The 72,089-nt window shown below is 44.2% G+C and overlaps 1 protein-coding gene across 1 annotated transcript; it reads left to right on the forward strand.

Moving 5' to 3' along the window:
* The first annotated feature begins 23,926 nt into the window (after positions 1-23,926).
* LOC110259104 (putative serine protease 47) lies at positions 23,927-40,680 on the forward strand. The gene is made up of 6 exons (XM_084995485.1): positions 23,927-24,100; positions 28,636-28,783; positions 30,487-30,670; positions 31,860-32,137; positions 34,454-34,614; positions 40,363-40,680. The coding sequence occupies exons 1-6, from the start codon at positions 23,927-23,929 to the stop codon at positions 40,678-40,680; spliced, it is 1,263 nt and encodes a 420-aa protein (XP_084851611.1).
* Positions 40,681-72,089: the final 31,409 nt, after the last annotated feature.

Raw genomic sequence — 72,089 nt, forward strand, 5'->3', positions numbered from 1 at the left:
TGATGAGGATGAAATGTACAGCATGTGCAATATAGTCAGTAATATTGTAATTTGTATGGTGTCATATTGTAACTAGACTTATCATAGTAATCATCTTGTAATGTATAGAAATATTGAATCACTATGTTGTGTACCTGGAACTAAAATAATATTGTAGGAGTTCCCGTCGTGGCGCAGTGGTTAACAAATCCGACTAGGAACCATGAGGTTGCGGGTTCGGTCCCTGCCCTTGCTCAGTGGGTTAACGACCCGGCGTTGCCGTGAGCTGTGGTGTAGGTTGCAGACGCGGCTCGGATCCCGCGTTGCTGTGGCTCTGGCGTAGGCCGGTGGCTACAGCTCCGATTCGACCCCTAGCCTGGGAAACTCCATTTGCCGCGGGAGCAGCCCAAGAAATAGCAACAACAACAACAACAACAGCAACAAAAAGACAAAAGACAAAAAAAAATAAAAAATAAATAAAATAAAATAATATTGTAGGTCGATTATGCTTCAGTTTAAAAAAAAACAAATTCTTTGAAATGATCAATAGCATTGATAAGCCTCTAGCCAGGCTGACTAAGAAAAAAAGAGAAAATACAAATTACTAAGATCCAAAATGAAAGAGGGACATTAATATAGATCCCATGGATTTTAAAAGGATAATTAAAGAATGCTATGAACAAACCTATGTCCACACATCTATTAATCTGGATTAAATGGAGTAATTCCTTGAAAGATACATCTGCCAAAACTCTTCCAAGAAGAAAAAGACTGAATAGGCCTTTATCTATTAAAGAAATTGAATCAATAATTAATAACCTTTCAAAACAGAAAACAGCAAGCCCACATAGGTTCACTGGTAAATTCAAACATTTAAGGAAGAAATTATGCCAATTCTATACAATCTCTTCAAGAAGACAGAAGCAGAGGGGACATCTCCTAACTCATTATCCAAGGCCAACATTACCTTAAAACCAAAACCAGATAGTCTTAAAGGAAAACTACGGACCAATATCTCTCATGAACACAAATGCAGAAATCTTCAACAAAATATTAGCAAATCGAAACTGAAAATGTATGAAGAGAATTTTACATGATAACCATGTGTGATTTATGCCAAGTCTGCAAGGTCAGTTTAACATTTGGAAATTCATTTAATGTAATCCATCACATTAATATGCTAAAGAAGAAAATTTAGGAGTTCCCATTTGGCTCGGGTTAAGAATGCAACATAGTGTCTGTGAGAATGTGAGTTCAACCCCTGGTTTTGCTCAATAGGTTAAGGATCTAGCATTGCTGTGGCTGTAGCTGTGGCATAGGCCCTCAGCTGCAGCTTAATTCAACCCCTAGCCTGGGAACTTCTATTTGCCACAGGTGTGGCCTTAAAAGAAAAAAAAAGAAAAATTGCATGATCATATCAACGGATACAGAAAAGTATCTGATAAAATCCAACACTCTTTTTTTTAAAGTTGATAAACATAATAAAATTAGTTTAATATTGTATATGCAGGTCATATTCTACTATTTGGCACCTAATATTATGAAGCAGGGTTTTGTGCCACATCATACAGTAATGTTTGGAAACATAATATTTAAAAACTGGGCAATTTCCTGCTTAATGTATCAACTATATTTTTGAACATTTGTTTCTTTTTTTTCTATGATAAATAACTCCGCATGGAAATTCTCATACGTCCTTATATCTTTGATTAACTCTCCAAATACCTCTTAGCAAACTAGAAATAGAGGGAATTTCACAACTTGATAAAGAACATCTACACAAAATCAACAGCTAACTCATACTTAATGGTCAGTTGCCTGAAGCTTTTCTACTCAGAGCAGGAATAAGGCAGATGTCCTCTCTCTCCACTCCTTTTCAAAATTATACCAGAAGTTCTAGATAATTCAGTAATATCAAAAAGGAAATAAAAGCTATATAGGATGGACAAGAAGAAGTAAAACTGTCTGTTCATTGATGACATGATTGTCTATATAGAAAATACAAAAGAATTAACAAAAAAAGTTCTGGGACTTTTTCTTATAGCAAGATCACAGGATACAAGTTTAATGTGCTAAAACTAACACTTTCTTTGTAGTAGCAATAAACAAGTAGAATTTGAAATTTAAAACACATTGCCATTTACATTAGCCTCAAGAAATCAAATACTTAGGTATAAATCTAACAAAATTCATTCAAGATCGATACAAGAAAAACTATAAAACTCTGATGAAAAAAATAAAGAACTAGGTAAATGTAGAGATATTTCATGTCCATGCATGGGAAACTCAATATTGGCAAGATGTTGGCCCTTTGAAACTTGATTTATAGATTCAATGCAGTCTCTTCGAAAATGCTGGCCTTATTTTGTGGATATTAACTAAGTGATTCTAAAGTTTATCCAGAATGGAAAAAGACCCAGAATAGCCAGTATTGAAGGAGGAGAGTAAAGTTGGAGGACTGACACTGCCTGACTTCAAGACTTATGATAAAGCTATAGTAATCAAGACCACGTGGTACTGGTGAAAGAACGGTCAAACAGATCATTGAAACAGAATAAAGAACCCAGAGAGAGACTCACGTAAGTGTAGTGAACTGATCTTGAAGAAATACAATGGAGAAAAGATGGTCTCTTCAACAAATAGTGCTAGAACAACTAGATAGCCATATATATCCTCGTATTTAAAAACATAAGAATCTAGGGATAGAACTTACACATTTAAAAAATATGATTGATTTATAATGTTCTGTCAATTTCTGCTGTACAGCAAAATAACCCAGTCACACACACACACACACACACACACACACACATATATATATATATATATATATATATATATATATACACCTTCTTTTTCTCACATTATCCTCCATCATGTTCCATCACAAGTGATTAGATATATAGTTTTCTACGCTATACAGCAGGATCTCCTTGCTTATCCATTCCAAATGCAAGAGTTTTCATCTACTAACCTGAGATTCCCAATTCATCCCAGTCCCTCCCCAGCCCCACTACATACACTCTTCTGTCCTACATGTCCATGATCTTTTCTGTTTTGTAGATAGATAATTGCTGCCATATTTTAGACTCCACATGTAAGTTATATCATATGGGGTCTGTCTATCTCTTTATGACTTACTTCACTCAGTAGAAGAGTCTCTAGGTACATACATGTTGTTGCAAATGGCATTATTTGGTCCTTTTTATGGCTGAGTAGTATTCCATTGTATATATGCACCGCATCTTCCTAAACACCCATTCAGATGGGCAATTAGATTGTTTCCATGTCTTGGCTATTGTGAATAGTGCTGCCATGAGCATACAGGTGCATGTATCTTTTTCATTGAATTTTTTTTTGTCTGGATATATGCTCAGGAGTAGGTCATACTCAGGAGTAGTTCCATATTTAGTTTTCTGAGATATTACCTTATTGTTTTTTATACTGGTTTTACCTATTTACATTCTCATCAACAGTGTAGGAGGGTTCCCTTTTCTCCACATCCTCTCCAGCAGTTGTTATGTGTTGACTTGTTAATGATGGCCACTCTAACTGGCGGGAGGTGGTATCTCATTGTAGTTTTGATTTGCATTTCTCTAATAATTAGTGATGCTGAGCATTTTTTCTTGTGCCTGTTGGCCATCTATATGCCTTCTTTGGAGAAATGTCTTTTTAGGCCTTCTGCCCATTTTTCAATTGGGTTGTTTGTTTTTTTGCTATTGAATTGTATGAGTTGTTTGTATATTTTAGAGATTAAACCTTTGTCAGTTGAGTCCGTTGCAAAATTTTTCTCCCATTCTGTAGGTTGTCTTTTTTTAAAAATGATTTCCTTTGCTGTGCAGAAGCTTTTGAGTTTAATTAGGGCCCACTGGGTGTCATACAGTTTTTGTAGTATACTATATTCTTCTTCTTTTTACAATCCTTTAAAAATTTGTAAAAACTTTTTAAAATTATTTTAGCTTATGGCCTCTACAGAAGCAGTTGATGAGCAGGATTTGGCCTGTGAGTTATAGTATCCTGATCCCTGGACAAAAAATTTCAAAATTAATTGATATAAAAAAGAAAATTGAAATCAATCAAAAAACTCCAAATCCATTCATCATAAAAACTCTATTAGGAGTTCCCTCTGGCACAATGGGATTGGCAGCATCTCTGCAGTGCCAGGATGCTGGTTTGATCCTTGTCCGGCACAGTGGGTTAAAGAAGCTGGCATTGCCACAGCTCTGGTGTAGGTCGCAACTTTGGCTCAGATCTGATCCCTGGCCCGGGAATTCCATAAGCTGCAGGGTGCTACCCCCCAAAAAACCCCTCTAGTATATTAGGAATAGAAAGGAACTTCCTTAATAAATGGTACCTACAAAAAATCTATAATTAACATCAGGATTAGTATGAAAGGTTTCATATTTTACCCCAGGATCAAGAACAAAGCAAAGATATACATTTTTTTTAACATCATAGGCTGACTAGCCAGTATGATAAAGCAAGGGGAGAAAAAACCATATAGACTGGAATGGATGACATGATCATTAAAGTAGAAATCTCTAGAGTCTATTTTTAAAGGCTACTAGACTTAACAAGTGAATTTAGCATAGTTGCCTAATAAAAGGTCAACATATGGAGTTCCTGGTGTGGCACAACAGGGATCAGCAGCATCTTGGGAGAACTGGGTCGAGGTTCCATCTCCCGTTTGGCACAGTGGGTGAAGGATCTGGAATTGCTGCTGCTGTGACTTAGGTCACAACTCTGGCTTGGATCTGATCCCTGGCCCAGGAACTTCATATGCTGCAGGGTGGCCAGAAATGAAAAAGAAAAAGAAAAGGTCAACATACAAAAATTAAAATGCAATTTATACAATAGTAATGTATAAATCTGTCTTTAAAATACCTTTTATTTAAAAAAAGGAAATACTTTGATATAAACCTGAAAATGTGTGCAGGAGCTATATGCTTAAAAATAAAAAAAAAGCTAATAAAGAAGATCAAAAGACATCTAAAAATCAAAATAAATGGAGAGATATATTATGATCATGGATTGAAAAATTAAATATGGTTAAGATGCTAATTTTAAAAAAAGTGATCTATAGATTTAACACAACTCCAGTCAAAACCCCAGGATCACTCATTGTATATATTGACAACTTAATTTTAAATTCTATATAGAAAGTGAGAGGAACTTGAACAGCCAAAATAATTTTGAAAAGAAGAAAATCTGATTTTAAGACTTACTATAAAATCACAGTTATCAAGACAGTATGGTAATAGTAAGAGGTTAACCACACACAAACACATAGATCAAAGGAACAGGACAGATTGTAGGTGTGAATCCACACAAATGTAAGCTTTTTCATTGAGTACATTTACATAACATGAAATTCATCATTTTAACTCTTTTTTCTTTTTTAAGTCATTTTAGGGCCTCACCTGTGGAATATGGAGGTTCCCAAGTTACGGGTGAAATTATACCTATGGCTGCCAGCCTGCACCACAGCCATAGCAATTCAGAATTTGAGCCATGTCTACAACACCACAGCTCATGGCATTGCTGGATCCTTAACCCACTCAGCGAGGCCAGGGATCAAGCCTGTGTCCTCATGGATTCTAGTCAGATTCGTTTCTGCTGAGTCATGATGGGAATTCCTCATTATTTTAACCATTTTTAAGAGTACAGTTCAATGCTATCTTTGGTATTAAGGTCTGTAGTAATTTCCTCACTTTTGTTTCTTATTTTAATTGGAGTCTTTTCTCAAAGATTTGTCAATTTTGTTGCTCTTTGAAAATATCTTAGGTTCATTTATTTTCCCTCTTGTTTCTCTGTTCTTTATCTCCACTCTAATCTTCATTATTACCTTCCTTCTGCTAGATTTGAGTTTTTCCAAGTGCTTTAAGGTGCCAATTTAAGTGGCTAATTTGAGACTTTTTTTTTAATGTAGGAACATAGGCATTTAAAGCTACAAATTTCGGAGTTCCTGTCGTGGCGCAGTGGTTAACGAATCTGACTAGGAACCATGAGGCTGCAGGTTTGGTCCCTACCCTTGCTCAGTGAGCTGTGGTGTAGATTGCAGACGCGGCTTGGATCCCGCGTTGCTGTGGCTCTGGTATAGGCCCGTTGCTACAGCTCTGATTGGACCCCTAGCTTGGGAACCTCCATATGCTGCGGGAGTGGTCCAAGAAATGGCAAAAAGACAAAAAAAAAAAAAAAAAAAGCTACAAATTTCCTTCTGAGCATATTTCACTGCATCACAAAAATTTTGGTACAGCATGTTTACGTTTCTTTCATTTGTGTCTTCTAATTTGTCTTGTGATCTTTCCTTTAGCCCACTGGTTGTTTAAGAGCATGTTACTGTGTGCATATTTGTGAATTTTCCAGTTTTCCTTCTGTTGGTGTTGGGGGTAATTTCATAGGAATGTCTTCACTAGTTTGAGCAGGGGAAGAAATTCATGAGTAGACCAGAAGAAGCAGAATTCTTGTAGAATGGATTCTGGCAATCTCTACACAGGACTACTGTTATTTTATCAACATGGGATAAAATAAGGTTATGTTTTATTGAAATGACTCTCTCCAGCATTGACAGCCACAACTGCAGGGAAACTTAAGTTTTGATCTACGATGGGTGGAGGAAGAAACGTCAAGCAGAGACCTGCCTTCTCCCACAAGAATAAGAGATCATAATAAAGGCGTTCATTCCTTCTACTCCAGCAGCAAGATTTAAACCCTGCATTTGGAAACAGAGCATGGAAACAGATACTCCTGTTGGCACAGAGTTACACAATTTTTTTTAAATGGCTGCATCGAAGGCATATGGAAGTTCCCAGGCCAGGGACTGAATTCCAGCCACAGCTGCAACCCCATGCCTTGCAGCAAGCCAGATCCTTTAACCCACTGCACCAGGCCAGGAATTGAACTGGTGCCTCTGCTTCGATTAGTTAGATTCTAAACCCACCTTGTCACAGCAGGAACTCCTACATACTTTCTTTTCATTTTTTCATGTTTCATTTCTTTTTTGGCTGCCCTGAAGGCGTATGGAGTTTCTGGGCCAGGGATCAGATCCAAGCCACAGTTGTGACCTGTGCTACTGGTATGGCAACATTGGATCTTTAACCCACTGTGCCGGGCCAGGGATCAAACCTTTGTCCTGGCCCTGCAGAGATGCCACCAATCCCATTGTGCTTTTTAAATGCCAACTTTTCTACATTTCACACCAGTAAAACTGCACTTAAATTGATGTTACTTATAATGGTCATGAGATGAGTGATGTAGCTCCATAGTTTATTACTGCATCTCCAATTCCTAGAAATGTCACTTCATTGAAATGCCCAGTAAATGACTGACTTGTAGTAGTTTAACGATTCTCCTATTAATACTCTTAGAATTGATTTCCAGTTTGGAAGTACTACTACAGTGAGAAGTGAATTACTACAATATCCTCTTTTTTATGTTTTTATTTTCTTTTTCTAACATGGTCTCAACTTTAGAAATTCTTCTCTGAATGGTTTCACGGATGTGAACTTCAGGACAGAGGTAGAAGAGTGAGATCTACTTCTGCAGAAGAAACAAAAGGACAGATTCCTTTTTTTGGTCTTTTTGGGGCCACACCCACAGCATATGGAGGTTCCCAGGCTAGGGGTCCAACTGGAACTGTAGCCACTGGCCTATGCCAGAGCCACAGCAATGCAGGATTTGAGCTGTGTCTGCAACCTACACCACTCTCATGGCAATGCTGGATCCTTTAGCCCACTGAGTGAGGTGAGGGATCGAACCCACATCCTCATGGATGCTAGTCGGGTTCACTAACTACTGAGCCATGACAGGAACTCCAGGACAGGTTCCTTTTGAGGTAACATGATACCATGAATAAATTAGTACATTTGTCACCTTTTAAAATTACAATGGCTAGCCTCATGGGGAAATTGGAAGAGATGAATTTCTACTTGCTAAAATATCTTGGCCTCCTTCAATTTAGTTTCCTGAATGAGGTGGTGAGTCAGATGAGCTCTGAAGTCCATTTGAGCCCAAGGTTTTTATTCTTCTTGACCTGAGAGTGCCAGGGAAGGTGGCAGCATTTCAGGGCTGATGCAGGTGCACTGGGTTTATGGAAGCCAAGATGATAAGCCTCACATGAGCTCCATGGGATGAGGTTCTGCTCTCAGGACATGCTGGCAGCCACCCCCACTTAGGACATAACCTGAATTTTAATGACTGAAGACATAGGTACCCTGTGGATATTTTCATAAATGCCAAAGTTCACACATTGTGGCTGATTGACTATAATGGCTAATAAACTTCAACAGAGTTTTTGCAAGGAACTGTATCTTATGATGAACACCATACTAGATGCTGATTGTCTGTTATTATTAATGGTATCTTCCTGAAATGTATTATGAATATTTATTTAGTCATGAACTATTCATAATTCATGGAATATCATATATGTTTGTAATCTTTGTGATATTCTTTCCTCCCAGAACAAAAAGTTATCTCTGTGTCGAAGAAGCCTTGGTTTGATAAGATTTCTGTGGAAATAGTCAATATTGATGTTCCTCCAGCAGATGTATTTTCACCAACTTATCTTCTATTATTAAAAATTTCTTCTATTATGAAAAATATTTTATATTGATATACAAGTGTGTGCACCCATGGGTTTCAACTTTCAGCAGTGGCCTAAGTTTGTGTTGATTCTCTTGTTTTATACCAAGAACTCCAAGCCATTATTAGTATTTTACTTCATTTTAAAGTAAAAGTGGGAGCTCCTCTTGTGCCTCTGTGTTTTAAGAACCCAACATAGTGTCCATGAGTCCCTGGCCTCGCTCAGTGGGTTAAGGATCCAGCATTACCTCAAGCTGTGGCATAGGTTACAGGTGTGGCTCTGATGTGGCATTGCTGTAGCTGTGATGTAGGCTGGCTGCTGCAGCTCTGATTTGACCCCTAGCCTGGAAACTTCCATATGCCACAGGTTGGGTCCTAAAAAGAAAAAAAAGTAATAATAAATAAATTAAAAAATAAAAATAAAATGATGGTGTTTGTTGTGAGGCGTCAGGTTGTTTTAGGGATGATGATGTGCTACCAAATGATCTTTGCACATTAACAGCTTAAAAGAATGCTCATAGATATATTTCTTCAAGTCAATCTTTAAGAAATCAGATTTCCCCATAAACACAGAGCTTTGAAATTCTAGTATATAATATAATTTATTTAATTCTACTTTCATACTTGAAATAATCATGAGGGTTGGTAGATGCTGCATTTCTGAATCGCTGACATTAATTTAAGGAACTCAGCTGAAAAGATAAGGTTTCAGAAAATTGCAAGTGATGTAATGTTAACAGTTCATAGGACTCTGATACAGATCACCAGTTTGCATTCTCCTCCAATAGAAAAACTAACCACATTTCATCTTCCTCATGACTACAGGTGTTGAACAGTAATCATGTTAAGGAAATGTCTATTCAAGTTTTTTGCCAATTTTTTAAATGAGTTGCTTTTTGTTGTTGAATTATACAAGTTATTCCTACATTCTCTATATCAAACACTTCTCAGGGATGTGGTTTGCAAATATTTTCTTCTATTCTGTAGGTTATCTTTTTACTTTCTTGGTTATGCCATTTGCTGCACAAAAGTTTTTAATTTTGATGAAGATCAGTCTTTTTGTCTAAATAATATTGAGCTGATTTCTCATCAGAAACCATGGAGGCAGTAGTGTTGCAAGAAAATGGCATGTTAATGGATGGTCATGTCTTGGATCTTGGGTAAATTTCTGGGAGAGGCTTCCAAGTGAGGGCTCGTGGCTTTGTGCAGGAAAGAAAAGAGCAAGCCATAGTAAAGAGAAAGTGAACTTATTTAGAAAGATACATATTCCATAGACAGAATGAGGACTTTCTCAGAAAGGGAGAGCTGGCTTGACATGTGGGGTTGTTAGTTTTTATGGTCTGGATAATTTTATGGGCTAACAAGTGGGAGGATTATTCCAATGATTTTGGGGAAGGGGTAGGCATTTCCAGGAATTGGGCCACTGCCCAGTTTTTTGGTCTCTTATGGTCAGCCTTGGAACTGCCATGGCACCTGTAAGTATGTCATTCAGCATGCTAATGTGTTACAATGAGCATGTAATGAGTTTCAAGATCTACTGGAAGTTGAATCTTCTACCATCTTAGGCCTAATAGGCTCTCACCACTTTTTGTCAATGTTCTAACCACTGTTCTTCTCAATGGCTGTCATTCTTTTAATGGTCATGCCTTCCCCTCCCCTCCTGTTTTGGTAGGAGGATATATTCAAAGTTCTGAGAGAAAAATAAAAGTCAAATGAAGTATTCTATATCCAATAAAACTATCCTTCAAAGACAAAGGGGAAATGAACTTATTTTGAGCTCAACAAAAACAAATAATTCATTCGTTATAGACCTGCCTTACTAAAGGGGTGACATCAGTAAAAAATGTCAGATTAGATAGTTCCAGGGGCCTATCCCTCCATAGAAACACTGAAAAAAATCAAGCAAAAAATGTAAGAGTCACCATAGTCAGAATTGTTGAAAACGGAGGCTTACAGCAACAAAGAGAATAATGAATCAAAAAAATCCAACTTTAAAATGGTAGGAATGCATTGCAACATTTTTACTTGTACTTGACCTGCACCATTCCTCAGCCTTGGTAGCAGTCTTGAAGAAAGTAGCCTTCAACCCTTGTCCCCGGCTAAAGGGAGTAGAGAAGACCTTATTTACGGTGACTCATGTTTGTCTGTTTGACCTGTCTTAGGTATCACCTGAAAGATTGATAGAAGGTGCTTGTCTGTTTAACATAATTTGGAATTTGCTCAGGCCAGAAAATTGCCTACACAGGTAGCATTCCTCAAAAAATTGTACAACAAATGAACAAAATACTGTAGCTTAGGGCAAAAGATAAGGTTGAGAGATAATAATAAACCTGCCAAAAGCTTAGGGAAAGAGTTTCTCTGAGAAATTAGGGCATTCAAATGTACTTGTGTATGGTGGTACATTTATGTGTATAGACATGCATATAACCTAGGCATGACACATGCTCAGACAGGACTTGAGAAGAGTCTGAGCCTTCCTTTCTGGCTGATCTCTAAGGTCAGCACAAACAGGAAGTGAAGGTGAAGGCAGAGTTGTAACTTGCCTGGCTAGGCAATAAAGGAGTGCCTAAACACAGAATCAATGTAAGAAAACCGGGAGAGATTTTTATTTTCCTTTTTTCATTTTTAGGCATTGGTGGACTTTTAGCTTCCTAAGAACTTTTCAAAGCCCCTGTGAATATTTTATCCCCCAGTTTTTTCTTTTATATTATTTGGGTGGTCTATTGTCTGTCCCCACTAGTATTCCCTGCCTCAGGCAGCTGTAAATTTAAACAATTGCCTGTAATTTTTGAGACAAGTGCTCTCAAAGAAGCCTTTTGACAGTGGTTGAACTCTCGCTAAGGTCAAATACATAGCCTTAAAGTAGGGGTTCCAAGGAATCATCAGTCAGATCAAATAATGGTAATTCTCTGGTAATGGAGCTTAGGAAAAACTCTAACCCTCGTTCTGTCCCCTCCTGGAGCTGGCAGCCTGCTAGTTTTCACTGTGATTGGGAGCTGTTAGTTTTCAAAGCTGCCATGGATCTGGAGAGTGGAGGATGGGGCTGGTGCCAGTTAAAACACACCAAAACAAACTTATAAGCTTTTGCACAGCAGAGGAAACCATCAACAAAATGAAAAGGCAACCTAATGAATGGGAGAATATTTGCAAACCACATCAGAAAAGGGATTAATATTCCAAATACATAAAGAATTCATGCAACATTAGGAAGTAATGTCAAACAAGAAAAAAAACAAACTAGGCGTTCCCATTGTGCTCAGTGGTTAAAGAACCTGACTAGTACCCATGAGGATGTGGGTTCAATCCCTGGCCTGGATCATTGGGTTAAGGATCTGGCATTGCCATGACCTGTGGTGTAGGTCACAGATGAGGCTCAGATCTGGCGTAGCTGTGGCTGTGGTGTAGGCTGGCAATTTACAGCACTGATTCAACTCTTAGGCTGGGAACCTCCATATGCCATGGGTGTGGCCCTAAAAAGCCAATAAAGAAAAACAAACAAACAAACAAAAAAAAACAAAGAAACAAAAAACCCTCTGATTTTAAAATGGGCAGAGGACCTGAATAGACAGTTTTCCAAAGAATTCATACAACTGGTCAACAGAGGAAAAAGTGCTCAACAAGATTAATCATCAGGGAAATGCAAATAAAAACCACAAAGGGATAGCACCTCGCACCTGTTAGAATGACTGTTATCAAGAAGACAAGAAATAAAAAATGTTGGTGAGGATGTGGAGTAAAAGGAAAACTTGTACACTGCTGATGGGAATGTAAATTGGTACAGACCCCATGGGAAAAAAGTAGAGTTCCTTGAACAATTAAAAATAGCACTACCATATGAACAAGCACACCAGAAAATGGGCAGAAGGTCTAAACAGACAATTCTCCAAAGAAGACATACAGATGGCCAACAACACACATGAAAAGATGTTCAACATCACTAATTCTTTGAGAAATGCAAATCAAAACTACTAAGAGGTACCACCTCACACCAGCCAGAATGGCCATCATCAAAAAGTCTACAAACAATACATGCTGGAGAGGGTGTGGAGAGATGGAACCCTATTAGATTGCTGGTGGGAATGTAAATTGGTGCAACCACTCTGGAAAACATTATGGAGATTCCTCAAAAAACTAAAAATAGAACTACCATTTGATCCAGCAATCCCACTCCTGGGCATCTATCCAGAGAAAACCATGACTCAGAAAGATACATGTGGAGTTCCCTTCATAGCTCAGCAGAAATGAATCTGACTAGCATCCATGAGGATGCAGGTTCAATCCCTGGCCTTGGTCAGTGGCTTAAGGATCCAGTGTTGCCATGAGCTGTGGTGTAGGTTGCAGACGTGGCTCGAACCTGGCATTGCTGTGGCTGTGGTGTAGGCCAGCGGCTTTAGCTCTGATTGGACCCCTAGCCTGATAACCACCATATGCCTCTGGTGTGGTCCTAAAAAACACACACACAAAAGATATATGTACTCCAGTGTTCACTGCAGCACACTATATACAAAAGCTAAGACATGAAGTAACTGAAATGTCCATCGACAGAGGAGTGGATAAAGATGTGGTACATATTACTTAGCCATAAAAAGGAATGCAATAATGGCATTTTCAGCAACATGGATGGACCTAGAAATTATCATGCTAACTGAAATTAGTCAGACAGTGGGATACCAATATCATATGCTATTACTTCTATGTGGAATCTATAAAAAACATACAATGAACTTCTTAGCAGAACAGATACTGACTCACCAACTTTGAAAAACTTATGGCTTCTAAAGGAGACAGGTTGGGGGAGGGGAGGGATGGGCTGGGGTTTGGGATGGAAATGCTGTAAAACTGGGTTGTGATGATCATTGTACAACTATAAATATTATAAAATTCTTTCAGTTACAATAACCAAAAAAAAGCTACCATATGATCCAGCAATCCCATTTCAGGGTGTTTATCTGAAGGAAATGAAACCACTATCTCAAAGAGATAGCTGCACCCCTGTGTTCTTTTGCAGCATTATTCACAATAGCCAAGGCATGAAAACAACCATAGTTACACACACACACACACACACACGTACACACATTAAGTGTGTGTTTGTGTTTTTGGGACTGCACCAGAGGCATGTAGAGGTTACCAGGCTAGGTGTCAAATCAGAGCTGTAGTCACTGGCCTACACCATAGCCACAGCAATGCCAGATTCCAACCACGTCTGTGACCTACAACCTAGGAGATATATATTTGGTTTATATATATATCATGTATGTGTATATATATCTATATGTAGAATGTTATGTGTGTGTGTGTGTGTGTGTGTGTGTGTGTGTGTAATGGTATATTATTTGGCCAAAAAAAGAAGGAAATTCTGCCCTTTGCAACAACATAGATGGACCTCAAGGGCATTATGGTAAGTGAGGCAAATCAGATAAAGACAAATACTATATAATCTCACTTATATGTGGAGTGAAAAACAAACAGGAAAAAAATCCAAAGCAACCCCCCCCAAAAAAAAACCTTATAGATGACAGAAGACAGATTGGTGGTTGCCTGAGGTGGACGGTGGAGGAAGTAGGTGAACACGGTCAAAAAGTACAAACTGGTAGCAACAACAACAACAACAACAAAAGACAAAAAGACAAAAAAAAAAAAAGTACAAACTGGAAAGTTATAAAAATGCATAAGTCCTAGGAACGTAATTTACATCATGTTGACAACAATATTCTATTGTATATTTGAAAGTGGTAAAAAGAGTAGATCTTAGAAGTTCTCATCATAAGAAAAAAATTGGGAGTTTCCGTCATGGCTCAGTGGGTTAGGAACCCGACATAGTGTCCGTGAGGATGCGGGTTCAATCTCTGGCTTTGCTCAGTGGGTTGAGGATCTGGCATTGCCACAATCTGTGGCATAGGTTGCAGATGCAGCTCAGGTCTGGTATTGCTGTGGCTGTGGCTGTGGCTGTGGCATAGGCTGTCAACTATAGCTCTTATTCAACTCCTAGCCTGGGAACTTCCATATGCCACAGGTGCAGCTCTAAAAAAGAAAAGAGAAAAAAAATATAGCTATGTGTGCTGATGGATGTTAACTAAACTTACTGTGGTTATCATTTTGCAATATATGCATATATCAAAATGAATACACTATTATATGTAAACTGTATCTCAATTTTTTAAAGACCTCCATAGCCCACCTTAAAGAATATAGAAACAACAATGAAAATTCAGGTAGCAAAGTTAACCTGGGAGGAAATTTACTGGTGGCCTCCAGCATGTCCCAAGAGGGAATATACAGCTGCCCACCAAACCAAATGTGTATATAGCCTTAGCCACAGCAATACATACATATCTAAGCAGATCTAACTGTATGCTGCATCCTCATGAATATTAGTCGGGTTCAATTCCACTGTGCCACAATGGGAATGCCTATAATTTTTTTTCCTTTTAACTTCATTATGAGCAAACACACATATAATTTTTTCCAGACCTCTTTAGTCAGGAGCAGAATAGCTGAACGATGTAGAATATTCCTAACAGCAGGAAAGCACATTTTTCCCCCCTACCAGGAGAATTTTATTATCTTTCTTTTTATTTATTTATTTGTTTGTTTGTTTATTTATTTTTTAGGGCTGCACCCATGGCATATGGAGGTTCCCAGGCTAGGGGTTGACTCAGAGCTGCAGCTGCCAATCTGTATCACAGCCACAGCAACATGGGATCTGAGCTGCATCTGTGACATATACCACAGCTCACAGCAATGCCAGATCCTTTAATCCACTGAGCAAGGTCAGGGATCCAACCCACATACTCATGGATACTAGTCAGGTTTGTTACCACTGATTCACAATGGGAACTACTAACTTTCCTTTTTAAATTGAGGTATAATTGATCTATAACCTTATATTATTTTCAGATTAAAATATGATTCTACATTTGTATATACTGTGAAATGATAACCACAATAAGTCTAGTTAATATCCATTCCCATACATAGCTACAATATTTTTAAGGACTTTTTTTTTTCTTTTTAGGGCCACACCCCCAGCATATGGAGGTTCCCAGGCTAGGGGTCTAATTGGAGCTGCAGCTGCTGGCTTATACCACAGCCACAGGAAAGCCAGATCTGAACCACATCTGTGAGCTCATGGCAATGCTGGATCCTTAACCCACTGAGTGAGGCTAGGGATCAACCCTGCAACCTCATGGATCCTGGTTGGATTCGTTTCCACAGCACCATGACAGGAACTCTAATAAGGGCAAGATCTACTCTCTTATCAATTTTCAAATATGCAATACAGTATTAGTAACTGTAGTCACTAGGCTTATTACATACTCATAACTTATTTAATAACTTGAAGTTTATACTGTTTGATACATTTTACAAATTTCTCCACCCCAGCCCCTTGCCTCTGCCAACCACCAGTATGTTCTCTGTATCTATGAACTCAGTTTGTGTGTGTATGTGTTGTTTTGTCTTGTTTTTAGACTCCACATACAAGTGACATTACCTGGTATTTGTATTTCGCACTTAGCATAATGCCTTTAAGATTATACATATATATGTATATATATATGTACGTGTATGTATCACATTTTCTTCACCCATTGTTGATGGACACTTGTTTCCATGTTCTGGCAATTGGGAATAATGCTGCAATGAACATGGGGGTGCAGATGTCTCTTTGAAGCAATGACTTCATTTATTTCAGGTAAATATCCTGAAGTGGGATTGCTGGATCATATGGTAGTTCTATTTTTAGTTTTTTGAGGAACCTATATACTGTTTTCTATAGTGGTTTTATGAATTTACATTCCTACCAACAGTGCACACGTGTTCCCTTTCTCCACATCATCACCAACATTTGTTACTTATTTCTTTAATTAAAAATTTTTAATTGGAGTATAATTGTCCTACAACACTCTGTTAGTTCCAGGTGCATAATGTCGTGATTCAATATTTCTATACATTAGAAATGATTACCATGATAAACTAGCTACCATCTGTCACCATACAAAGATAATACAATATAGTAACAATATTTCCCATGCTGTATATTTCAACACCATGACTCATGTATTTCGTAACTGAAAGTGGGTACATTTTAGTTTCATTCACCTATTGCACTCATCCCCTCCACACTCCCCTCTGGTAACCACCTATTTGGACTCTGTATCTATAACTCTGCTTATGTCTGTTCATTTATTTTTCAGGTAGTGTAACTGCACAGTATGTCTTCCTCTGTCTGGCTTATTTCACTTAACATAATACTCTCCAGGTCCATCTATGTTGTCACAAATGTCAAGATTTCCTTTTTGTGGCTAATATTCCACTGTTTATATATATCACATCTTCTCTATCCAGTCATCTGTTGATGGACACTTTGGTTGTATCTATATTTTGGCTATGGTAAATAATGCTGCAGGGAACACAAGGGTGCACATGTCTTTCTGAATTAGTGTTTTTTTTTTTCTTCTGATAAATATCCTGAAGTGGGTTTGCTGGATTATTGTGATAGTTCTATATTTAGTTTTTAAAGGAAACTCCATACTGTTTTCTATAGTTGTTTTACTGATGTACATTCCCACCAAGTGCACAGAGGTTCCCCTTTTTACACATTCTTGCCATTCTAATAGGTATAAGTTGACCTCTTGTGTGCGTTTTCTATTCCCCTACTAATTAATTACTGATGTTGAGAACTGTTTATGTATCTATTGACTATTGGCATTGGAAAACTGTCTATTCAGGGCTTCCATCCATCTTTTAAATCAGATGACTTATTTTTTGCTATTGAGTAGTATGAGTTCCATTTATTTTGAATATTAACTCATCAGATAGATGGTTTGCAAATATTTTCTCCCATTACGTAGGCTGCCTTTTCATCTTGTCAGTCGTTCCTTTGGCTGTGCAAAAGCTTTTGAGTCTGATATAGTCCCATTTATTTATTTTTAGTTTTGTTGCCTTTGCTTTTGGTGTGCCAAGACCGATGGCAAGGAGCTTACCACCTATATTGTGGTTTCAGGTCTTACTTCAAGTCTTTAATACATTTTGAGTTAAATTTATGTATGGTGAAAGATAGGAGTCTAGTTTCATTTTTTTTTTTTTTTTTGCACAAGGCCATCTGGTCACCCAACACCATTTATTGCAGAGACTGTATGTTTTTAGCCCATTTATCATAAATTAATTGACTACATATGGGTGCGTTTAGCTATTTTGTTCCACTGGTATAAGTATGTGTTTTTATGCCAGTACCATACTGTTTTGGTTACTAAACTTTTGTGATAAATTTTGAATGTATGTGAAAAGTGTCATTGGAATTTTGAGATGAGTGGTGTTGAATCTATAAATGGCTTTGGGTGGTATAGAAAAACTTAACAATTTTATTCTTTCTAACCATGAATATGGGATATATTTCCATTTTTTGTGTCATTTTCAATTTCTTTCATCAATGACATATAATTTTCATTACATAGAAATTTCACCCCCTTGGTTAAATTTATTCCAAAGTATTTCACTGTTTTTGATGTTGTTGTAAAGAGAACTATATTCTTTGTATCTTTTTCAGATGTTTGCTTTGTTTGTATGTAGAAAAAAAGCTAAGTTCTGTATATTGATTTTTGTATCCTGCAACTTCATGTTGATTAGTTTTAACAAGTTTACTTGTTGGAGACTTTAGGATTTTCTATCTACAAGGTCATATCATGTGCAAACAGAGACAATCTTAACTTCCTGTCTAATTCAGATGTTTTTATTTCTTTTTTTCTGCTTAATTGCTCTGGTGAGGATTTCTAGTACTATGTTAAATAGGAATGATAGGAGTGAGCATCCTTGTCTTGTTTCCAATCTTAGAGGAAGAACTGTAAACTTTCACCATTGAGAATGTTAGCTGAGGGCTTTTCATATACTGTCTTTATTACTTCTATACTCAGTTTGTGGAGAGTTTGTTTGGTCTTTTTAGGGCCACACCTGTGGCATATGACAGTTCCCAGGCTAGGGGTCAAACTGGAGCTGTGGCTGCCAGCCTACACCACAGCCACAGCAATGCAGGATCCGAGCTGCATCTGTGACCTACACCACAGCTCATGGCAACACCAGATACTTAACCCACTGAGCAAGGCCAAGGATTGAACTGGCGTCCTCATGGATACTACTCAGGTTCATTACTGCTGAGCCACAATAGGAACTCTGAAAAATAATTTTTTTAAAAAGAACAAACTACATCCAAAGTTAGCAGAGGGAAGGTACTAACAAAAATCAGAGCAGAATTAGGTAAAGTAGAGACCAGAACAACAATAGGAAAAAAAATTCAACAGCATATTAAAAGGAACATACACCAGGAGTTCCCATCATGGCTCAGTGGAAACAAATCCGACTGGGAGCCATGAGGTTGCAAGTTTGATCCCTGGCCTCACTCAGTGGGTTAAGGATCCAGCATTGTCATGAGCTGTGGTGTAGGTCACAGACATGGCTTGGATCTGGCATTGCTGTGGCTGTGGCTGTCAGCTCTAGCTCTGATTAGCCTGGGAATCTCCATATGTCATGGGTGTGGCCATAAAAAACACACACACAAAAAAAAAGGATCATACACCATGATCACACGGGATTTACCCCTGGGATGCAAGGTGGTTCAATATATGCAAATAAATAGATACAATACACCACACTAATAGAATGAAAGCTAAAAGTCCAATAATCATTACACTAAGTGGGGAAAAAGTAACATCCTTTAACTGTAGCTACTATACTTTCATGACCACTACTCTCTCATGGCCATACACACACACATGAATATTCCTAATCTTTAAATATATACAGACCCCCAAACACTATTCATCATCCTTGCATTTCCAGAATACATTACCACTACAATCCCCAAATATTTCCAAACATGAAAATCCCAGCATCCTGGGAAACCACTGTGAACGTTTTCCAACAGCCCCAAACCCCGTGAATTCATACATGCACTGACGGACATACACATAAACCAGTACATACACCTGGACACAAGGACAATTCACCAACATATCATATATGAATACACATAAAACCCCTTGAAAGTCCCAAAGGACACATCTCAAACCTCCACACCCCTAAATATTCACATAGAACCATACCACATACCTCCAGTACAAATACAATTCTGCCACTCTTCTGCGTACACATAACTCCATTACTACATTAATGCAAAAAAAATTTCCAGGTACAAAAATAACCTCCTAATGAAAAATGCAAATAGATACCATAGAAAATATTCATCCAATCTGCTATGCTCCTTGAATACACACAGAAACTCAACAAACATGTTTCTCACCACAAGCCCCAAATATACCCACAATTACCCAGCACACTACATATATGGAAACCTACCACCGTGTACCCTCAAATGCACATAAAGCTTCACGTTGCCTATATATACATAATCCCACATTCCTAAATAATTACAATGAAATAACTCCAGTCATCTTCCAAAATACAAATTCATAATAACCTCACACCCAAAACCCACACAATCCATTCATCTGCACATATACAGCATATCACCAGTCCCATAAAATAGTCATAGACCTACCCTCACACACCCCATACCACAAAATTCCTGAAAAACCACCATAAGAAACACATGCACTAATACACAATTCCCAGAGTTCCCATTGTGGCACAGTGATGAAAAGATGTTCAACATCACTAATCACTAGAGAAATGCAAATCAAAACCTCTATGAGGTATCACCTTACACCAGCCAGAATGGCCATCATCAAAAAGTCTACAAACAATAAGTGCTGGAGAGGGTGTGGAGAAAAAGGAACCCTAGTACACTGTTGGTGGGATTGTAAATTGGTGCAACCACTGTGGAAAACAGGTTGGAGATTCCTCAGAAAATTAAAAATAGAACTACCATTTGGTCTGGCAATCCCACTCCTGGGCATCTATCCAGAAAAAACCATGACTCTCAAAGACACATGTACGCCAATGTTCATCGCAGCACTCTTTTCAATAGCCAAGACATGGAAACAACCTAAATGTCCATCGATAGAGGAGTGGATCCAGAAGAAGTGGTACAAATACACAATGGAATATTACTCAGCCATTAAAAGGAACTAAATACCATGGTCATCTGTATGTCTTCTTTGGAGCACTGTCTGTTTAGATCTTCTGCCCATTTTTTGATGGGGTTGTTTGTTTGTTTGTTTGTTTTTTGGTATGGAGCTGCAGAAGGTGTTTATACATTTTGGAGATGAAGCCCTTGTCAGTCGAGTCATTTCCCAAGATTTTCTCCCATTGTGTGGGTTGCCTTTAAATTTTGTTTAGGGTTTCCTTTGCTGTGCAGAAACTTCTAAATTTCATTTAGTCCCATTTGTTTCATTTTGTTTTTACTGTCATTGCTCTAAGAGGTGGATCTGAGAAGATGTTGCCCTTGTTTATGTCAGAGAGTCTTTGGCCTAGTTTTATGGTGTCTGGTCTTCTATCTAGGTCTTGAATCCATTGGGAGTTTATTTTTGTGTATGGTGTTAGGGAGTGTTCTAATTTCATTCTTTTCCATGTGGCTGTCCAGTTTTCCCAGCACCACTTATTGAACAGGCTGTCTTTTCTCCATTGGGTATTCTTGCCTCCTTTGTCATTGATTAGTTGGCTGTAGGTGCATGGGTTTAATTCTGGGCTTTGTATCCTTGTTGCACTGATCTATTTCTGTCTTTGTGCCAGTACCATATGGTTTGGATGATTGTTGCTTTGTAGTAGAGTCTGAAGTCTGGGAGCCTGATTCCTCCAGCTCCATTTTTCTTTTTCAGGATATCTTTGGCTATTCTGGGTCTTTTTTTTTTTGTGCTTCCAAACAAACTTTGAAATATTTTGTTTGAGTTCTGTGAAAAATGTCCTTGGTAATTTGATAGGGATTGCATTGAATCTGTAGATTGCTTTGGGTAGTATAGTCATTTTGATAATTTTTTTTTTTTGTCTTTTGTTGTTGTTGCTATTTCTTGGGCCGCTCCCGCGGCATATGGAGGTTCCCAGGCTAGGGGTTGACTCGGAGCTGTAGCCACCGGCCTACGCCAGAGCCACAGCAACATGGGATCTGAGTGGTGTCTGCAACCTACACCACAGCTCACGGCAACGCCGCATCTTTAACCCACTGAGCAAGGGGAGGGACTGAACCCGCAACCTCATGGTTCCTAGTCGGATTCGTTAACCACTGCACCACGACAGGAACTCCTCATTTTGATAATTTTTAAAAAATATTTTCTAGGGCTGCACCCACAGCATATGGAAGTTTCCACACTAGGGGTCTAATCAGAGCTATAGCTGCTGGCCTATGCTAGAGCCACAGCTACATGGAATCCAAGCATCTGGGACCTATGCCACAGCTTACAGCAATGCCGGATCTTTAACCCACTGAGCAAGGCCAGGGAGCAAACCTGAAACCTCATGGTTCCTAGTTGGATTCATTAACCACTGAGCTATGTCGGGAATGCCCTCATTTTGATAATATTGACTCTTCCAATCCAAGAACATGGTACGACTTTCCATCTATTTGTGTCATCTTTGATTTCTTTCATCAGTGTCTTATAGTTTTCAGAGGACAGGTCTTTTGTCTCTTTAGGTAGGTTTACTCCTAGGTATTTTATTCTTTTGGCTGTGATGGTAAATGGGATTGTTTCCCTAATTTCTCTTTCTGCTCTTTCATTGTTAGTGTATAGCAATGCCGTTGATTTCTGTGTATTAATTTTGTATGCTGCGACTTTGCCAAATTCATGGATGAGCTCAACAGTTTTCTGGTAGAGTCTTTAGGATTCTCTAGGTATAGTATCATGTCATCTGCAAATAGCGATAGTTTTACTTCTTCCTTTCCAATTTGGATTCCTTTTATTTTTACTTTTTTCTCTGATTGCTGTGGCTAGGACTTCCAAAACTATGTTGTTTGGCCTGGGGCTTCTCAGCACTGATGTGTGGGGCCAGATTTTCTCAAAATGCCCACTTGCAGAGAAACGCAGCTGCTGATGAACATTCCTGAGAGCTTTGCTTCCAATGTCCTCCCCCCACAATGAGCCACATTCAACCCTGTTTTCTTAGGAGGTCCTCCAAGAACTGCAGTCATGTTTGACCCAGATTACTATAGAGACTTTGCTTTGCCCTGGGACCCAGTGCATGAGAAAGTCTGGGTGTGCCTTTTAAGAATGGGGTCTCCATTTCCCCCAGTCCCATGGAGCTCCTGTGCACAAGCCCCCTGGCCTTCAATGCCAGATGCTCCAGGGGCTCTTTCTCCCAGTGACAGATCCCCAGGCATGGGAGTTTGATGTGGGGCTCAGAACTCTCACTCTTGTAGGTGAGTCTCTGTGAACCAGTTACTTTCCTGTCTGTGGATCTTCCCACTGGGAGGTATGGGGTTGCATATATCCTGTAATCAACCCACCACCTCTTGATGTGTCCTCCTCTTGTCTTCTGGAGTAGGATATCTTTTTGAAAGTTTCTGGTCCATTTGGTTGAAAATTGCTCAGCATTTGGTTGTAAATTTTGTTGTTTTTAGGAGAGAAATTGATCTCCAGTCCTTCTATTCAGCCATCTTATTTGTCTCCTACCCAGTTGATTCTTACCTAAAGCATTTCTTGATTTTTATTGAACTCTTGCATCACTTGCCAATCTATGCTAGAATATCTGTTTTTGTTTTTGTTTTTTGGTGGCATGGCCAGTCCAAAGCATGTCTATGGCCAGAGAATGAACAGCCTGTCACAATTGTAACCAAAGCTACAGTAGTGACAACCATGGACCCTTAACAAGCTGAGCCAGGAGGAAACTCCAATTCTGTCATTTCTTGAGAGTATTAGACTACAAATCAATGCTTATTGTTAGATTCAGCAAAGTTGCCCCCATCACTGACAATAATATGCAGTTTGAACATGTGTTGATTGACATTTTTATGTTAAAATGGAAGACACTGGTGAAACTATGAGGATGTACAATAGATCTTTATTCATTTTCCACTCAATTGCCAGTGTCCTGAGCTATTTCTTGTGAACTGGATGAGCATTCTCAAACTGGAAAACCTTCCTTCTAGCCTTCGTACGCTTTAAAATGCAAACACTAGACTGGCACCCATTTAATCGTTCACACATTTTATTCACCTGCCTCATGGTAGGCCCGGAAATCACTGAAGCCTTCATGCAACCTGCTCCACAGTGGTGCCAACAAACCTGGTGTAAACTCTGCAGGGACACCGAGCTCCAGTTTGTGGCGGTGCAGGAGGGGCACAGGGCGGTGGTGAACTCACTTGGACAAGGCCACAAATAACCCACAGAGTGACTAAGAGTGCACAGCAGGACACCCAAGAGGTGAAAAGTCCGTTTTCCTTACTTCTGCTTTCAAATAATTGATTCTAAAAGCTGCCATGATTGGCCCCGCCCCCAGCCGGGATGACCGTTGGAACCCCACCCTCCACGCTGGCACCTGTGTTACTGGCTTCCCAAGCGGTCAGGCCTCAACAGATGCTCTGAGCAGCTGGAGGACAGTGGTGCGCATGCGGGGAGCCCCGCCCCTAGTGGGTGTGCGCATGCGTGCAGGGGTGGGGCCTTGCGGAGCTGTCCTTGGAGGTTGCTATGAAAGAGGAAAGCAACGGAGGATTGGGGTCCCCTGGGAAGATTTTATGGCAAGGTCTTCTCAGAACTTTTGTGGTCCTCTCTTCTTAAAACTAGGGGTTGTGAGATGAGCCCCTGGGATTTTAAAGTTGCAAACGTGAAATCCATTCATTTAGATATGACCCTTGTGAAAGAGTTTTGGAGAGCACCAGCCTAAGCACAGTATCTTCAAACTGGGGCAAGTGCTTTCACGCCCTTTGGGCTGCAGTTTCTTGGGTTTCCTTAGTTTTTTTCTCCCCAGAAATAGTAGATGCTTTTTCCTAGCAAGCCTGATAGTTCCATTAAAGAACAATTCTAGTGAAGAATTTTAGACCTGAGAAACACTCTAAGAGCTACTGTCTCTTGGCTCCTCCATTCCTAGAGTTTTTCCAAATGAATTGATTCTGCTATAATGTTTTTACTTAGTGAGTTTTTTTTAAATACGTGGGGGTTCTTCAATAGATGTGGATTCATAGATGTTGCCTTTGCAGTGTTTTTGTTGTAACTTTGAGCAAGTTTTGACAGTTTGGGTCAATTCCAGTTGACATAGCATTCCCAAATTTTATTCTCCCCTCCTACTTTTCAGGAATATATTACACAATTTCAGTTGGAAAAAAAAATAGTAGTGGAATCAACGTACTGACTTGAGTTTGTTATACTTGCCAAAGAAATTTCAATCATCAGATTCTTTCACTGGTCATTCATTTCTACTGCATAGAATACCTCTGAAGATCCCTCACATCTAACACCACCAAAGGCTCTAAGCTCAGAGACTGAACATTCTACAAGACACAAACATTGTATCTCACCATACCGCTAATATTCCATGCTTGTGTAGAATATCATGTGTTTTCGGAGGTCTGTGATCCATATACAGATTTTTTTTTTCTCAGCAGTCAATACCACACCCCCAGTTTCTTGCAGGAATAGTCAGACATCATTGTCCAAAGGAGTTTTATCTATGCCCTTCTGTTGTCTGTCTCCCCAAGTTACATCTGGACTAATTTGATTATATCTGTGGTCTAGGATTTTGATATAGCACAAAAGTGATTATAGAATTGGAACTGGATAATTTTTCACAAGTTTTTGCAGGTTTTTATGTCAGTAGTCCAGAGAAGACTCATTGAAATTCTGTGTCAGAGCCATGAGTGAGAATCGTTTATTAACTACTGACTGACTAGACAAGAGGAGGAAGCAACAAGGAAACCTGCCTTTCTGGAGTGCCAGGGTACATTATCTTGCCACACTATTCCCCTAATATGAAGCTATTGGTTAATAATTTAAAGTTTTCCATGATAAATGCTCAAGTCATGAGAAATGTCTCCAAACTGTGTATTTTTTCAACACTTATTTTTTTTTTTTTTTTTAAAGTTCACCATGATTTGCCTTGAATTGCTCTCACCTCATCTTCTCAGCTAAGGTCAAGGTAGAGTACACAGAATAGTTACCAAAGAGAATGAAAGAGAGAAGTGTTGCAGTTCTCATTGTGGCTCAGAAGTTACGAACCTGACTAGTATCCACGAAGACTTGGGTTCAATCCCTGGCCTCTCTCAGTGGGTTAAGGATCCAGTGTTGCCCCAAGCTATGGTGTAGATCGCAGATGTGGCTTAGATCCAGCATTGTTTTGCTGTGCCTGTGGCATGGGCCAGCATCTGCAGCTCCAATGATTCAACCCTTAGCCTGGGAACTTCCATATGCTGAGGTTGCAGCCCTAAAAGAAGAGAGAGGGAGGGAGGGAGAGAGAGAGAGAGAGAGAGAGAGAGAGAACCTGTAAGAAGACAGTTCTGTACTGCAGACCACTAAATGCCTTGGAAATATTAAAATGGATGAACACTGTGTAAGTCACTCCCTTCAAGTGGCCAAGAAAACACTCTCTGAAAGTACCAAACATAGACCATTTTCAAATTTAGAGTTAGAAAAAAAAACCCTTAGAAATCACAAGTAAATTGGTCAGGAGTTTAGAAATGCCTTTCCTACACAACTGCTAGAAAGAAGAGGAAAGAACCTGGGCCTGGCTTCAAAATTCAATGCCTTTCTTCAATAGCCACCATTTTGCATGCAACTTTTTTTTTTTTTTTGCAAGAAGCAAGAAACATTTAGCAGACAGTAAAGCTTGAAATTCAAGAGATTTGCTTGCAATCCTCTGAAGTCTTCACCTCTCATATCCCTTGACCAATTTCCTACCAATCTTCTTCTATGAAACACAAATACTCTTTCATTTTGACACATAAACCCAGTGCTGAATGATAGCTCTTCCAAATCCCATATCATCAAAAGAGGCTGAAGGTGTGTGTGTGTGTGTGTGTGTGTGTGTGTGTGTGCAACTAGGGTGTCTTCTATTAGAGCCAAGTGGCACATTCAAGAATCTTTAATCCAGTTAAGGATTCTTACAATGAGTAATTAAAAATTTAGTTTACTGTGCTATACTTTTTTTTGAAGAGTTGCCAGATAAAGTACGAGATCTAAGTTTAATAATAAATTTCAGATAAAAATGAAAAAATGTTCAGTAAAACTATGTCCAAAATATTGAATGGGAAATGATTATACTAAAACACAACATATTGTTTACCTGAAGTTCTAATTCATTTGGGTACTTACTATTTTAATTAAATACACCTGACCATTTTATTCTTTCCAAAACTTTTGATTTTACGGGGTGTAGAAATTCTTGTTCTGGAAGTCTACTCCCATCTAGAAAGGAATCTCGTTAATGTACGAAGAGAGTCATTGTAAACATCTGCAAATGTATTGAAAATATATTAAGTTTTAATCAGAGAAAACCCTGCATTTTAAAAAATGCAAATATATTGCATTCTAAATTCTTTGCATAACACATCTATGGAAGGATTTAAATAAACACTAGTTCCCTGTGGGAAAGAGGACTGGGTGGACAGGGGAAAGAGGTGGGAGGACGCATGACTCAACACTGCATATTCCATTTTGCACAATTGGATTGTGATCCATGAGAAGGTATTATTAGTTTAAAATATTAAATTATTTACAGGGAAAAAGTTAAATATTTAACAATAATAATTTCTGGTTTTGGACTTGTGGGCTGCACAACCACGTTTCTGATACACTGGGGCTCTCCAGAACAAAGGAATATTAGGCTGGTCCTGCTGGATATTGGTTGGAGCACAAGGACGTCTTCACTAGGAATTATATACCTACAGCCATGAACATATTGGATCTGCTGAGAAGATCCTAATTTCAAATACTTTGTTCCATGGCACCATCACTACAGAAGTGTTTATCAGATGATAAATTGTGAATTTTGTTCAGAAAGTCTAGCCTCTGTTGAAGTAAGTTAAGAGCCAGATAGGAAGCAGAGTGGGTTGAGGGACAAAAAATTGGGTTGATGGATAAAGAAGTGAAAGGAAACATCAAGTCAAACCTTGGTGCTCTGACTCTGAAAACCAATTCATAGATTGCCTGAAGAGGCACTCAACAATTTATGAGTGATTTTTTTTCTATTTCTTTAATTTTGTATCTATATGAGTGATAGATGTTCACTAAATTTATTGTGATGATCATTTTATGATTGTATGTAAGTGAAATCATTAAGCTCTATGCCTTAAACTTTAAAAAAACTGAAAAAAGAGAGCTAATGGATTGAGTTTTTTCTTTTTTTTTGTCTTTTGTTCTTGTTGTTGTTGTTGCTATTTCTTGGGCCACTCCCGCGGCATATGGAGGTTCGCAGGCTAGGGGTTAAATCGGAGCTGTAGCCGCTGGCCTACGCCAGAGCCACAGCAACGTGGGATCCGAGCCGTGTCTGCAACCTACACCCTTAACAAGAGGGGAAATTGGGTAGGGGGATACGCAAAGTCTTTGTATTATTTTGCAACTTACTCATACATCTAAAACTCTCCCAAAATAGAAGATTGATTTAAATACAAACATAAACAAATGAGTGAAGAAAAATGTACTGGAAATCATTGAAACGTCGCTTGTGATACGTGAACTTCATGGTATAGAAATAATTTTTCAATGGAGTTATTTTAAAAGTTAATAGGGGAGTTTCCGGTGTGGCTCATGGTTAATGAATCCGACTGGGAATCATGAGGCTGCGGGTTCCATCCTTGGCCTTGCTCAGTGGGTTAAGGACCCGGTGTAGCGTGAGCCGTGGTGTAGGTCGAGGACGCGGCTCGGATCCCGCATTGCTGTGGCTCTGGTGTAGGCCAGCGGCTACAACTCCAATTGGACCCCTAGCCTGGGAACCTCCATATGCCACGGGAGCGGCCCTAGAAATGGCGAAAAGACAAAAAAAAAGTTAATAGGAAGGTCACGTGGGATCAAGGCTGGGTTGGGGCGGGGTCAAGGCGCGGTGGGGGCGGGGTCAAAGCCTTGGCCAGGGCGGGGGCAGGGTCCAGGCCCAGGGCTGAGTCAGGCCCGGTTCAGGCCCAGGTCCACAACACTGACAATGGTCTCAGAGGCGAGGCTTCCGCAAGTAGGAGGCCAGCCTGCCGCCCTCCTCTGGCTGCAGCTGGTGCTGCTGCCGCCATGGTCGCCCACCACCACCCTAAACCTGCGAGGGTCCTGCGCCGACCCCGGCCCAGCTCCTGCAGCCGTGCGAGTGGTGGAGGGTGGGCCTCTGACTCCGGAAGCACAGCCATTGGCCTGGGCAGCCACAGGTGCGTGGGGGCCTCTGTGTGGGGCTGAGAAGGTGGGCCTGCAGGGCCTGAGGGGGCTTGACTGTGACCAGGGCTTGGTGCCCAGGGTCACTGAACCTCTTCTTTTGTTTGCGGTCAGGTCCATCTAACCAGGCAGCCCAGAGACCACCTTAACACAGGTGGGTCACAGGACCCCTACTGAGGGGCCTCTGGGATGGAAACTGCCCCAGGACCCTTGTGGGGCTGTGCAAGTGGGCACTGGCAGGGTCCAGCCTGAGGCTGGGTGGAGGAAAGCCCAGGACTGCTGAGTGAGGAGCCCTGAGTCCCTGGGGCCCAGGCCCTAGAGCAGGATGCCTGCTCTAAGGGCCCTGGCCTCACCCCTGCCCTCAGGTGTGGGTCCTAGAACCATGGCTGTCTTCATTAGCCCACTCCCTCTTATTTATTTAATTTTTTGGCCACTGCATAGAGTGTTTTTTAATCAGTTAATTTCTTTTTTCCGCTGCTGGCTGCAGCTTAATGTGGGATTCCCAGTTCCTGGACCAGGCATTGAACCCTGGCCGTAGTGGTGAAAGCACCAAGTCCTAACCACTAGACCACCAGGGAACGCCCACCCCTCTTATTTATAAATGGAGAATCCTGAGTCAGAGGCAGGGAGGGAGTGACTTTCCCCAGGTTGATGCTGAAGCTCAGTCTCTGTGGACATGCTCTGAATTGAATCTCAGAGACAGAGTTGTGGGTGAAGTAGAAAAGAACAGCTTTATTGCTTTGCCAGGCAGAGGGGGCCACAGTGGGGTAACAGCCTCAAGGCTGTGTGCCCCCACCTCGAGGGCTGAGTGAGGTTCAAAGAGCAGGGCTTGATCAGCTTGTAGACTTTCTTCGGATTGGTGGGTGGTGAGGTACTTGGGAGTCAACCTCATCCACCTTCTGGTTCCACCTTGTTTGGGTCTATGTGCTTGTGTGCAGTATATAGGTAACTTCTTCCACCTGGTGGGGTTTCAGTATCTGCAAAACATTTCCAAGGACATGGCTCAGAATATTATCTGTAGTCCTTGAGGAGGAGCTAAATATTCTTACTCTGTTTAATCGTTAAAATATTATTTTGCTTTGCTTGACTATTTTCCTTTCTTCCTGCACTTTTCCACTTCTCCAGGTAAATGTACTCTGTGACTAAAGTTTTCTACAGACAAAAGGCAGGCAGAGGACATGGGTGGGGGTCTATTAGGGGAGGCCTCATGGGGTCCTGCTAAGTTACACGGTCACACATCACCCCAGACTCCTGCCTGCAGATCTGCTTCTCTAAGATACTGGGGCAAAGTGGAGGGGCACCGGCCCTTAGAAGCTATGATTTGAGTGCATAATGTTGGCAACTTCAGAGACCTTGAGTTGTTGTGGTGTGTTAGTTCAGGGAAATAAGGCCTGGCACATGGCCAGCCCTTGGCAGACTGCCTCAGTGATGTCCAGCTCAGCGGAGATGCTGCCATGAGCTGTTGCCACCTTTGGTCACCCTTGGCATCTCACCACAGCCCTGGGCCTTCATGCTCAGAAAGCCTGCTCCATTGTGCTCTGCTGTCAAATTCTCAGTGGCAGCTGGTAAAGGCAGAGTCCAGGCAGCCGTGTCATTTTGGCCAGGCCACTGGACACTTGCCCTTGGTTTTCCCATCTGTGAAGTGGAGGGGGCCTCCCTGGTAGTGGCATTTGGGGTCTCACCCATGTCTCTATTGTAGGTGGCAGGGGAGTCTCCACAGTGTGCAGGAAACCCAAGGTGATGTGGCGGATCTCTGGTGGTCAGGATGTGGTGGCTGGCCAGTGGCCATGGCAGGCCAGCCTGATGTACCAGGGCTTGCATGTCTGTGGAGCTGTCCTCATCAACTCCCACTGGCTGGTTTCTGCTGCCCACTGCTTTCTCAAGTGAGTCCTCTTTCCTAGGGTGCCAGCAGAGGCACTGGTAGGGGAGGAGATGGAGGGGATGAGGAGTGAGGGTGTCCCACCCCGGCTCCTCTGGGCTTTCCTCTGGGACTGTCTGTGGCCCACAGGTCCATGTCATTCCTGCCTTTGACCTGTGTACATTCTACCTGGACTGTCCTCCTGGCTCCCTTTCCCAGACCCTCCCCAGACTCTGTCCTCAGCCCCTGGGCCTGTCTCCCAACACAGATGTGCCCCAGAAGAGTAGCAGTGTCCATTCTGGCTGCCATGCAGTGTGGACCAAGCTCAGATCACAGTTTCTCAAGGTCCCCACATTTCCAGGTTTCTGAGTCTAGGCAGGGACATGGGACCTCATGTCTGGCAAGCAGCTGAATGGCTCTACTTTTTACTCTTGCAAAACTGTGTGCCCAGGAGGAATCATGGTCACTAGTGTGCATGTGGGAGATGTGGTGCCAGGCTGTGCGGGTGGGAGATGGGGCACCCTGGGAGAGTGATGTGGCTGCTCAGGAGTCTGACACACCTGGCCCTCCTGGGTCTGCTCAGTGACCAGCTTGTGAACAGTTGAGGAGGCATCCCCAGGGAGTTGGAACATCACAGCCCAGGTCTGGGAGCTGGAGCTTTGGGAGCTCAGAATCTGATCAGCACCTACTCTACGGGAGCAGCTGTGTTCAGGGCAAATGCAAGGTTCTGTTTCCTACACTCAGTTGCTCTTTTACCTTACAGATCTTTGGCAAGTGCTTCTAACTGAGCAGAGAAACAGCTATTGGGCAGGAGGGTGGTTAAAGAAGGGAGGGGTCAGGAAAATTGTGGGGCCATAAGGTGGGTTGTAGGAGCCTTGGGAAGGTAAAAGTAGAGCTGGGATCAATCCAGAACATCTCCTGTAAACACTCCAAGGGCCTTCATTTGATGAGCCCAGCAAAGACCTTTCCAGCACAAGGATTCAATGCTCCTCTGATTCTTGGATATGGTGGAGAAACCATATGTCTGAGGTTGTAAGTAGAATATCAGTCTCAAGAAAGAAGTGCTCCTGAACTTTAGGAATGCAGAGACCAAGGCTGGCACCATGGGGGGGTGCAGGGGTCCAGGTGGATGTCAGCAGTTAGATGAATATGCAGGGGAAGAGACCTAGCCCACACTCAGGGATGATGGTGACAGCATGCTCTTCCTCCTCCAGAAAATCCCATGCTCCAGAGAACTACCGGGTCCTGTTAGGAAGCACGCAGCTGTTTGAACACACTCAGCACACCCTGGAGATGTCCGTGAGCCAGATTGTCATGCACCCAGACTTTGAGAAGCTTCATCCCTTCGGAAGTGACATAGCCATGTTGCAGCTGCTCTTTCCTGTGAACTTCACTTCCTACATCATCCCTGCCTGCCTCCCAGCCCCTGGCTTGCAGCTGCTTAGTAATGCATCCTGCTGGATAACTGGCTGGGGGATGCTCAACGAGGAAAGTGAGGGGGTAGGGGAGAGGCTGGGATGGGAGGGCAGATAAGGGGGAAGCGAGGAGGAGGAAGAAGGGAAGGAGGACAGAGGAGGGGAGGAGGGAAGTAGGGGTGCCCAGGCAAAACAACTGCTGGACCTTGGTCCACTGTGCCTCATTTCCAGAGGACTGAACCATTCTGGTTCTAGTTCTGAAAGTGTGTGATTCTAAAATTCAGTGTTCCCTAAGTGCAAAGCTCTGAAAATCTGTGAATCTTTGACTGTTGGATGTTAAGAACTCAGGTTCTTGGAACCTGTCAGCTTCTTGATTTCAAGGCTTTAATCAGCTATAGATCTAAGATGGCTTGATTCAACTCAGAGGTCATGCTTGGGGCCTGGCCCCTTCTAGGCCACTGAGGAACCAAGATTTCCCATTGGAGGCACTTAGGAAAAATGGAAAGAAAACATTTTTATGACTTCTGACCTGTGAGCCTCCAAGGTCAAGTTAGAATGACTACAACTTAAGAGTGTTTCACTCTTTGAACCTCACTTTGCTCTTCTCCCAACCCAGGTCAGCTGTCTACTTTGTGGGTGTATTAGGTGAACTGAGTAACAGAAAAAGTTTGTGTTTTTCTGAGATTGAAAGGGAAGAAATGCAGGCAAAAACTCATGAGTAAGAGTCTTTATTAAAGAAAAGAGTGTTTATGGTTTGGCACAAGCTTATGTGGCAGAGTTAGGGGGAAAAGAATGTGTATTTGCAATTATTTGTAAGGTTGTAATTTGGTAGGTGTTTCTCAGGATAGGAGATCAGGAGAGGCATTTTGATCAGAACTTGTCTTCACTGGGTGGGATGTGCCAGCATTGCTGGCCCTTCTCAATAGTGTATCAGTAACAATCCCCAACCACAGGACAGACAACCAGGTCCCCAGCATTGTCACATACACACACACACACACACACACACACACACACACACGCACAGTCTGGTTCTTCCTTGAGGACAGGGACTCTGTCTTTCTTGTTTTAATATCCCAGCCTATGCCCCAGGGCCTGGCAGCGGGGTAGGTGGCAATGCTGCCACCCTGGTCCTGTAGACCACCCGTTCTTGCATGGACCTCCAGACTGGTCTGCTAGCTCCCACCCTGTGTGCCCTACTTTAGTCTCCACACAACTGCCTGAGTGTTTGCTTTGAAGCAGGTGTTGTGCCAGTTCCCTGCTCTTTCTCCTCAGTGCCTTCTCATTTATGCTTAGAAAACTGTCCAAATGTCCTACCTTGGCTCTCAGGCCCTGTGCAATGTTGGCCCCCATTCCTCTCTGCTCAGCTCCTACTGCACCCTCACCCACGCCATCCCAGCCACCAGGCCCCTTCCTGCCTTGAATATCCTGAGGCTGTCCCCACCTCAGGACCTTTACCTTGGCTGTTTCCCCAGCCTCACAGGCTCTCCCTGCTAATCTGGGTGACTCATTTCTTTGATATACAACTCAGCTCCTCCTCTGAAGAGTTTTCCTTGATGTGAAACCTAAAACAGGCAATGCATAATGTCACATTTCCCTGTTGTATTTCCTTACCACACTTCTCAGAGCTAAATAATCCTACTTATTTACTTCACTTACCCTGTTTCCCCAACTAAAAATGTTCCCCTCTATCACTAGTGTCTAAACAATAGCTAACCTGAAGACAGATGAATAAATGAGTGATTGAATGAGAGGATGGATGGGGGATGGATAGGAGGGAAGATGAGTGCCTGGAGGGGAAGATGGTTGAGTGGGTGGGAAGAGGGATGGAGAGAGTGGATATATTGATTGATGGAGGGAGAATGGGGAGATAGATCCAAAGATGGATAGGCCAGCAGATAGATGGAAGGCTGAGTGGATGAATGGGGCATGAGACAAGATGGGTAGATGATGGACGGAGGAATTAGTGGAGGGAAGGAAAGGTAATGATTGACAAGTGGAAGTGGAAAGGATGGTTTGTGAGAGGGTAGGTGGGTTGGTGAATGGTTGCTAAGCATCAGTGATTGGCATGCATTGGTAGGATTTGCCTGGGTTGCTGAATGGTTGCTAAGCATCAGTGATTGGCATGCATTGGTAGGATTTGCCTTTTTTCTTTATGGACTACGAGTGGTGTGGTCTATTGCTATGAGAGAGGTGGTGGGAATAGGATGAGTTTGGAAAAGTTTGAGAAACAGGGGAGGCCTTATTAGGCATAGGTAGAAGACTGATAGAGAGCTGAAAGCTCAGCTTTGCTGAGAAAACCCTATGATGCAGGTGTGGTGGTGAGCAGTAAGGCAGAAGAGCCTGTAGCTAAGCTCTAGCAAACTTCACTGACTTCCTTCTTATCCTCACAGCGCCTCTGCCCACACCCTTCCATCTCCAGGAGGCTAAGGTGGGCCTCATTGAGAACCAGTTCTGTAATCTGGTATATGGACACAGGCTCAGCAAGAACTTCTCCGTGTATGAGGAGATGCTGTGTGTTGGGGACTTCTCTACAGGAAAGGCCATCTGCCATGTAAGTGAGGTCATTTCCCTTCTTCCCTGGCCTGTTCTCAGGGCCTCAGTTTCCATGGTGGGAGGCTGTGTTGCCTCCACTCTCTTTGTGGAGACCCCTGGTACCTTCTGTTTCGTCCCTCTACCTATGTTCCCAGGCTCTATCTCTTGGTAGTGTCCCCCAGGCTAGCCCCTTCCTCAGCCCATTGCACAGGAGGACATCTACTACTGGCAGGACACTCCAGCAGCATCTATTCTGGAGGCATATTTTAAAACCCTTATTGAAATATACATACAGAAGAAGACATTCATACTCTTTCCCTAAGTGTGTAGTTGCATGAACTTTCACAGTGCTACACCCCAGGTGGCCAACACTCCTCTCCCCTTCTTGTCACCAACACTCAATGGAAACTCTCATCTTCACCTTAACACTTTATATTAGATTCTGAATTTTCCATAAGTAGAACTTATTTCCAGTTGTCAGATTTTCACGTCTTAACATTATGTTTGTGAGGTCCATCCACACTGTCACACGTAGGTATAGTTTGTTCAGCCTCATTGCCCTGCAAGACACTATCGTGTGAATTGAATTCGATGGGCAGTTCTGCTCTCGATGGATATTTTTGTAGCTTCCAAGTTTTTCATTTCATTTCACTTCCAGAGGTTTTCTATTTGATTTCACAGAATCCCCTGAGGAGAATTGTTAGATTAAAAGCTATCTGCATGTTCAGCTTTGGCAGATGTTACCAAACATCTCCGGAGGGGTTGCACCAGTTCCACACATTCCAGCAGTGGCTGAGAGTTTACAAGCTCACCAACACTTGGCGCTTTCCATCCTTCCTAATGGTGATGATTTATTGTGGTTTGCATTTTCCTGATGACGGATGAAATATACTTCCGTACGTTTACTGCCGTTGAATATCTTCTTCCTAATTTACCTTCCGTTTTTTTCCCCCTGTGTCTTTTTCTTTAGGGGCTCTTGGTACATGTGTCTATTATGTACATTCCAGACATGAGTGTACTGTTGAATTGTGAAGATGTCTATCCACTCTCTGTAGTGTCCTATTTTAGAAGTGGGCAAACAGGCCCAAAGAGGGAAAGCACTCCCATAAAATAAGGAGGGCCTGCGTGTTCTGACTCCAAGCTTCACCTGGCCTCCAGGCCTTCACCACATCCCCTCAGGGCCCAGCACCCTGAGCTGGCATTGGGTGCCAAGCTCTTACACAGATGGCATCGTGGAGTGGAGGGCAGAGGGTGAGGGTTCTGGAGTTAGAGGCACTGCTCTGCCCTTGGGTGTTCTTTTCACCATCTGAGCCTGTGTCCTATTCATGGTGTAGGAGTCTGAGGCCTCCTTCATGGGACTGTTGAAAGGGTGGTGTAGGGGGTTGGATAGTGTCCCCTAAATTCGTATCCATTTGGAATCTCAGGATGTGACCTTCTCTGGAAATAAGTCTTTGCAGCTGTGATTAGTTAAGGATCTTGAGATGTGACCATTGTAAATTTCAAGTGGGCCCTGTACCAATGACTTGTGTGAAGAGGGCTAGACACAGAGACACTTGCTTTCAGCCTTCCAGCTTCCAGAACCGTGAGAGGATACATTTGCATTGTTTTTATAGTTACCCAGTTTGTGCCACTATGCCTTGGCACCCCAGGAGATGCACACAGGAGGGACAAGATGACTGGGATTGTGACTTTGGCCTAGCCCATGAGAAGGCCACATGGATAGCTATCTTCATGGCAGGCCAGTGAGCTGCTGGTAGAAGGCAGACCCATATTTCTTGGTTCCCAGTTCTTAAACAGTAGTATAGATTTGTAGCTGCCTGTCCTGGTCTGGCCTCCTCACAGAGCCAGCTCCACCCAGAAGTGGAACAAGTGTTCAGCCCCCACCCTTCCCAGTCCACATCCGGCTGTCACCATGGACCTCCCTTACAGCCTTGTCCACCTCCCTTCTCCTGCAGGAATTATGCCAGTGGAGCTCAAGGCCAGAGCCTTGTGTCTGCTCACCTGCTGGATATTCATAGTGCCCCTCGACCCCACCCTTCCTCTGGTTTCTCTCCTGAGCTGGACACTCGGGAGTCCCAGCAAATGACCCCCCTCCTGCCTCCCCTTTCACCTACCACCGCCTGACTGAGAGATTCCACCTAGATTCATCTTCTGCCATGTCACCTGCTCTGGACCCCACCCTCCAACCTGGGGCTCCCACCTCTCCCCACAAGGGCCCCTCCCTCTGCACAGGGGGTCCAGAAACAGGTCTGAGGAGAGAGAGCCTGCCAAGGCACTCAATGCTCAGACTGTGGGGCAAGACAGACCTGGTTCCATTGACTTCGGTTGTGGCCTTAGCTAAGTTTCCTCACCCATGAAATGGAATTGCTCATGGCCTCCACTGAAGAAGGTTCCTATAGAAATGCAGCACTGTGCCTGGCATTCAGTAGGTACTTAACAAGTTTTGGCTTCCAGTCTCCTGACCTGGTTTGCCTCCCTCTCTCTGGATTGTACCTGGCTTAGACCCAACCTCTTGCTGAAGGTGGAATTCACTGCTCCGGCCCTGCCCAACACAGACACACACACACACACACACACACACACACACACACACACACACACATACATGCATGCACATGCATACACATGCAAGAGTGCACACGCAAGGTTTGCTTTGTATCTACAGTAGTGCAAACTGTAGCTCACGTTTCATGTGATACCTTAGATTTGGGGTTTCTCCCTTCTTCCCTTCCTTTCTTTCTTCCTTCCTTTTCCTTCCTTTCTTTTATTCCTGCCCTACCTGCAGCATATGGAAGTTCCCAGGCTAGGGGTTGAATGGAAGCTGCAGTTTCCAGCCCTTGCCACAGCCACAGCAATGCCAGATCTGAACCACTTCTAGGACCTATGTCACAGCTTGTGGCAATGCCAGATCCTTAACCCACTAGGCAAGGCCAGGGATTGAACCTGCATCCTCATTTGTACTAGTCAGGCTCTTAACCTGCTGAACCACAATGGGAACATCTCTTAATTTTTTAAAGACCTCCAGAGTCCACCTTAAAGAATATAGAAACAATAATGAAAAGTCAGGTAGCGCAGTTAACCTTGGAGGAAATTTATTCGTTTAGTCGCATCACCACCTCTCAAGGGGCGCCCCCTGAGGCTATGAGAGCTGTACCGACATCTGCCCTAGAAAAGTGGATGCAGCAGAACAGATGGTCCCAGAGGAGGCTCTCTCCTGCCTTCTGAGAGCTCTCCAGGGGTCAGGAGGCTATTGGAGCCTGACTCAGAATCCGTCATCATTTCCGCAACTGCATGGGTCCCCTGTGTGAATCCCTGAGGGCTGCAGTGAACAGGGAAAGGCCTTCCACTGGCCTCACACAGCTGGGAGGGGGTCCACCGTGCAGAGGGCTGAGGCCACCCCAGGTGGGGACCACAGAGGGGAAGGGCTGAAGTAATGATGGCACATTCCCAAGAAGGTGCCTTACTTGGAGCTGCTGTCACAAATCCCCTCCAAGTGAATGGCTAAACCCACGGAAATTTATCTTATATTTCTGGAGGTCAAAAGTCTAACATCAAGGTTTTGGCCAGGTGGGTTCCTTCAGGAGGCTTTCCTAGGGGAGAATGTTTTCTTGGTTTTCCCAGCTTTTTAGAGGCCACCCTCATTCCCTGGCTCACAGCATTTCCGTCCTCAAAGTGCAACACCTCTGCCTCTGCTTCCGTCACATCTTCTGCTCTGACTCTGACCTCCTGCGTCTCTCTTTCCTTATGAGGATCTTGATTACATTGGACCACCCAGAGAATCCAGGAAAACCTTCTTAGCTCAAGAGCCTCAACTCCATCACTGCTGCAGAGTCCCCTTTGCCACATGAGCTAATAGCCACAGGTTCCAGGGGTGAGGATGGGCATCTCTGAGGGGTGTTTTTGGCCAGCCACACCATGTACCCTTCGCTCTCCTTCAACCTGCCACTTCCCCCACCCCGCCCTCTCGGCTGGAGATCTTGCTTGTTTCACTGAGAACCCCAAAGCAGCCAATCAGACTAGAGTCATTCGTCCTGACAACCCTACACACCGTCTATCCCAGCGTCTTCCCTCTCTCCTCAGCCTCAAGTTCCATCCCTGCCATGCCCAGAGTCTCTCCTGCTCCATGTCCTCTGACGCCCCTTCCACGGCTCCTGTGTAAATGCGCACCATCTACTGCTCAGTTTCTTTACCTCCCTTCCCCCAAAGACTCCTCCCAACAGTCCTGAATCTAACCCACTCCACCTAGGAGTGTCCCCAGCTTGCTATCCAAAACCTCAAGGCCACCATCCCCAATAGCTTGTCTCACCAGAACCGCCTGTGGATCTGAGTCCTCCTCTCACTTGGCACTTAAGCAAGTCTCCCTCCTGTTTCCTGGGCCCAGGCACTCACCAGATGCTCTGCTCTATGCCTGGTCCCCTCCCCTCCCACCTCTAAATGCTGGGACCCCAGGGCTCCATGCTCAGCCTGCTTCTATCCCTCTGCACTTCCCCCCATGGTTAATGACAGAAAGGCTCAGATTTGACAGGTCCTATAGGCAGCTTCAAACTATTGTTCCAAATCTGACTGTTCTTACCACCTGGCCCCTCTCTATCAGTAATCACTCCTGTAGCTGCCTCCCAGCTGGTTCATTCTCCACACAGCACTGGACTGATCCAGGCACTAGACATGACCTAGACAGTTCTCCATGGGGATCAAATCCTACCCTCTGCCATAGGCCCTGAGACCCCTCGTCCCATATACTTTCCTCACTCCCCACATGTCACTGCTCTTCCTCCCACCCACCTGGCATACCCCTCCTTCCCTGGTCTGCACTTACTCCTCCCAGTGCTCCTGCTTCAGAAAGTTCAGTTGTTTCCCGCTTGGAAACTCTACCTTGTGTTTCCTAGTGCAAGAAGAGTAGCCTTTCACCTCCACTTGATGAAGTGCCCTTCCCTTCCTGTCCTGACCCTCCCATGGCTTGTTTCCACATGTCACATCTGCCAATGGCAGGCCTGTTGGCTTATTTACAAAAGCACCACAAAGGAGGAGACCCTGTGCCCAGGGCAGAGGCTTCCTGGTTGCTTGCTGCACATGTTGGATGGGTAAGTGGAGGAGCAGCAAGCGTGACTATGGCCCCTGCCCCTCTACCCCCAGCCACAAGGACCAGACCCTCCCTTTGGCTGATGACATGAGGATATTTCCAACCAGATGGCCCTGCCCTGAGAGCATGAACTCTAGTAAGTCCCAGCAGATTTCTTTCTAACCCCCACCGACTCCCTGAGCAATACAGGTTGCCTCTGCCAGGCCAGGGTATGGGCATCTTCTGAAATTGCTCAACCAAGGTGTTGAAAGTAAACCAAATGACTAAATGAATGAAAAATGAAGAGGGTCCAGGTAAGGGGTGTGCTGGTGCAGCCCAGGGTCTTGCAAGAGCTGAGGTCTGCAGGGGCTTGAGCTGGCCAGCCTCCACACCCAGACCAACTCTCTTGGGCACTGTGGGTGTAGCTGTCCCTTCTCTTCCTTGGACAGTGCCTTGTCAGGGATATCCAGGCTGTCTCTGGGCACAGGGGTCCATATGATCATAGATTGAAACCTGTGATTGTCCTGAGGTCAATCAGGGGCCTCCTAAAACATGATACCATTGCCTCCCTGCATGGCTTAAACAGGCTGGTCTGCTGTGGGATGCTGGTGTTTGGACCTTCCCAGAAGTCCACCTGAGGGACCGTAGATGGCAGAGACTCCTCTGACCTAACTCAGTTGCTCACAGTAACTCCCCTCTCTTTCCTAGGGCGATTCCGGGGGGCCCCTCGTCTGTGACCTCCTCAGTTCATGGGTTCTGGTGGGGCTGGCCAGCTGGGGCTTGGACTGCCGACATCCCACCTACCCCAGCATCTTCACCAATGTCAGCTACTTCTCCCATTGGATTGACGAGATCCAGAAGTGCACACCCCTCCCTGAGCCCATGGCCCCTCCTCCTCACACCCAGGTTCCATCCCAGTCTCTGCAGGCTGCTGGCTCGCCTGGGCCTGGCACAGCCTTTGTGCCTTCAGAGACCTGGACCCTGCTGCTGTTTGTGCTCTGGGTCCCGTGGCAGGCCTGGTGCTGACCCGCCAAGCTCCTGTGCTCCTGTCTCTGCCTCAGAGTCCAGTCTCTTCTCTGGAAACTGCGGCCCCTCCCCCCCCAGCTCCATCAGCTTTCCATGGCCCCATCTTGGCATTTCCGTCCAACAGTGGCCACCCCACAAACCAAGCCTGCAATCCCAAATAAACAAATGAAAGACTCCTCCTGCTCCTGCCTTGGGGCCCTACAGCCCCTCCTGACCTCCATCCGTACCTCTTCCATTGAGGTCCACTGTCTGACTCCCTGGACAAGGAAACAGGCCCTGGCAGAGAAGCTGTCTCAGGAGGAAGGCAGGGGTGAGGATGCTGGTGGAGCCCAGCTGGGGACAGAGAGGATGTCTTCACTTGCAGGCTCCATCCTGTGGTAGGAGTGTACAGGCTTTCAGAGAGAGTACATCAGTCAGCTCCAGCTGCCATCACAAATCCCATGGGCAATGGGGCTTAAACAACAAGAATGTATCAAGTAACTGTTGAGATCAAGATATGCGCATGGTTGGTTTGCCCTGAGGCCTCTCTCCTTGGCTTCTAGATGCCCATCTTCTGCCTGTGCCCTCACATCAGCATCCCTCTGTGTGTTTCTGGGTCTAAATTTCCCCTTTTTATAGAGGCACCAGTCGTATTGTATTAGGGGCCACCTTAGTGACCTCATTTTAGCTGTTTCTTTAAAAACTCTCCTCTAGGTGTTCCCGTTGTAGTGCAGCGGAAATGAACCTGACTAGTATCCATGAGCGTTCATGATTGATCCCTGGCCTCGCTCACTAAGTTAAGGATCCAGTGTTGCTGTGAGCTGTGGTGTAGGTCACAGACAAGACTTAGAACTGTCATTGCTGTGGCTGTGGTGTAGGCCTGCAGCTGCAGCTCTGATTTGACCCCGAGCCTCAGAACTGCCATATGCTGTACCTGCACCTCTTGAAAATGAGCAAGTTCCCCTAAAAAAAGGACCCTTAGCTACATCCGTGGACCATCCTTGCTCTCTCCTGCCTGCTGCTGAGTAGGAAAATGTTGGGGATCCAGAACTCCTCCAATGACTGGTGTGCTAGCAATAGCTTCTGTGACAGCAGGAAGCTCCTCCCCCCCAGGCAGAGGCGGTCAGGGGACCGTAGGTGATGGCTCTGTGCTCTGTGCTCCCCATTTCAAACCCTTTGTATCCCTGCCATCTGAGGAAGGAAGGCAGTGCCTGGGAAATCACCCTGGTTACAGATGTGTCACTTGGCCTGTCTGGCAAGAGGTCACCTGTGAGCCAGATGGCCCAAATCCTCTCTGGAACACACTGCTCCATACCCACCACTTAAAAATGCCCTTCAAACAAAGCACATTGGCTGCACAATTGTAAGAGCTGTATCGTTAAGATATGATGTCTGTGATTTAGAAAAGGGTTACTCCTTGCCTTGTTCTTAGAGAAACATACCATGATTTGGTAAGGAGAAGAACCCAGACTAGGCGGCCCACAGCCTCTGTCAAGTGTGTTCCTTCAGCCAATGCTCTGGTTCCATGTTGAGGGTTTTGGGGTTGAGCCTTTCCCTGTTGTCAATGGGCAGGCTTCCCCTTGGTGTATATCATATACAAAGGTTGCCCAGCACCTGCCTCTGTTTCAGACAAGCTCCAGTCATACTGCCGCTGGAATTAGGAACCTTCTTTACCCACCCTGTGGACAGTGGTCATTTCTCTGATTCTGTGAGTGTATCATCCATTAAACCACTATTGATTTTATTTATTTATTTTTTGTCAAGTTAGGCTCCACCTACAGCATATAGATTCCCTGGCTAAGGGTCAAATGTGAGCTACAGCTGATTCTATTGAATGAAATTTCTATTAATTTCTCTTTCATTCTTTTTCTTTTTCTTTTATTTTTGTGTGTGTGGGGGGTGTACTCTCAACATATGGAAGTTCCCAGGCTAGGGGTGGGATTGGAGCTCCATCTGCTGGCCGATGCCACAGCTACAGCAATGCAGGATCAAACCTACATGACACCTACACCACAGCTCATGGCAACTTCGGATCCTTAACCCACTGAGCAAGGCCAGGGATCGTACCCATGTCCTCATGGATAGAAGTTGGGTTCATTACCTCAGAGCTGTGACAGGAACACTCTCTATGTCATTCCTTTTATGGCTTGAAGAACATTAGTGTAATTCCTCATTTACAGTCCAAGCACCTTAATGTTAATCTTAGACTTTTTTCGGTTTTATTTTTGTTTTGTTTTTTTTCCTTTTTTTTTTGGGCCACACTCGTGGCATATGGAAGTTCTTTGGAACAATGCTGGATACCTAACCCTCTTCCCCACAGCAGGAAATCTATTCCTGGTCTTTTTAAAATCCTAGGTCTTGCTCTTCCTAAAGCTATTTGGGTGTTGATGCCAGTAGGCTGGTGAGGTTAGCATCAGGAAGTTTGACAAGATGCAACACTCAGAGTTCCCATCACGGCTCACTGGAAACAAATACGAAACAAATCCCCACCTTGTGGATGTTGGTAATTTCTATGATTCTGTGAATGTATTGTCCATTAAACCACGGTTTGATTATTATATTGATTGACTGGTTGTCATTTTAGGGCCACACCTGCAGCATATGGAAGATCCAGGCTAGGGGTCAAATCAGAGAATGCCAGATCCAAGCCACATCTGTGACTTACATCACAGCTCATGTTAACACTGGATCCTGTAACACATTGAATGAGGCCAGGGATTGAACCTGCATCCTCATGGAAACCAATCAGATTCTTCATCTGCTGAGCCACATGGAATCTCCCTAAAATATTATTTGGTTATGGTCTGTTCAACTTTCATTTCTGCAATTTCTATTGCATTCAATTTTTTCTTGTCTTTTTTGGTCTTTTTATGGCCACACTCTTCAACATATGGAGGTTCATAGGCCAGGGGGCTAACCAGAGCTACAGCCACAGCAACACCAGATCTGAGCTGCTATGTGATCTACAGCACAGCTCAAGCCAACGCAGTATCCTCAACCCACTGCGTGAGGCCAGGGATCAAGCCCGCATCCTTACAGATGCTGGTCAGATATGTTTCCGCTGAGCCACGATGGGAACTCCCAATTTTTTCTTTTTTTTAAGGCTGTGTTGTGGCATATGAAAGTTTCTGGATAGGGGTCAAATCAGAGCTGCAGCTGCTGCACTATTCCACAGCCACAGCAAAGCAGGATCTGAGGTGTGTCTGACACCTACACCACAGCTGACAGCAATGACAGAAACCAAACCTACTAAGCGATGCCAGAGATCAAACCCATGTCTCCATGGACACTAGTCAGGATTCTTACAGCCGAGCTACAACAGGAACTCCCATTATTTCATTTTTTATGGATTGAATAACATTAGTGAATTCCTCATGTACAGTCCCTGCACCTTAACATTAATTCTAGACTTTTCAGGGGTTTTGTTTTTGTTTCTTCTTTTTTGGGGGCTGCACCTGTGGCATATGGAAGTTCCCAGAGACAACCCTATATCCTTAACCCTCTTCACCACAACAGGAACACTACGCCTGGTCTAGTGAAAGTCCTAGGCATTGCTCACTTGAAAGCTACCAGGGGGTTGATGCCAGTGGGCTGGTGAGGGTGGGACCACTGAGCTTGACAAGATGAAATACTCCACCCAAGACATTAATAGGCCATGAAATTCCACTCCCAATTCCCTTTGCTTCATCCTCATTGGGATTATGAGGCATCTGCTTTCACCATATTGTACACTGCAGAAATCCAGCTGAGACTATTGGATGTTCTCCCACCCACAAGGCAGTGAAGCACAACGTCCTGTCCTGACAGACAAGCCTCTTCTTGTCTGGCTAAGCCCCCCACACGGGACACCCTGGATGATTGGAGAATCACCCCAGCCTGTCATCTGGCCACTTCAGAGAGGCAGAGAGAAACTCTCTAGAGGTAAGGGATGCCTACAGCCTCCATTCCCATGACTGGTGAGTGTCCAGAGGGCTGAACGGCACAAAAGCAGCTCTCCATCCCCAGCTCCTCAGCAGCAGCCAGGCCTCCACACTGAGCCCGCTTTCTACACTTGGCAGCTTCCAGGGGGCCTGAGCTGAGGCCCATTCTCTGGGGCACGGGGGCCTGGGAAGCTTGCTGGGCCCTCTGGCCTGCAGTGCAGACAAGACCCGAGGCAGGGACAGGGCTCTGTGGCAGCCCCCAGGGCAGCCGGCTGTGGTGAAGGCCCAAGAGGAAGGCCAGGCTGGGGAGCTCCTCCTCATCCTCACTGAACCCGTGACCCAGCCCTGGGGCTCCACTAAGAGGAGAGGCCTCCCTGAGACCCTTGCTGGCCCTGGGTCCTGATGGAGGGCCTGAGCGCTTGGTGCCCTAGCGAGGACATGGCTGTGCTGTTCCAGCCTGAGGGGGCTCCTGATATCCTGGAGAGGGCACAGAGCCTTTGTGCCTGAACAGGCCCCTGTCTGTTTGGGGGTGCCTTAGATGGCCATGGAAATCCATCTGGGGTGTCCAGGTTTCATCTCTGACCCTGGGCTGTGGGCCTTGCTCGTTCCTCTGGGCATCTTGTTGGGCCACAGACTCTGAAGGTCTTGAGTCCAGGTGGGGTGCCCTGTGACTGGGGGTGACTGACACCCTGTCATCATCCTCCGAGGCCAGAACTTGTGTCTGCACCAGCTGGTGGGAGAGAGGTGGACAGTGAAAGCTCTGTACCCTCCAGGGAGAGCCGGGGCTTATGGGCAGGGGGAGGTGAGATGGGACTCACATCCACAGACAGAGCCTGTGGCCCTCCTGCCTTCCTCCTGCACCTTCTCCCCAGCAGGGTCCTTGCCCTGTCCCCAGCTCCCCTCCTCCCCTTCCATTCCTCCTGGCCTGCTCCTACCTGGGCAGCCTCACGGGTGCAGAGCCTCTCCATCAGGGAAGGGAAGGACAGAGCCTTCAGGGCCTCCTGCTCTAGGGCCCTCCCCGGCCCTGGCTGACCTGGGTCCTTTCCTCCTGTATTTCCAGGGTCACCTGGGTTCCCCCCCTGCCCCCAGTCTCCCTAGTGTCAGTCCCTCCCCTGGCCACCTCTTCAGGGGAGAGTCCTTCCTCCTGCTGCAGCTCCTCAGCCAGGCCCGAGAGATCCAGCTCTGGTTCTGGGGAAAGCAACTCTGCCAGGAATCGGGGGTGAATGACTGCCTCCACCTGGAATGGAAGGAAGAGGCTGTGAGCAGCCTTGACAGGAGTGCCCTGGGAGGCGGGAAGGCCTGGGAGAAACGTGACTAGCAGAGGCCAATCCAGAGCCCCCCTCACAAAGGGGGAGCTTACAAACTCCCATAGGTATTGTCTACTCTCACATAAACACACACACACTCACAAGCAGGTGCACATGCAGACACATGGGCTTCAAAGCACCAACACATAGGCACCGACACAGACACACAAAGGCCTCCAAAGAGAGAAACACACACATGGACAACTTACACATCCACATATACACATCCTATGCACCAAAGTACACTCAGACACACAGGAAGACACACAGATATCAGGGTCAAGGACCAGAGCCTAAATCCCATTATCCTGGGCCAAAGCCAGAACTAGGGTGCTAAGAGCATCTCTCCCTGGAATCCTGGAGTCTCAGACTCCAGGCCCAGCCCACCTTGGTGTCAACGTCCTCCTGGGAACACAGCTTGTCCACGTAGCTGAGGAGAAACGGGTCTGGGAAGCAGCCGTCCTCGACCTGTGGCAGCTCATATCCATCCTCTTGACATTCCATATCTGACTCCCCTGTGGCTGAGGGGCCAGGACCCACCAGTGCCTGCGGGATGTCCCCATGCTCCCTGCGAGCCTCAGGGGGAATCTCCTTGGGGGCCTTGTTCTCCAGCAGCTGCCAGGCTCTGCGTGGCCTTGGGTGGGTGTGCTGGACCCTGAGGCCGTGATTCCTTGAGCACAGGCTGAGGCAGAGCAGGAGGAAGGGAAAGTGAGGGGACCCAGCGTCCAGATGCTGACCCCTGAGCAGGCACAGGGGAGGGCATTGTGGTGGGGCAATGGATATGCATGTGGGAAGGGGGAGGAGCAGCTAGAGCCTCAGGTTTTGTGGGAGGCCAGATTCAAGTCAGGGACAGGTAAAAGTCAGGTGTGAGAACGTGTGGAACATCTAATGATCAAGGATCTCCCCATCAGCACACTTGTTAGGCAGAGTTCACAGGGGCCCCTTAGATGGGGAGGAGGGTGATGAGGTTCTAAATGGAACAGGTCCACACCCCAGAGGGGAAAGTGGTGACTGAGACCCCTCGGGGGCTATCCGTGTTGAAAGACCAATGCCCCCTTGAGGGAAAAGGACCAATCTGGGAACAGGGACCATGCCTAGGCCTCTCTTACCTGTACCTTGACGTCCAGGGGGAAGGCGATTCACAGACTGAGTGCCCCTTTTGCGGGATGTGGGTTCCTGAGGAGCCAGCTTTGGTGGAGCTGGAGGAGGCATGCCCTGTGCCCACGTTGTGCAGGCCACGTTCCCCATCCTGATCTCATCCTCTGCCTCAAATTGCAGGAACCTGGGGGGTGTTGAGGGACAGGCCCCAGTGAGAAAACCACCTGGGCTCTGGAGCCCACCCAGGGCAGCAGGACCGAGGGGTTGAGGAGAGGGTGTCCTTGGGGCTGTCAGGGCCCTGTGAGGTGCTGTCAAAGCAGGGAGCTGCTCTGGTGCAGGTCCAAGATCTGGGCCTCCTCCTGCCTGACCAGCCCTGGAGCTGGAGGGCATGGCCCAGCAGAGACCCAGGTCAATCTCTGGGACCAGGCTTAGGGACACATGGTGGGCGGTGTGGGCCCCTGCTCATGTGCCCCCAGACCTTGTCTGACCCAAACAATGGAGATGGCCAGTGGCCTGGTCATGCATGTGTCCCCACAGAGCCCTTGCCCGAGCCCAGAACCTGGGTTTGGGAGTGAGAGTGCATGAAAGCACGCATGAGACAGGGCCCAGCACAGGCTGGAGTGGGGATCCTACCCTTAGAGGTGAGGCATCTCTTGCCACTGAGAGCTAGCTGCTCCTTTGGTTTTGTTTGGAAACTAGGAGATTCACATGCAGAAATGACAGGGAGGGCCAGAGACCCATGGGCTTCCCCAAGGATGGCCGGTTGCCCATTACAGCCACCGCTGATGAGGAGAGGCCTACCACACGCTAGGTCAGTGACGGCCAGGCACCCAGCATGAAGTGGTGCCAGGTTGATGGGTGGAGTCCTCACAACTGCACAGACCCCATGCCTTCAAGGGACCCCCTCCTGGGCTGCCGTGCTCCCCAAGGCCATCCTGAGGCCTCCCCACATCAGCATCACGGTAGGGCAGAGCTCCTGGGACAGGCAGGCTGGAAGAGCCAAGCTCTCCAGGTGGCAGAGGGGATTCTGGAGGCCAATAGGATTTGGGGATTCAGGGAACAGGAGGTGTCAGGTGCCAGCCTCCTCTTGCATCCTCTCTGATTGCTAGCACCAGAGCCAGATCCTGCCCTGGGGCCTGCCCATCACCCACCACCCACCCCACCATGTCCCCCATGTCCCAGGACCCTGACTCACTTTGCTGCCATTTCATAAAAGGCCATCCTCTCAACGGTGCTCATGTGCTGCCATTCCTGCATGGCCTGCCGCATGCCCTCCTCCAGCGTCATGGTGGGCTTCAGGCGAGCCAGGGTGCGAAGCACTGGGCTGTAAGCCCTCAGGGTCAGTCTCTTGGTACAGCCAAGCCCCCAACTGCCCAACCCCACCCAGCTCCAAGGCCTCCATTGGCCCCACCCCTGCCAAACCCAGGCTCAAGAGGGGGAGACGAGGGTGTCTGGAGAGCAAAGGCAAACCTTGCTGGTGCCTGGTGCCACCACCTCCCACTCACCAGAGGATGATTGTCCACTCCCTGGCTATAGCTGGGACACTCTGGCTGGGGGGGTTTGCCATCTCATATAAAATGCAGCCCCATCAATGCGGGAGGGCAAGCGCCAGTCTACCTGCTAGCAGGTCTGAGAAGCCCAAGGATTCTTGTGCCCAGGTCTCTGCACTAGATGGCCTATTCCCCCTTTTCGGAGGGACCTCGGGTCTAGGAGGGATGTTCCTGCCAGGTTCACAGCTCTAGGAAGATAGACCCTTGCCCTTAGGACAGCTCGACCACCTCCCCGTTCACACTGGACTTCTTCAGAACAACAAGGACCGGGCATGCAGAAAGCTCTGTCCTGGGCCTGAATGTCCTAAGCCTTATCTGAAGTGATACCCACTGGCCGCCATAGGCCCAGGTCCATTTTGAAAGGAGGTAGCACCAGAGAAGCAGGTCCCATTCACACTCTGGCTCCTCACATCTGAGCAGGACCCTCTCGGACTGCTCTCCTGCACTCCATGTTATCATGGCAGTGCAGAAAGTGAGACAACTGGTCTTGCATGGTGGTGGTAGCTGAGCTAAGGCACGGACGGGATGTCATGCACTGGACGTGGGACACATCTGAGTGCAGACGTGCCTCCTCATAGCATAGACATTGCTGTCAACCCTCCTTCTCTCGAGGTGAAAGGATGCCTGGAAACCTAAGCAGGGAGTCCATGCCAAGGTCCTGTATATGCGAAGGCTCCAGCTGAGCTAATGAGGGCCTGAGAGGTCACTTACATGAGAAAGCAGGAGAGAGCTTCTGCATCGGGGCTCTGGGGCAGGTGGCTGCGGGCCAGGGACTTGAAGCGCTGCCAGCGTCGGAAGTTCTGATAGATGCTCTTATGGTGAGAGGCATCCTCCTGAGGGCCCGTGTGCTGGGAGGCATGCAGGCTGCCTGCCCCAGAGGCGCCATGTGGCCATGGCCCAGAGCTCCCTGGGGGAAGGATGAAGGCCATCTGGGCAGCTGGTGGTGCAGCTTGAGGAGGAAGGCCTGGGGCCAAGCCTCCCTTGCCAGCCTGAGCTGCTGCAATAGCTGGGGCAGCCACCCCACTGTCCCCCACAGGGCTTGCTCTGCAAAGGGGTGCAGGACACAAAGCACGCCCCATGAGGGCCCTGGAAGCATTCCCATTGAGGGGGGCCTGAGAGCGCCCAAAGGCCTGAGACTGGTGGGGCAATGCTGACCTCCCTCCTGACCAGACTGGGACAGGGATGTTGCCAAGCCCTGGGGCAATGGGGCCATGGTCAGCAGGAGTCACCCGAGGTGTCATGGGGTGAGATGGCTGCAATAGGGTGCTGCCAGGCAGGGGTAATGGGGCCATGGGTGGTGGCAGGTGCTGCTCCCAAGCTGGCTGGTGTTGGGAGCCAGGAGGGGGGGGATGACAGGAGCGTGAGGCCCCAGGGTGCATGACCACATCCGTGCCCAGCAGTGGAGATGCTGTGGAGAGAAAGGAAAGGGGTGAATGGAAGAGGAGAATGGGCGACATGGACGGAAGCTCTCTGGGGACTCAGAGGTCACACCTCAGTGGGAGAGGGCATTTGGCCCGAGGAAGCTGTGTGATGTGCAGATGTCGTGGCGGGATGTTCATGGTCTTGACTTCCCTGCCCCTGTCTACCGAGAAATGCTCAGCTCAGCAGCAGGGATTGGAGAGCCTCCCTGAGGAGCTCCCTGACACCTCGTGCTCACAGGCTGTCCCCACGTCCTGCACCTGAGAGGCCATCTACTCTGAGCATGCCCCTCAGCAAGGTCACTGGCAGGTAAGGGTCTTCTCCAAGGTCCTTCCAGGCACCATGAGGCCTTTGATGGACCTCCACTGTCTAAAGTCGAAGGGCCTCACATCCTCCTCAACCCTTCCTCTCGGGATGCTCAGCACACATCTGTTCTGTCATTCTTTCCTGACCTCACACAACACCTCTCAAAGGCTGCGAAGATCACTCTGCACACAGAACCCTTAGACAAACACAGAACAGCCCCACCAAGCATGCACCTGCCTCTCCGAACCACCCAGAGTGGACACTTCACGGGGGCTAAGGTGTGCCACCCCATCCCAATGGCCCTGAATCCCTCCCACCATGCAGTTCTGCTCCTCAGAGAGAAGTCTGAGAAGTCGGTGTGTGTCCCCTGCATGTTTGCCACTTCCCATCCAGGGTTGGCTTCCAAAGATGAGCACGGGCCCAGGGCGGCTCATCTGACATGGGTCATGGGAGTAGAGGCTGCCTGGGGTCCTTCCCCTTCCAGCTCCCAATAATGGAAAGTGAGGACAACCTGAGAAGCAGGCAGGAGTCAGGTGCCATTGTGAGAAAACCGCCCATTCAGGAGAAGGAGGTACATGCCACGAGGCACCGAATTGACCTCCACAGGTGTCCTAGGAGGTTTCAGAGTAGCAAACTAGATCATCTTCCTGCTTCTGTACTACACTGCTTCACCCCGCCACCTTTACAAAGGAAGCAGCCTTCATAGGCATTCCACCTGCACCAGCCTCTCTCCACATGCAGTAGTAGTGACTTGAAATAGGAACACACACTTCATCTCAAAGTCAGGCCTCAGCTTCTGCCGTGAGACACCTGACATGCTGCGCCATGTCTGCAGAGACGTATTTCCACAAAAGGGAAACCAATACAGAACACCTCAGGCCCACGAGTCCTAGCTTGGGTGAAGTCACCTGGTTGCCCATCCCTTGTGGAATCCAAGGCCACAGTTACCTGACCTGAGAAGTGAGTTCTGGGCGGGATGGAGGGAAACGTTCTGGGCGGTGGCAGCGAGAGTCACATCCTGCCCAGCTCAGAGCAGACCCTTTCCTGAGCATGTGGCCACAGACAACACCCACCAGCACTGAATCGTTTTCTGACTATACCCTCCCATTCCATGCCCCCATTAGCCAGAGTATGCTCCAGTCCCAATCCCTTAGAGAGGTCTGGTGAGGCGAACTTCAGATGCCTGAGGACCACAAGGCGGGGCTAGGCTTTCCCCATGACCCATCCAGGGCCAGCCACAGGATACTGGCTACACCCACGTTCCAAGGAGCTTGTCTCCCTTCTAGAAACCTCCAACCTGCCTGATGCCATCCTGCCCCCCCAACCAGAGCAAGGCCTCTTGAACCACCTCCAAGCAGCTGTCCTCCCCAGGGCAGCCTCAGGTTTCTACAGGCTCCCCAGCTGAGATGTCCCTGGGGTGCAGTGCTCTCGCCTTCCTCTCCTTCAGTCCATCTCCATGTCCACAGTGAAGGGTCCCAACGGAAACCCAGGGATTTGAGGGAGGCCCTTTCTCTTGGAAAACAGCCCCTGCCTAGAGGCTTACCTCCTTCTGAAGCCATTCCCACAGGCATTGGCCTGGACCACCATGGGCTGGCAGCATCAAGAGCACGACCTTACTAATTTTCCTTTGTGCCAGAAACACCCAGTCTATCAACAATTCGTCACGCAGCATACTGTCCAAGACCAGAAATCTTTACTACTTTTTCCTGTATTATTATATTGCTGGTAAATATTTTATGTTTTACCTTTTAAATTATTTAATGTAACATTTTAAACAAATCATACTTCTCAGGGATCACAATCCACTTGTGCAAAGTAGAATATTTATATAATATATAGCAGAAAGGATTCTTTCCACCAGAAATCAGTGTTAACTGTTTCATTAACATCTTTTTAGAGCTGTTTTTTGCAAGTAAAGTTGAATGCAATCCATTTTTTTTTAAAAATAGTATATATCTTTTATTTTTTTATTTTTTTCATTGTTTTATATATTTGTAAACATTATTGTCCAGCTTAATGGAGGACAGCTTGTGTTTCAGATCTGATTCTGCCTTTGTTAGTATTATTTCTTAATAGTTATTTCCCCAATACAATTTTTTTTTTTACTGTACAGCCTGGTGACACAGTTACACATACATGTACACATTCTATTTTCACACATTATCATGCTCCATCATAAGTGACTAGACATAGTTCCCAGTGCGACACAGCAGGATCTCATTGCTGATCCATTCCAAAGGCAATAGTTAGTATCTATTAACCCAAGCTCCCCAACCACCCCATCATTTTCATTTAAAAATTATTTCTTTCTTCCTGGTTGAAAATTAAAATATTCACAGAGAACTACATCTTAGACTTGTGATGGAGCATGATGGATGGAACTAGAGACTCTCATTCTGAGTGAAGAATGTCCGAAAGAGAAAGCCCAATACCATATGATATCACTTATATCTGAAATCTGATATAAAGCACAAAGGAATCTTTCCACAGAAAAGAGAATCATGGACTTGGAGAATAGACTTGTGGTTGCCACGGGGAGGGGAAGGGAGTGGGAGGGACTGGGAGCTTGGGGTAAATAGATGCAGAACTTTGCCTTAAAGAACCAAATGTCCTAGAGATCAGTTTTTCCCCTTCTTTTTATTTATTTGTCCTTTTGGGGGCCACACCTGCTGCATATGGAAGTTCCTAGGCTAGGAGTCACATCAGACCTGCAGCTTCATGCCTATGCCACAGCCACAGCAATGTGGGTATTCAACATGGACAGCTGGCTGGTAGGGAGGTTGCACATGTTTGTATTCATGGTTTGGATGTGTATAGAGTTGGAGTGTTACCAGCTAGGGTTCTTGGCCTTCCTTAATCAAGAGCAATTGATAAGATGCCAGAAGAGAAAATCAGGAAGGCTTTATTCAGGACATCTGCTTCAGCAGAGAGGTGCAGAAGCAATCACCACCTTCCCTTGGTCACCTGCTCACTGAGCAGGGGTGAGCTAGTTCCTTCTATGGGGTGAGCGTAGGGGCATGTCCAGGGGTTGGGCCAGGGGGGTGGCTGAGGTGGTTTTCCCACCCCTTTAGTGGTGGTGCATGTAGGGGGTGTGCATGGTACCCTGCTTTTGCTCTCTGTTCTTCAGAAGTGGAAGTTTTTTTTTTTCTCACAATTTGTCCCAAATGAGCAAGCACATAGTTCTTTCTCATCCTTTATACTTTTGCTGTATTTCATTCTCCAGGAGATGTTTGTCCAGGTGCAACCACTGCAGCCCCTGCAGCCAAGGGTGCCAGGTCCCAACCTGTATTAGTAAGAGAGGCAGTTGGATATTCAAGGTATATAGGACTTTGTCTGTAAAACTTTAGACTATGTGTATATCTAGGTATGTAAATTTAGGTGGCCTATTTGTAGAGTTATCAGGCTGAGTGTAGAAATGTGCATGTGTGTCCAATACGTATATATTTATACACACACACACACACACACACACACACACACACACACGTGTGATGTCCTTTGCTTACATAACTGAGGTGAGAGTTGAGGATCCCACTCAGAGTGTAAGTGGATTGTGTGGATTCCATATTCATATGGAAGGGTGTGGACTTCACTGGAACTGGTTCATACTAGCTTGGGAGAGTCAGCTCTGTGTTTGGTAACATCAGGTTGGTAGTTTGAATTTTCTCGTGCTTGGAATATTTAGACCATGTGGATACCATAAATGAAGTCTTACCTGACTTTCCTAGAGATAAGCATTTACCAGCACACTGCTCATCTGTGTCTGGATGTATGTATGTGTCAAGCAAGAATTTTCAGGCATCAGTTTATATGTACGTATGGGACATTTTATGTGAATTATGAGTGGGGGATCAGGGGCTTGTATGTGTGTACTGACCCTTCATTCTGAATCACGGCATTGCTCCTGTCAGGTTGAGTCATTCTTTCGGGTCAAAGAATTCCCCCCTCCCCCAGTGCTGGTGACTTCCAGTGGAAACGATGCAGATGGATTTAGGGGCATCTGTACCTTAGGCGGGTGGACACGCCTTCAACATTTGTATGGTCCTAGAATCTGGGGCCCTAGAAGGGTGAGCCTGGTGGACAGATGGCCATGTAGAGCAGATCCTTCACAGGTGTGTGGTTGGCATGACAAGCAGCAGTCAGGAAGTCATGGGGATTCATGGATAAGTGATAAGGTGGGCAAGTGCTCTCTCAGGAAAATCCCCTGAGAATCCGTTGGGCAGTCACAGGTGTTTCTGGCTCTTCTGTGGCACAGCTGGTAGGCAAGGACACCCTGCACATGCAGTCCAGGTGGTTCAAGTCTCTAGAGCCATGTGTCCCTGTGCCCAGTTGCCCCAGGAGGGTGCAAACTATTGTGGGTCAGGCTGGTAAGCTGTATCAATAATTCTCCACCAACCTATCTGTATGGAAACCTAGGTCCTCAGGGATAGGCAGGACCTCAGGGATCAGTGAGCTGACAAGGACAAAGGTGGGGAGGCCTTGTCTCTAAGGGAGACTTGAGGAGTGAGGCCTGGAGAGCCTGGGGAGTCTTACTCTGAGGAGATATGGCTCCAATATTCCCAAACCCTTTAGACATGGTCATTGTTCTTTTCTGAAGGTTCAGGATTCTTCTGGCAGTGGGAAGATCATCCCAGTCTCACGGTTCTCAGATCGGATGACTTGAGCCTTTTTTCCTCCTATTCTACCTCCAACCGCAAACCCATCAAGGAGCCCCATGATCACTGTGTCCACCAGCTGACCCTACAGCCACCTCCTGCCTCCCCTGGACCCATCTGTTTTGACGCAGCCCATGGATTCCATGCTGGGAACTGCTCGTGAGAGCTATAGCTCTCCATTTGGCTTGGAATGAGTTTTCAGTCCCCATTCTTTGGGATTTGCTGGTTCAGCCTTTTCCCCAGTCCAAGAGTCCCTGGAGTTGGTGGTGGAGCATCCCAGGCCTTCTTGTGCATCTGCATCTCTAGGTGCAGTGCTCAGAGGGAAGTTCATAGCAACACAGGCCTTCCTCGACAGAGAAGAAAAATCTCAAATTGAAAACTGAACCCACCACCTAAATGAATTAGATAAAGAAGAACAAACAAAACCTAAAGTCAGCAGAAGGAAGGTAATCATAAAGATCAAAGAGGAAATCAATAAAGTAGAGATTCAAAAAACAATAGAAAAAATCCATCAAACCAAGAGCTGGCTCTTTGAAAAGATAAACAAAATAGACAAACCTCTGGCTAGACTCACCAAGAAGAGGAGAGGGAAAAAACCCAAATAAACAAAATGAAAAAGCGGAAGTCACAACTGATGCTACAGAAATACAAAAAAACATAGACTACTATCAATAATTATATGCCAACAAATTCAACAACCTAGACGAAATGGACATCTTTCTAGAGACTTACAGCCTGCCAAAACTGAATCAAGAAGAAATAGATCAACTGAACAGACAGATCACTAGAAATGAAATTGACTATGTCATAAAAACATCCCCTACAAATAAAAGTCCAGGACCATATGGCTTCACAGGAGAATTCTACCAAACACACAAAGAGGAAATCCTACCCTTCCTCCTTAAATGTTCCCAAAAGGTTGAAGAAGAAGAAACACTCCCAAAGACATTCTATGATGCCACCGACATGCTAATTTCAAAAACAGACAAAGATGCCACCAAAAAAGAAAACTATCAGCCAATATCCTTGCTGGATACAGATGCAAAAATTCTCAACAAAATTTTAGCTAACCAAATCCAGCAACATATCAAAAAATCGTACACCATGACCAGGTGGGATTCATCCCAGGTTCACAAGGACCGTTCAACATACACAAATCAAACAATGTCATACACCACATTAATAAAAGTCAGAAACCACATGATCATCTCAATAGATGCAGAAAAAGCATTTGACAAAGTCCAACATCCATTCATGATCAAAACTCTTACCAACGTGGGTCTAGAGGGAACATTCCTTAACATAATCAAAGCCATTTATGACAAACCCACAGCAAACATAATAGTCAATGGAGAAAAACTGAAAGCCTTCCCACTAAATCTGGAACAAGACACAGATGCCCACTCCCACCACCACTGTTATCATAGTGCTGGAAGTCCTAGTCACAGCAAGCAGACAAACAAAAGAAACAAAAGGCATCCGAATAGGAAGAGAAGTGGTAAAACTGTCACTGTATGCAGAGGACATGATACTATATATAGAAAGCCCCAAGAACTCAACCCAAAAACTACCTGAACTGCTCAACAAATTCAGCAAAGTAGCAGGATATAAGATTAACATTCAGAAATCAGTCACATTTCTGTATACTAACAGTGAAATAGTAGAAAAGGAATACAAAAATATGATACCTTTTAAAGCTGCACCCCAAAAAAGTCAATCATCTGACCAAGGTGGTGAAAGACTTATATGCTGAGAACTATGAAACATTAAACAAGGAAATTAAGAAGATGTAAAGAAATGGAAAGACATTCCATGCTTCTGGATTGGAAGAATTAATATTGTAAAAATGGCCATACTACCCAAAGCAATCTACAGATTCAATGCAATCCCTATCCAGTTACCCACACCATTTTTCAGAGAACTAGAACAAACTATCCCAAAATCTATATGGAACCACAAAAGACCCAGAATTGCCAAAGCAATTCTGAAGAAAAAAAACCAAGCAGGAGGCATAACTCTTCCAGGCTTCAGGCAATATTACACAGCCACAGTCATCTAGACAGTGTGGTACTGGTATCAAAACAGACAGACAGACCAATGGAACAAAATAGAGAATCCAGAAATAAACCCAAACACCTATGGGCAATTAATCTTTGACAAATGAGGCAAGAACATAAAATGGGGAAAAGACAGTCTTTTCAGCAAGTACTGCTGGGAAACCTGGACAGCTGCATGCAAATCAACAAAATTAGAACATACCCTCACACTATTCACCGAAATAAACTCAAAATGGCTGAGAGACTTAAATGTAAGACAAGACACCATCAAACTCCTGGAAGAGAATATAGGCAACACATTCTCTGACATCAACCTTACAAATGTTTCTCAGGTCCGTCTCCCAAAGCAACAGAAATCAAAGCAAAAATAAACCAATGGGACCTAATCAACAAGCTTCTGCACAGCAAAGGAAACAAAAAGGCAACTTACGGAATGGGCGAAAATAGTTTCAAATGATGCAACTGACAAGGGCCTCATCTCTAAAATAGACAAACAACTTATGCAACTCAACAGCAAAAAAAACCAACAACCCAATGGAAAAATGGGCAAAAGACCTGAAGAGACATTTCTCCAAGGAAGATATACAGATGGCCAAGAAGCACATGAAACAATGATCAACATCGTTGATTATAAGAGAAATGCAAATCAAAACTACCATGTGATACCACCTCGCACCAGTCAGAGTGGCCATCATTCATAAGTCCACAAGTAACAAGTGCTGGAGGGGATGTGGAGAAAAGGGAACCCTCCTGCCCTGTTAGTGGGAATGAATGTAAGCTGGTACAGCCACTATGGAGAACCATATGGAGATACCTTAGAAATCTATACCTAAAACTACCCTATGACCTGGCAATCCCACTCTCAGGCATATATCCAGACAAAACTTTCCTTGAAAAAGACACATGAACCCACATGTTCATTACAGCACTACTCACAATAGCCAAGACATGGAAACAGCCCAATTGTCCATCAACAGGTGATTGGAGCAGGAAGATGTGGTATATATACACAATGGAATCCTACTCAGCCATAAAAGAGAACAAAATAATGCCTTTTGCAGCAACATGGCTGGAACTAGAGGCTCTCATCCTGAGTGAAGTAAGTCAGAAAGAGAAAGGAAAATACCATATGATATCACTTATGGCTTGAATCTAATATATGGCACAAAGGAATCTTTCCATGGAAAAGAAAATCATGGACTTGGAGAATAGACTTGTGGTTGCCAAGGGGGAGGGGCAGGGAGTGGGATGGATGGCGTGCTTGGGTTAACAGATGCAGACTATTGCCTTTTCTTTTTTTTTTGTCTTTTTGCTATTTCTTTGGGCTGCTCCCTCAGCATATGGATGTTCTCAGGTTAGGGGTCGAATTGGAACTGTAGCCACTGGCCTACGCCAGAGCCACAGCAACACAGGATCTGAGCCACGTCTGCAACCTACACTACAGCTCATGGCAATGCCGGATCGTTAACCCACTGAGCAAGGGCAGGGACTGAACCCGCAACCTCATGGTTCCTAGTCGAATTCCTTAACCACAGCGCCACGACGGGAACTCTGACTATTGCCTTTGGAATGGATTAGCAATGACATCCTGCTGTGTTGCACTGGGAACTATGACTTATGACAGAGGATGATAATGTGAGAAAAAAGAACGTATACATGTATGAGTAACTGGGTCGCCATGCAGTATAGTATAAAATTGACAGAACACTGTAAACCAGCTATACTGCTAAAACACAAAAATCATTATACAAACAAATATTTAAAAAGTAAAATAAAATAAAATACAGTAAAAATTTCTCTGAGGAAAAAGAAAAGAAAAGAATATCTCTTGGTTACCAAAGGAGACAGGTTGGGAGGAGACAGCATGGGGCTTAGGGTTAGAAATGTTGTAAAATTAGGTTGTGATGATGGTTGTACAACTATAAATATAATAAAACTCAATGAATTAAAATATAAAATAATTAAAAACCATGTTTTAAAAAATATGAGAAGGCAGAGTTTCATTACGCCCGTAACCACAATTCATTGTACTGACATTTTAGTGGGGATGGATAATGAATGGGGCAATCTGAGCCACTAGGCATCCACTTGTACTAGGAGAAGCAGTAACTGGGACGTCCAAGTCAGTGATATTGGCACTCCAAAAAAAAAAAAAAAAAGTACCTGAGTAAATCTGAAGATCTAATTGGGTTCATTAAAAGACTCATGAATCAGGGAGCATCCCACCTGGCAAACAGAGAGCTCCTCCAAGGGGTTACACACTATGAAAGTCTTTTATAGTAAGAAGGGTGGGACAAGGGGAAAATGACATCAATAGGAAAGAAAGACAAAGAAAGAAAAGTTGACTGGAGAAAAGTAAAAGTTCAGGTGATGTTTGCTTCTTATTGGCTACACTGTAGCATTTTTTTAATTGGGAGGGTTTGCTTTTGCATAAGAAGGCAGTCTTCCCTCCTGCTGGGGTAGAAACCAAGTGAACTTCCTGTTTGGGAATGCAAGGTTCCTAGCTTCCTGCTGGGGTCAGTAATTGACATTCTCCTTTTAGGGTAATTACCACAAAGGGTAAGGTGTGAGAGCTCCCTCTACAGGCCTTCTCAACTCCAAGTTGAGTTAAGGTACCCTAAATTCATGTTCACAGCTCTCCTTGATCTTCAAAGATCAAGATCTTTCTCTGAAAGGGTCACTGATCAAAAGTCAGGTTTTCCAAATTCAGTAGTCCTCACCTCTCAGCGGCAGGAAGCCTCTATCCTGGGTAATGTGTCCCACATAGATGAGAAAGTGTACAGACCAGAAACCACTTAAGGCCATGTTTGAGGAACAAGTAAGGACAGGAGGGAGAACTGTCAGGCATTTTGTAAGCATCACGGATCATCTCAAAGTGCTGTCACCTTTATAACCTTTCCAGGCCTCTGTCAGAACTGGACCCAACGTCTTGGTCAAAAGCATCCTGGCTATCCTTTTAAACACTGACAGATCCTCCCTCTGACAACTGGCATGCTCTGGAAAGGGCACAGAGCTCTGCCTGAGGACATCTCCAACACTGACTAGGTCATCATGGGTAGAAACAGCATAACTAGCTTGAAAATCCCTTCTCAATTGTAAGCATAACTCATCAACACACAAGATTTGATTGGGATTGGTTTAGAGATATCATTAATCAGGACAGTGTCACAAAATGGGACATTATTACCTCATTGTCATGGTGCTTTCCTTGTTGAGATAAAAGTAGTAGTGTAGCAGGACTGAGAGCATTGCAATGTTTAAGATATAGATGAGGTGGTGAGAGCACAAGGATCTCATAGGAAGTTAATCTACGTGCAGGAAAACACTGAGTCATTTCACAGTTAAGAAGACTGGAGAGTGTGTGGAATTTGCCAAGGCTTTCGGTAACTTTGCAGGTCTAGCTGTCACTTCAAGACAACGGAGACAGGCATGAGCAACAGAATCAAGTTGCATGCTACAACAGGCAGTAGGGCTATGTTTACTACATGCTTCCATAACTCCCAGGGTCTAGTTATCCCTTTCCTGCACAAATAAAGTAAAATGCTTGAACAGTTGAGTAACCCTAAGGCAGGTGGCTCTTGTAGCAGTAGTTTTCACTTTAGAAAAGCCTGCTCATGTTTATCTTCCCAAGGATGGGGTTAAGGAACTAGAACTTCAGTAAGTTCATAAAATTTGGAACCCAGAGTTTGCAATAACCAGCTAAATCTAGAAATCCACAATGCTGTCCCTCAGTTGTGAGCCTGGGAATGTCCTGTGTGAGCTTAATTCTTGTGGAAGTCAGCTGAATTCCTTTAGTGTTTAGATTATGCCCTATATAATGTCCAGTGTTGAGATAACTGAAATTTTCTCTATGTGCTCTTTTTCAGCTACCTATTGCAGCAAATAAAGGGAAGCTTTCATGCATGCCTCATAGAATTGTATAGTGGCAGAGTACACCATGAGATCATCTGCATCTTGTAAAATGGGTGATTTCTCAGGGAACTAGAAAACACTTAAAACGTTAGCTTTTTTCTTTTCCTTTTTAGGGCTGCACGTGCCACACATGGAGATTCCCAGGCTAAGGATCTAATTGGAGCTACAGCTGCCAGCTTACACCACAGCAATGTCAGATCCAAGCTGCATCTGTGACCTATACCAGAACTCACAGCAATGCCAGATCCTTAACCTACTGAGTGAAGCCAGAAATTGAACCCACAACATCATGTTCCCTAGTCGGGTTTGTTTCTGCTGTGCCACAATGGGAACTCTACAGAAGGTACTTAAATCTTGGTGAATTACTTGGGGGAAGAAAGAAGGGGCCTCAGGGAACACTTGAGGCAAAACTGTCCAGGTCTACTGCTGATGGTTCCAAGGAAAGGCACATAGACATAGATATTGGCTGTTGGGTCTACAGCGATGCTGAAGTCATTTGAACAAAAGTCTACAACAGTAAACCATTTCAAGTCAGTTAAAACTTGTGGCAGAAGGGTGTCCAGTTTTGGAACAACTGGTAAATGGAGGATAACTACTTTATTAATAGCCCCCAGCTCCTGGGCAAACACCTATCCCATTAGGTTTCCAAATAGGCAAGACTGGCATGTGGCAGGAACACACAGAGGACATGAGAAACCCCTGAGCAAATAAGCCTCCTACAATGAGTGTGAGGCCTTGTATTGCCTCAGGCTTTAATGGTTATGGAGGAAACTTAGGGAGAGGTTTGGCCACATCTATCTGAATTGTTATAGGTTCTGCATTTTTTATTCTTCCAATGTCAGGGTCAGAAGTAGCCCACGCATTTTCAGACATCTCAATTCAATTAGAGAACTTTTGTTGAGCTTCTTCCTCTTTTATGTTCAGGACAGAGTATAAGGGATATAAATGATCAGGGTTGGGGATGATCAAGAAATTTTAAGGTGAGATCTCCATCACAGGGAAAACATAGTAGCCCTTTCACATTAGAAAGGAGATCTCTGTCACATAGATTAACTGGGCTATAGTGCATAGCAAAACAGAATAGTGGCTGAGATAAAAGTTCTCTCTGAACTTATTAGATACCCGCACTCTGGAAACATCCTTCTTACTCTGAGGGGTGTACTGTTTTATGAGGATGGGATTTAAAGTAGAAGGCACAGCTATGGTCGGGGTAGCATGTTAAGAGTTAGCTATGTTTACAGTTAGGCTTAGGGTTTCACGTAGATTTCAAATGAAAGAATGAGTGGGGTTTCAAGTACTGAGTGTAGCTCTTGTATCAACTAAAATTGAGCCAGGTTTTCTATTAATTTTCATTTTCCTTTCTTCTAGGTTGTTTCAGGTAATTGCTGGTAATAGAACATCTGGTGTTCTGTCAACTATGATAAGGGTTGATGGGGGAGCCCTCACTTTGAGGTAGGTATGAGAGTATCTCCTGTGAAGAGTCTGCACAAGACCTTTAAGGACAGCTTTTTTTTCCCAGTGGCTAGCTGATTACAAATGAAACACCAACGCTGGGTCACTGAAATGATCATGGACCCCTAGGAGGGGGTCATGGGCAAGGTGCAAGTATTCTTTTGTGTCTCTTCCCTTGGATCTGTTGGAGATATAAAGCTCATAGCTTGGTGGTTTTTGGTTTGTGATCTTGCTGCCAGGTCCTTTACAAAATGCTCAACTAGCGTCAGGAGTTCAGGTAGGCCTATAGCCTCCCATCTTATTTTCTGTCTTTTCTGTATCAATCTGCTAATCTCAGAAGTTAATTGATTCATGAATAGGGAAGCTGAAGCAGGCCGAGTGGCCTTTTAACTGTATGGAACCCCAAATGCTATAAAATGAGATTCCACAAGGCTCCAAATGCTGCCACAGATTCACCCTTCTTTGTGGCTATGATTGAATAGTTGACCTATGGGTGTGAACTGGGAAGATTTTAGGAATGGCTCATAAAATGTTAGTTGTTGGAGTTCCTGTCATGGCTCAGTGGTTAATGAATCCAACTAGGAACCATGAGGTTGCAGGTTTGATCCCTGGACTTGTTCAGTGGGTTAGGGATCTGACATTGCCATGAGCTGTGGTGTAGGTTCCAGATGTGGGTCAGATCCCTGTGTTGCTGTGGCTGTGGCCAGTGCCTACAGCTCCAATTTGACCCCTGGCCTGGGAGCCTCCATAGGCCATGGGAGCGGCCCCAGAAATGGCAAAAAGACAAAAAAAGTTATTTGTTATTTTTCAAGCCCGTTCAGGTTGAGGCTCTTGAATATCATCCTAGAGGTCACTAACAGTTAATTGTATGGAATCCAGGGGCTGAGTCACAATAGAGGGGTCTATTTTGGGAAGGGAAGCAGGAGGCTGTAGGGTCAGCTGGTGGACACAGTGACCATATGCCTCCCTGTTGGGTTGATGGCTGGATGTGGAATAAAGAAAAATAGGGTCAGGTCATCTGATCTGAGAACCAAGATCTTGGGATGAACTTCCCATAGATAGAAGTACCCTGAACCTTCAGAAAAGAACAGGAACCATGTCTAAAGGTTTGGGAATATCAGAGCCATATCTTCTCAGAGAAGGACTCCCCAGGCTCTCCAGGCCTCACTCCTAAGCCTCCCTTATAGACAAGGCCTCCCCACCTTTGTCCTTGTCAGCTCACTGACCCTAGATGTCCTGCCTATCCCTGAGGACTTAGGTTTCCATAGAGATACAGTAGTGGAGAATTGTTCATACAGCTTACCAGCCTGACCTACAATACTTTCCAACACACTTGGGCAGCTCTAGAGACTTACACCATCTGGACCCCATGTGCATGGTGTCCTTGCTTACCAGCTGTGCCACAGAAGAGCCAGAAATATCTGTGCTTGCTGAACTGAATCTCATGGGGTTTTCCTGGGAGAGCACTTGCCTACCTTATCTTTTATCCATGAATCCCCACAACTTGCTGACTGCTGCTTCTCATGCCAACCACACTCCTGTGAAGGTTCTGCTGTACAGGGTTATCTGCCATCAGCCTCACCCTTCGAGGGCCCCAGATTCTAGGACCATACAATGCTGAAGGTGTGTCCACCTGCCTAAGGTACAGACACCCCTAAATCCATTTGCATGATTTCCACTGGAATTCACCAGCATTTGGAGGAAGGAATTCATTGACCTGAAAGAATGACTCAACCTGACAGGAGCAATGCTGTGATTCAGAAAGAAGGGCCAATGCACACATCAAAGGGCCCAACACTCTGGATGCCCCACTCACAATTTATATAAAATGTCCTATATGACAGGAGAACTCACCTAAAACAGTCAACAATGAAACAGATCCTTTCAGTCAGACAGAGCTGGAGTTCAAAAGAGAAATCGTGAAAATACTGAAGGAATTAAGAGAAGATATGAACAGTAATGCAGATACCCTCAGAAAGGAACTAGAAAATATAAGGAGGAGCCAAGAAAAACTAGAACATTCATTTGCAGAGATGCAAACTGAACTAGGGGCAGTAAAAACCAGAATGAATAATGCAGAAGAACGAATCAGTGATATGGAAGATAGAATAATGGAAATCACTCAATCTGGTCAACAGACAGAAAACCGAATCAAAAAACTGGAAAGCAATATAAGAGACCTATGGTATAATACAAAGTGGGCCAATCTACACATAATAGGAATTCCAGAAGGAGTAGAAAAAGATAAGGGAATGGAAAATATATTTGAAGAAATTATCGCTGGAAACTTCCCAAATCTAAAGGATACTGGATTCAAGATACAAGAAGCACAGAGGGCCCCAAACAAACTGAACCCAAACAGACCCACACCAAGACACATCATAATAAAAATGGCAAAAGTTAGTGATAAAGAGAGGATCCTAAAGGCAGCAAGAGAAAAACAGAATGTTACCTACAAGGGAACCCCCATAAGAATATCAGCTGATTTCTCTACAGAAACTCTACAGGCCAGGAGGGAATGGCAAGAGATATTTAAAGTGCTCAAAGGAAAAAATATGCAACCTAGAATACTCTATCCAGCAAGAATATCATTTAAAATAGAAGGGGAAATAAAAATTTTTTCCAACAAACAAAAACTTAAAGAATACAGCAACACAAAACCCAGGTTAAAGGAAATATTGAAAGGGCTTCTCTAAACCAAAGAGAAAGGAAGGAAAGGGAAGAAAAAATAAAAGAAAAAAAAAAAGAAGAAGAAGAAGCGGAAGGACTAGGACTGAGGAAACCACAATCAGAGAGCAGTCACTCAAATAAGCCAGCATACAGATTTAATCATGAACATGCTTCAAACAAAATAAAATTAAAAAGAAAAAAATAAAAAAGAGTCATCAAAACCATAAAATGTGGGCAAGGGGTGTTAGGAAGTAAATAACACTTTTTGATTGTATGTTTCTCTTCTTAATTTTAATATAATAATGAAGAGTTTGAACTTACAGGACCATCAGGCTAAAACACACAATTATGGGAAGGGGTTAGCATACTTAAAAAACAGGGCAACCACAAGCCAAAACCAAATATTGCATTTGCAAAATATGAAAAAAAAATACACTCAAGCAGATAATAACAGGAGAACATCCAACCAAAAAAAAAAAAAAAAAAAAAAAAAGAAGAATGGAGAACCATAGAATCAACTGGAACACGAGGATCAAATGGCAATAAATAATCATCTATCAATTATCACCTTAAATGTCAATGGACTGAATGCCCCAATCAAAAGACACAGAGTGGCTGAGTGGATAAAAAGGCAAAAAACTTCAATATGCTGCCTACAAGAAACTCACCTTAGGACAAAGGATACATATAGATTGAAAGTGAAAGGGTGGGGAAAAGTACTTCATGCCAATAGACATGACAGAAAAGCAGGAGTCGCAACGCTCATATCAGACAAAATAGACTTTAAAACAAAAGACATAAAGAAAGACAAAGAAGGACACTGTTTAATGATTAAGGGATCCATCCAAGGAGAGGATGTTACTATCATCAACATATACGCCCCAAACATAGGAGCACCCAGATACATACAACAAATATTAACAGACATAAAGGGAGATATTGATGAGAATACAATCATAGTAGGAGTCCTAAATACCCCCCTCACATCAATGGACAGATCCTCTAGACAGAAAACCAATAAAGCAACAGAGATCCTAAAGGAAACAATAGAAAAGTTAGCCTTAATTGATATCTTCAGGACACTACATCCAAAAAAATCAGAATACACATTCTTCTCAAATGCTCATGGAACATTCTCAAGAATCAACCACATATTGGGACATAAATCGAATCTCAACAAATTTAGGAGCATAGAAATTATCTCAAGTATCTTCTCTGACCACAATGCCATGAAATTAGAAATCAACCACGGGAAAAGCAAAGAGAAAAAACCTACTACATGGAGACTAAACAACATGCTACTAAAAAACCAATGGGTCAATGAGGAAATCAAGAAGGAAATTAAAAACTACCTTGAAACAAATGATAATGAAGACACAACCTCTCAAAATCTATGGGATGCTGCGAAAGCAGTGCTCAGAGGGAAATTTATAGCAATACAGGCCTTTCTCAAAAAAGAAGAAGGATCCCAAATTGACAACTTAACCCTCCACCTAAGTGAATTAGAAGAAGAAGAACAAAAAAGACCTAAAGTCAGCAGAAGGAAGGAAATTATAAAGATCAAAGAAGAAATCAATAAAATAGAGGTTCAAAAAACAATAGAGAAAATTAATAAAACCAAGAGCTGGTTCTTTGAAAAGCTGAACAAAATTGACAAACCCCTGGCCAGACTCACTAAAAAGAGGAGAGAAAGAACCCAAATCACCAAAATTATACATGAAAAAGGAGAAATCACAACGGATTCAGCAGAAATACAAAAAACCATAAGAGAATATTATGAACAAGTATAGGGCAACAAGTTTGACAATCTGCAAGAAATGGACACTTTTCTAGAATCTTACACCCTGCCAAAACGGAATCAAGAAGAAACAGACCAATTGAACAGACCGATCACAAGAAATGAAATTGAAGAGGTCATAAAATCACTCCCTACAAATAAAAGCCCAGGACCAGATGGCTTCACGGGTGAATTCTATCAAACATATAAAGAGGAATTGGTGCCCATCCTCCTTAAACTCTTTCAAAAGGTTGAAGAAGAAGGAATACTCCCAAAGACATTCGATGATGCCACCATCACCCTCATTCCAAAACCAGACAGAGATACTACCAAAAAAGTAAACTATCGCCCAATATCATTGATGAATATAGATGCAAAAATTCTCAACAAAATCTTAGCCAACCGAATCCAACAACATACCAAAAAAATTATACACCATGACCAGGTTGGGTTCATCCCAGGTTCAAAAGGATGGTTCGACCAACGCAAATCAATCAGCATTATACACCACATTAACAAAAAGAAAGTTAAAAATCATATGATCATCTCAATAGACGCAGAAAAAGCATTTGACAAAGTTCAACATCCATTCATGATCAAGACCCTCGCCAAAGTGGGTATAGAGGGAACATTCCTGAATATAATCAAAGCCATTTATGATAAACCCACAGCAAATATAATCCTCAATGGGGAAAAACTGAAAGCCTTCTCACTCAAGTCTGGAACAACACACAGATGCCCACTCTCACCACTGCTCTTCAACATCGTTTTGGAAGTCTTAGCCACAGAAATTAGACAAACAAAAGAAATCAAAGGCATCCATAGAGGAAGAGAAGAGATCAAACTGTCACTGTATGCAGATGACATGATTCTATACCTAGAAAACCCTAAGGACTCAACCCCAAAACTCCTTGAACTGATTCATAAATTCAGCAAAGGAGCAGGATATAAGATTAACATTCAGAAGTCAGTTGCATTTCTGTATACCAGCAATGAAACATTAGAAAAGGAATCCAAAAATACGATACCTTTTAACATTGTACCACACAAAATCAAATACCTCGGAATACACCTGACCAAAGAGGTAAAGGACCTATATGCCGAGAACTATAAAACCTTAATCAAAGAAATCAAAGAAGATGTAAAGAAATGGAAAGATATTCCATGTTCCTGGATTGGAAAAATCAATATTGTAAAAATGGCCATCCTACCCAAAGCAATCTACAGATTCAATGCAATCCCTATCCAATGACCCAGGACATTTTTCACAGAACTAGAACAAACAATCCAAACATTTATATGGAACCACAAAAGACCCAGAATCACCAAAGCAATCCTGAGAAACAAAAACCAAGCAGGAGGCATAATTCTCCCAGACTTCAAGAAATACTACAAAGCCACAGTCATCAAAACAGTGTGGTACTGGTACCAAAACAGACAGACAGACCAATGGAACAGAATAGAGAACCCGGAAATAAACCCTGACACCTATGGTCAATTAATCTTTGACAAGGGAGGCAAGAACATCAAATGGGAAAAGGAAAGTCTATTCAGCAATCATTGCTGGGAAACCTGGACAGCTGCATGCAAAGCAATGAAACTAGAACACACCCTCACACCATGCACAAAAATAAACTCCAAGTGGCTGAAAGACTTAAATATAAGACAGGACACCATCAAACTCCTAGAAGAAAAGATAGGCAAAACACTCTCTGACATCAACAGCATGAATATTTTCTCAGGGCAGTCTCCCAAAGCAATAGAAATTAGAGCAAAAATAAACCCATGGGACCTCATCAAACTGAAAAGCTTTTGCACAGCAAAGGAAACCCAAAAGAAAACAAAAAGACAACTTACAGAATGGGAGAACATAGTTTCCAATGATGCAACTGACAAGGGCTTAATCTCTAGAATATATAAGCAACTTATACAACTCAACAGCAAAAAAACCAATCAATCAATGGAAAAATGGGCAAAAGACCTGAATAGACTGTTCTCCAAAGAAGACACACAAATGGCCAACAAACACATGAAAAAATGCTCAACATCGCTGATTATAAGAGAAATGCAAATCAAAACTACCATGAGATACCACCTCACACCAGTCAGAATGGCCATCATTAATAAATCCACAAATAGCAAGTGCTGGAGAGGGTGTGGAGAAACGGGAAGCCTGCTGCACTGTTGGTGGGAATGTAAACTGGTATAGCCACTATGGAGATCAGTTTGGAGATACCTTAGAAATCTATACATAGAACTACCATATGACCCCGCAATCCCACTCTTGGGCATCTGTCTGGAAAAAACTCTACTTAAAATAGACACATGCACCCGCATGTTCATTGCAGCACTATTCACAATAGTTAGGACATGGAAACAATCCAAATGTCCATCGACAGATGATTGGATTCGGAGGATGTGGTATATATACACAATGGAATACTACTCAGCCATAAAAAAGGATGACATCATGCCATTTGCAGCAACATGGATGGAACTAGAGAATCTCATACTGAGTGAAATGAGCCAGAAAGATAAAGACAAATACCATATGATATCACTTATAACTGGAATCTAATATCCAGCACAAATGAACATCTCCTCAGAAGAGAAAATCATGGACTTGGAGAAGAGACTTGTGGTTGCCTGATGGGAGGGGGAGGGAGTGGGAGGGATCGGGAGCTTGGGCTTATCAGACACAACTTATAACAGATTTACAAGGAGATCCTGCTGAATAGCATTGAGAACTATGTCTAGATACTCATGTTGCAACAGAAGAAATGGTGGGGGAAAAACTGTAATTGTAATGTATATATGTAAGGATAACCTGACCCCCTTGCTGTACAGTGGGAATATAAAAAAATTATAAGAAAAAACATAAGAAACAAAAATGTAGACAATAAGAAAGATTAAAAATAATAATAATAATATTGAAAATCAATGTCCAAAAAAAAAAAATGTCCTATATGTACATACCAAGTGATGCCTGAATAGTCTGGCTTGACACATACTTCCAACTAAACACACAGATGAGTGGTATGCTGTAAATGCTTATATAAAGCTCTTTAAAAAGTCAGGTAAGACTTCATTTATGATATCTACATGGTATAAGTATTCCAAGCATGAGCATATTCAAACTACCAACTTGATGTAACTGAACACAGAGATGACTTCCCAAGCTATTATGAACTAGTTCTGCAACTACTAACAAATAACCACAGCCCATGTTTCTCATACCTATAAATGCAAGTCTCCAACTCCTCCGAATAAACACAGAAACTCATCTCTCCTTTAGAAACACACATACTCAATTCCCCAAATATTTAATCCTAAAATGTCCCTACTGAAAAATACAAGTGCATAGCCCCAGCAAATATTCCTCCAAATGACCATGCCCCTTGAATACACCCTCAAACTCATACACACAACTATTCTCCATGAGCCCCAAATGTACCCACAATTACCCAGGACCCCACAAATATGGCAGTGTATCACCCTATGCCTTTTGTTCCAAATACATATATAATACACTCTCTGCATATACAGAAAATCACACCCCCCCTTCCATCATGCAGAATATAGAAGTACAGAAACACAGCACACCTACCTATATAATATTCACCAGTCCCATAAAATAGTCAGACTTGCCCTGTACACATCAAAATACACATACGCAGCTCCTGAAAAATTACTACACAAAAAAGCAAATAACCACACAACATGCTGCAAATACACAAATAATCATCCTAACGTGAAGGATAGATTCAGATACTTAAAATAGATGAAAAGTCCCACTGGAGATTAAAGACAAGGTTTAAGTTTAGGAAACTGTTGTAAGCTAATGAGCACTCAAGAAAAGTAACCCAGCTGTGATTACAACGGCCTTCACAGAATTAATTCCAACCACAGACATGACCGGCCCTGCCCCCAGGAAGGCCACCCCTTGGGAAACTGCCCTCTGCCCTCGTGCATGTGCTACTGGCTTCTCAAGCAGACCAGCCTCAACAGACCCTAGGAGCAGTTGGAGGATGGTAGTCACTGCACCAGACAGCACCGCCACCGGTGGGCATGTGCATGCTTGCTGGCATGGGATGTGTGAATAGCTAGCCCAAGGCGTCCTGCAAGAGAGGAATATTATGGAGGATTGGCATCCCCTGGGGAGATTTCTTGTAATGTGTTCTCATTGGGATCATTTGTGGCCATCTCTGTTTAAAACTGTCTCTTGAGGATGAGATTAAGATGGCGGAATAGAAGGACTGGAGCTCAACTTCTCTCCTAAAAACAACAAAATTCACAACTAAAGACTGAGCACTCTTCACCAAAATGGATCAGAAACCTTAAAAAAGATACCCTACTCCAAAAGAAAAAGAGAAGGCCACATCAAGAGGTAGGAGGGGCAATTTCACGATATAAACAACCCCATACCTCCTGGGGGGGAACATCCACAGACTGGAAACTAACTGGTTCACAGAGACTCACCTACAGGAGTGAGAGTTCTGAGCCACACATCAAACCCTCACATGTGGGGGATCCAGCACAGGGAGAAAGAGCCCCAGAGCATCTGGCATTGAAGGCCAGTGGTGCTTGTGTGCAAGAGCTCCATGGGACTAGGGGAAATGGAGACCCCATTCTTAAAAGGCACACCCAGACTTTCACATACACTGAGTCCCAGGGCACAGCAAAGTCTCCAAGGGAATCTGGGTCAAACCTGACTGCAGTTCTTGGAGGACATCCTTGGAAAACAGGGGTGAACGTGGCTTGTTGTGAGGGAAGGACATTGAAAGCAAAGGCTCTTAGGAATATTCAGCAGCAGTGCCTTTCTCTGGAGGTGTCCATTTTGGGAAAATATGGCCACACCCATCAGCCAGCTGTTGAGAAGCCCCAGGGTGAACAACAACCCAGGTGGGATCACAGCCCCACCCCTCAGTAAACAGGCTACCTAAAGACCCCTCAGGCACACAGCTGCCTCCAATCTCATCAGTAAGCTAAGCCACACCCACCAGAGGGAGTAGAATCAGCTCCTCCTACTGGGGGCAGGCATCAGCCCCTCCCATCAGGAAGCCTACAGCAAGCCCCCATGCTGACTTCAGCCACAGGGGGGAAGACATCAGAAGTAAGAGAGGCTACAACTCTATTATCCATAAAAAGGTCACCACACCAAAAACATATAAAAATGAAAAGACAGAGAACTATAAGTTGGATGAGGGATTAAGGAAAACTCCAGAAAATCAGCTAAGTGAGGAGGAGATTCTTAGCCTCCAGGAAAAAGAGTTTAGAATGTTGTTGCTGAAGATAATGCAAGATATT

The sequence above is a fragment of the Sus scrofa genome, chromosome 14 (genome assembly GCF_054392235.1).
Source record: "Sus scrofa isolate SSC_HxYL_T2T_F1_AM1 chromosome 14, Sscrofa_HxYL_maternal_Yorkshire_Landrace_v2.0, whole genome shotgun sequence".
In the NCBI taxonomy this organism is placed as follows: Eukaryota; Metazoa; Chordata; class Mammalia; order Artiodactyla; family Suidae; genus Sus; species Sus scrofa.

Coding starts and splice junctions, on each gene's coding strand:
- LOC110259104 (XM_084995485.1), top strand. CDS start 23,927: ATGATTGGCCCCGCCCCCAGCCGGGATGACCGTTGGAACCCCACCCTC. Junction 24,101..28,635: donor GTGTGCGCATGCGTGCAGGG/GTGGGGCCTTGC, acceptor CTCTGGCTGCAG/CTGGTGCTGCTGCCGCCATG. Junction 32,138..34,453: donor GGGGATGCTCAACGAGGAAA/GTGAGGGGGTAG, acceptor TTATCCTCACAG/CGCCTCTGCCCACACCCTTC.